Raw genomic sequence first — 67,089 nt, forward strand, 5'->3', positions numbered from 1 at the left:
TCCTTCTCTCCTGCACTTTGTATTCAGAATCTCTGGCCAATGCCCCCGTACTCATAACTGTATTCTGACTTGAAATTCAATTCTTTCCCTTTTGGTCAAGTGTCTTCAGAATCTATCCTTTCATAGATTCTCTGAAAAAAAATTACAAGTTAGTCAAGTTCTTCAATTCTTTTCAAGTGTAACATTTCTCATTCTGGCTCAGTTGATTAATTAACCCCCTCCCGCAATCCTTCCCTTACTCCCCCAGGCTGGGATCTGATTTGGTTATATTTTCATAGACCATGTAGAGGAGACATAGTTCATAATAGGAAAACCCCAGGGACTGCAGTGTTGAAATCTGCCAGCAAGGCAAGATCAACCCCAATCAGGAAAAAATCAGAGGCTAATCATTTGGTTAGAGAGGATCAATAATCTAATGAAATCCTGTGACTATGTTCTCATATTCTCTTTTTATATTATTGAGATAACTGGTTTACTAATAAATGCTCCAAATTATATACAAATTACCACAAAGTTTCTGTTTAATTTAGCCTCATCCTTGCCTGCTCAGTACTATAGCCGAGGTAAAAAACAGATTATTTTAGTACACAGGGTCTTAGATGATGCTTGAGTTGAGAATCTGGGGGTTTTCTCCATATGCTGTTCTATGCCACTATGGGATACCCTCATGACAGTAATCTTTAATTCCCCACAACCTCCTATGGTTCTAAAACAGTAGCAAAGCCCTGAATTAAACAGCTATACCATTCAAGATAATTACACGGAGAATTCAACTATGTATTTTGCTACTGTGTGCCATGGAGGTCTAGGTATCCTACCCAAATAACACACAGAGATTCACAGATTCATCCAGGTGAACGGACACGTAACCCATTCCAGATTTCCATTGATTCCCCCAGCTGATGTGCTGCTAACACACTGAAGATACAAATGAACCATAACCACGAAACTCTGCCCCGCTACCTGTAATGATCAGTCCAGGAAGCTGGCCACAAGCTATGGCAATCAGCTCCGGAAGTCAAACCCCAATCCCTGTAAAAATGACCCAGAATAGCCAGGACATGATCAATAACTGACAGCTTCCCCACTTTCTGCCCCCACTTCCAACGTAGGACCAACTGGAGAAAGCCAAACCAAACCACATAAAATGTCCTGCTTCTAGATAACCGACCTCCAGCTTTCCCGTGACAACGGTCTCCCATCAGGGCACACCGGAAGTCTTCCCTTCGTTCCACCCTGAACTTGCCCACTCCCGTGCCTGCTTTTGAGTCTCTGCTAAACTCTAACATGGTGGCTGACTCCCTTCTAATAGCAGGTACTGAATAGTAGCCTTGGTTCTCATTTGGGTGCTCTTCATTGATTTCCACGTTGCATTAAACCAATCTCACACAACATTTGTGCTTCTCTAAAGCTGCTGCTTGGAAGTGGCTCCACACGTACAGTTTTCTATGGTTTTAGATGCTCAAAATGTGTCTTGGACTCAAAGGTGCCTGGCAGGGGTATGTGTTTCCCCCAACACAGAATCCTGAACACAGCGGAGGTAAATATTGAACAGAAGAGCTTTGCAAAACTGAGTGTTTTGACAAACCTTGAGGACTACCAATTCAGTAGGCTGAACCTTCGATCTGAGGGCTTTCCCTTATGAGGCTTGTTACTGCAAAGGAGCCAAGTAGCTGCAGCTTACAGAGACATTCTGAAGACGGCCGTTGAAAGCAGAGTTTTGCTCCGGACAAGCTAAGAGAGGACAAATGCCCCAAGAGCAACTGAGAGTGACATTTTTAGGAGCTGAAGCCTAGAGAGGAACCTCCTGGGAGAAAGCCATTTTGAAACCAGAACCCTGGAGCAGACGCCGGCCATGTGCCTTCCCAGCTAACAGAGGTTTTCCAGACACCATTGGCCATCCTCCAGTGAAGGTACCCGATTGTTGATGTTTTACCTTGGACACTTTACAGCCTTAAGACTGTAACTGTGCAACCAAATAAACCCCCTTTAGAAAAGCCAGTTCATCTCTGGTGTTTTGCAAAAAGGCAGCATAAGCAAACCACAACAGACATCCTCAGGGAAACCTGATACTGAATATTGCCTCCTTCTAGACCTGAGCCCGTTCTGGTCTAGGAAAACCTCATTGGGATAACCAAGGAAACCAGACGCCTAGACAACTGTGATGGTTGGGTTCATGTGTCAACCTGGCTAGGTGGCACTGGCCTGACGATTGCTGTGAGGATATTTGAGGCTGGTTAATAATCCAACGGGCTGGTTTGTCGGATCATCAGTCAATTGACTGCAGCTGACTGATGACTCGTCAAGGGGCGTGCTTCCACAGTGAGAGAATGCAATTGGCTGGATTTGGTCTGGGTGATCAGTTGGAGGCTTATAAGCCGGACGGTTAGAAAACCTTTACTTCTTTCTTCAGCTGCTCAGTGAAACATTTCCGGGGGATCTTGTCGAAGTTGCCAGTTCGTTTCCTGAGGAGTTCGTCAAAGTTGTCGGTTCGTTTCCTGAGGAGTTCGTTGGACGTCTTCCTTGGAGTTGACAGCTTGTTGACGGCTCTGCAGAATTTGGACTCGTGCGCTCCCGCAGTTGCGTGAGTCACTTTTACAATTTGATAATCAGAGACATCTCTCATTGATTCTGTTTCCAAGGAGAACCCTAACTAATACAACTTGGTACCGAGAGTGGTTCTTGAGAAACGGAATCTTAAAATGGGCTTTTATAATTTGTTTTCTACTCTGATTAGATTCAGAGGCACTAATGACTCTATTTCCAATAATCAAGAGGGTACTAACAGTCCATGGCAGGACTTGGCAAAGGAAATACGCAAAATAGCACCATTTGATTCTCCTAATTGTGCTCTAGTACGAAGCGAGGCTCTGGGAGACAGTGTTTTAGCCACGTTCACGGAGTTTTGCAGTATTAAGAAGTATAATGATGTTGGCTGGTTGCTCTTAGATACTTTGGATACAGTTGTAAGAGAAAGGGATGAGCTAAAGGCTTCAAATTCAAAACTTGAACGCCGTATGACAGATGTAAAGGGTTCCATCTGTGCCCTGAAAGAAAATCTTATTTCCTGCGCCCGCAGACTGGAGATTTCTGAAAATCAGACGCAGTCTCTTATTGTGCGAGTAGCACATTTACAGCGTAAACTAAAATCTCAACCTCTCAGGGTGTCTGCTGTTAAAGTAAAGGCATTGATTGGAAAAGAATGGGATCCAGAAACTTGGGATGGAGACATATGGATTGATAATAATGACAGTGAGGACATTGGAACTCTGGATTCTGCTGGGTCATTGTTAGATTTACCTGTAGAGGGCTGTCCTGGGGAAACAGCTTCTCTGCCTCCAGTCTGCCCTAAGGAGGCTGCCACCCAACCCGCACCTAAGGAGATTAACCCTTCAATGCCTGCTAATCTTGTAATCACCTCCCCTGAGGAAGCAGCTATCACTCGTTTGTCTGGAGAGATTAATCCTGTTTTAAGAGATGAAAATGCAACAGAGTGTCCTGAGGTGAATGGCTTGAGAGATAATTCTAACTCTTTTCATGACCCACCCCCACCACCAGTTTTTGCTTCAAGACCTATAACTAGGCTCAAATCCCAACAAGCCCCAAAGGGTGAGGTACAAAGTGTGACCCATGAGGAGGTACGCTATACTCCGAAGGAACTGTATGAGTTTTCCAATTTATATAGACAGAAACCAGGGGAATATGTGTGGGAATGGATATTGAGAGTGTGGGATAATTGTGGAAGGAATATAAGGTTGGATCAGGCTGAATTTACTGATATGGGCCCACTAAGCAGAGATTCTGCATTCAATGTTGTAGCTCAAGGGGTTAGAAAGGGTGTTAGTTTGTTTGGGTGGCTGGCTGAAACATGGATCAAAAGGTGGCCGGCATTACCAGAGGCTGAAATGCCAGAACTGCCCTGGTATAATGTGGAGGAGGGGATTCAAAGGCTTAGAGAGATTGGAATGTTAGAGTGGATTTATCATGGAAGACCTGCTCACACAGCCCTGGAATGTGCAGAGGACACACCTTTTACCAGGACTGTAAGGAATAAATTTGTGAAACTAGCTCCATCATCCCTGAAGAGCTCTGTAGTCGCCCTTCTCTGTAGGTCAGATATTACTGTAGGAACTGCTGTCACTGAGCTGGAATCCTTAAACACAATGGGGATAATCGGGTCCCGAGTCAGCAGAAGCCAAGTGGCTGCAGTTAATCGCCACAGACAAGGTGGGCATGGCTACCATAATGGAAAACAGGCTCAAAGCAGCAATCAAAATAATACGACTTGCAGAGACTTATGGCATTGGCTAGTGGATCATGGAGTACCAAGTAGTAAAATAGATGGGCAATCGACTAAATTCTTGTTTGAACTATATAAGCAGAAGAATTCTAGGTCACATGAACAAAAGTCTCCCTTGAATTACAAAAACAGAGAGTCACGGCCCCTTAATCAATTCCCAGACTTGAGACGGTTTTCAGATCCAGAGCCCCTTGAATGAAGGGAAGGCCGGGTACGCTTGGAGAAGGACCCTGTTACATTGCCAAAAATTTATACTGTTAAACTTCCTCCCAGCCTTCCCCAGGGGGACCTACGGCCTTTTACTAGGGTGACTGTGCATTGAGGAAAAGGAAATGATCAGATATTTCGTGGATTATTAGACACTGGGTCAGAAGTGACATTAATTCCCGGAGACCCAAAACGTCACTCTGGTCCACCAGTCAGAGTTGGGGCTTATGGAGGTCAGGTGATTGATGGAGTTTTAGCCCAGGTCTGTCTCACAGTGGGTCCAGTGGGTCCCCGGACCCATTCTGTGGTTATTTCCCCAGTGCCAGAATGCATAACTGGAATAGACACATACTCCGGATATGGGTTTGCCTTCCCTGCACGACATGCTTCTGCCAAAACTACGATCCATGGACTTACAGAATGCCTCATCCACCGTCATGGTATTCCACACAGCATTGCTTCAGACCAAGGAACCCACTTCACAGCAAATGAAGTGAGGGGGTGGGCACATGCTCATGGAATTCTGTGGTCTTACCATGTTTCCCATCATCCAGAAGCAGCTGGGTTGATAGAACGGTGGAATGGCCTATTGAAGACTCAGTTACAGTGCCAATTAGGTGGCAATATCTTGCAGGGTTGGGGCAGTGTTCTCCAGGAGGCTGTGTATGCTCTGAATCAGCGTCCACTCTATGGTGCTGTTTCTCCCATAGCCAGGATACATGGGTCCAGGAATCAAGGGGTTGAAACAGGAGGGGCACCACTCACTATCACTCCTAGTGATCCACTAGGGAAATTTTTGCTTCCTGTCCCTGCAAGTTTAAGCTCTGCTGGTCTACAAGTCTTGGTTCCAAAAGGTGGAGTGCTTCCACCAGGAGACACAACAATAATCCCATTGAACGGGAAGTTAAGGCTGCCACCTGGCCACTTTGGGCTTCTTATGCCTCTGAATCAACAGGCAAGTAAGGGGATTACTGTACTGGCTGGGGTGATTGATCCTGACTATCAAGGGGAAATATCACTGCAACTACACAATGGAAGTAAAGAAGAGTTTTCCTGGAATACAGGAGATCCCCTGGGGCGTCTCTTAGTACTACCATGCCCCGTGATTCAAGTCAATGGGAAACTGCAACAACCCAATCCAGGCAGGACTACCAATGGCCAAGAAACTTCAGGAATGAAGGTTTGGGTCACCCCACCAGGCAAAGAACCACGGCCAGCTGAAGTGCTTGCTGAGGGTAAAGGGAACATGGAATGGGTAGTGGAAGAAGGTCGTGATAAATATGAACTACAGCCACATGACCAGTTACAGAAACAAGGACTACGATGACATGAATATTTCCTCCTCATTTTGTTATGATTATGTTTGTATTTGTCTGTAAAGCAAATATTTTTGCTTTCTTCTCTGCCTTATCCCCTTATCATAAGGCATAAGCTGTAACGTTCATTTTGAAGGTATGGTTTTAGGTGATGTGTACAACTGCCAAGTTGACAAGGGGTGGACTGTGATGGTTGGGTTCATGTGTCAATCTGGCTAGGTGGCACTGGCCTGACGATTGCTGTGAGGATATCTGAGGCTGGTTAATAATCCAAAGGGCTGGTTTGTCGGATCATCAGTCAATTGACTGCAGCTGACTGATGACTCGTCAAGGGGCGTACTTCCACAGTGAGAGAATGCAATTGGCTGGATTTGGTCCAGGTGATCAGTTGGAGGCTTATAAGCCGGACGGTTAGAGAACCTTCACTTCTTTCTTCAGCTGCTCAGTGAAGCATTTCCTGGGGAGCTTGTCGAAGTTGCCAGTTCATTTCCTGAGGAGTTCGTCAAAGTTGTCGGTTCGTTTCCGGAGGAATTCGTCAAAGTTGCCGGTTCGTTTCCTGAGGAGTTCGTCAAAGTTGTCGGTTCGTTTCCCGAGGAGTTCATCAGACATCTTCCTTGGAGTTGACAGCTTGTTGACGGCTCTGCAGAATTTGAACTCGTGCGCTCCCGCAGTTGCATGAATCACTTTTACAATCTGATAATCAGAGACATCTCTCATTGATTCTGTTTCCAAGGAGACCCTTAACTAATACAACAACAGAAAACTACAACCTACGCTAAGGAAAAGGAAGTTATGGCCCAGACAAAGCTACAAACTGACACTTCAAATGAGACACAGGAAGTTAAACAACTAGTACTGAATCAATTCATAAAGTTTAGGGAAGACATGGCAAAAGAGATGAAGCGTATAACGAAAACACTGGGTGTCCATAAGGTAGAAATTGGAAGTTCAAAAAAAACAACTGACAGGATCTATGGAAATGAAAGGCACGATACAAGAGATGAAAGACACAATGGAAACATACAACAGCAGATCTCAAGAGGCAGAAGAAAACACTCAGGAACTGGAGAACAAGGCACCTGAAAGCCTATACACAAAAGAACAGATAGAGAAAAGAACGGAAAAATATGAGCAACATCTCCGGAAACTTAAGGACAAAACAAAATGCAGAAATGTATGTGTCATGGGTGTCCCAGAAGGAGAAGAGAAGGAAAAAGGGGCAGAAGCAATAATGGAGGAAATAATCAATGAAAACTTCCCATCTCTTATGAAAGACATAAAATTATGGATCCAAGAAGCACAGCATACCCCAAACAGAATAGATTTGAATAGGCTATGACAACACACTTAATAATCAGATTATCAAATGTCAAAGATAAAAAGAAAATCCTGAAAGCACCAAGAGAAAAGCGATCCATCACATACAAAGGAAGCTTGATAAGACTATGTAAGCATTTCTCAATAGAAACCATGGAGGCAAGAAGGAAGTGGTGTGATATATTTAGATACAGAAAGAGAAAAAGCACCAACCAAGAATCCTATATCTGGCAAAACTGTCCTTCAAATATGAGGGAGAGCTTAAAATATTCTCTGACAAACAGGCAATGACAGAGTTTGTGAACAAGATACTTGTTCTACAGGAAACACTAAAGGGAGAACTATAGACAGAAAGGAAAAGACAGGAGTGAGAGGTTTGGGAGACAGTGGCACAGCAATATAAGTACATTGAACAAAGATGACTGTGAGTATGGTTGAAAGAGGAAGGTTAGGACCATGTGGGACACCAGAAGGAAGGAGGAAAGCTAAAGATTGGGACTGTATAACTCAGTGAAACCTAGGGTACTCAACGATTGTGATAAAAGGTACAAATATGTTTTTACATGAGGGAGAACAAATGAATGTCAACATTGCAAGGTCTTAACAATGGGGTGGGATTAGGGGAAAAATACAATCAATGCAAACTAGAGACTCTAGTTAATGGAAACAGTGTAAGGCAATATACCAGAGCTAAATGCATACGGGGAAGGAGGGGACATAGGGGAAGCGGAAGGGACTCTTGGCATTGGGGATGTTGTCTGACTCTTTATTATACTTTAATTTAATGCTATCTTTCCTTTTGTTACTTCCTAGCTGTCATGTTTTGCTTTTTTTCTCTCTTTGTTTTTTTTCTTTTTCTCTTGTCTCTCTACCTTCTTTGACTCTTCCTCCTCCTTTGTGGAAGAAATGAAGACATCCTTATATAGATAATGGGGATGGTGGTGAATACAAAAATGTGACTATACAGGGAACCATCGATTGTCTACTTAGGATGGAATGTATGGTGTGTGAACAAAACGGTCTTTAAAAAAATGGGTTGATGAATAAACCTTGAGGGCACTATATGGAGTGAAATAAGACAGACACATAAGTACAAATACTGCAGGGTCTCACTGATATGAACTAACTATAATATGTAAACTCATAGACATGAAATGTAAGTTATCAGGATATAGAACGAGGCTAAAGAATGAGAAGTGGTGGCTTATTATGAGCAGAATGTTCAACTAGGCTGTACTTAAATGTTTGGAAATGGACAGAGGTGATGGTAGCACATTATAAGACTAACTAACAGTGATGAATGGTGTGTGAAGGTGTTGGAAAGGGGAAGCTTAGAGTCATGTATGTCACCAGAAGGAAAGCTGGAGGTTAAAAGATGGGAATGCATAAAACAGTGAATCTTGTGGTGGACAATGTCCGTGATTAACTGTGCAAATATTAGAAATCTCTCTCATGAACTAGAACAAATGTATGACACTATAACTACAAGTTAATAATAGAGGGGCATATAGGAAAAAAATATACCTATCGCAAACTGTATACTACAGTTAGTATTTTAACATTATTTCATCAACAGTAACAAATGTACTATACCAATACTATGAATCAGCAATGGAAGGGGGGTGGTTAGGGGTATGGGAGAATTTGAGATTCCTTTTTTTGTGTGTCTTTCTTTCTTTTCTGGAGTAATGAAAATGTTCTAAAAATTGAAAAAAATTAATTATGGTGATAGATGCAAAGCTGTATGATGGCACCATGGGCAACTGATTGTACACTTTAGATCTCTGGATAATTGTATGGTATGTGAACAATCTGAATTTTTAAAAAGCTGAAAAAAAGTTAGGAATTGAAGGAAACTTCCTCCATATGATAAAGGGCATATATGAAATACCCACAGCCAGCACAGTAATCAACACTGAGAGGCTGAAAGCCTTTCCCCTAAGATCAAGAATGAGACGAGGACGCCCACTGTCACTTCTACTATTCAACATTGTGCTAGAAGTTCTAGCCAGAGCAATTCGCCAAGATAAAGATAAAAAAGGGATGCAAATTGGAAAGGAAGAAGTAAAACTGTCATTTTGTGCTGATGATATAATCTTATATTTGAAAAATCCTAAGAATTCGACCACAAAGCTATCTGAGCTAATAAACAAGTTCAACACAGTGGCGGGATGCACGTAAGTCGGTAATGTTCCTATCCACTAGTAATGACCTAACTGCAGAGGCAATCAAAAAAAAAAAAAAAACATTCATTTAGCAACTAAAAAAATCAAGTACCTAGGAACAAACTAAGGAAGAAAAAGACCTCTACACAGAAAATTACAAAATTTTACTAAAAGAAATAGAAAAGGACCTAAATAGGTGGAAAAATATTCCATGCTCATGCATAGGAAGACTAAATATTGTTAAGATGTCAATTCTACCCAAACTTATCTATAGATTCAATGCAATCCCAATCCAAATTCCAACAACCTACTTTGCAGACTTGGAAAAGCTAGTTATCAAATCTGTTTGGAAGGGAAAGGGGCCTCGAATTGCCAAAAATATCCTTAAGAAAAGAACGAAATGGGAGAACTTTCACTTCCAGACTTTAAAGCCTACTATAGAGCTACAGTGGTCAAAACAGCATGGTATTGGCATAAAGATAGACATATTGATCAATAGAATCAAATTGAGAGTTTGGAAATAGACTCCCGGATATACAGTTGATGATTTTTGATAAGGCCCCCAAATCCACTGAACTGGGACATAACAGGCTCCTCAACAAATGGGTCTGGGAAAACTGCATATTCACATCCAAAAGAATGAAATAGACAAACTAAGATGGCAGCTCGGTGAGACAGGGCAAAAAAACACCTCCATGAAAAACACTAGATAAAAACCAGAGGGTGACCCAGAATACCGCTTACAGTGATGCGTCAGCTGGACAAGGTCTTCTAGTTCCAAAGGGGCCGTATACTTGGTGAAACCGGGAGTCTGAATTCTGAAATGAGTGAGTGAGCTGGCTGGAAGACCCACAGCCGCGCGGCGGTCTGGGGAAGCCGGGGTTTGGCGTTTGGGGACCGATGGGCTATTAAAAAAAAAAAAAAAAAGGGAAAAATCCCGGAGCGTCTGCAGCAGCAATAGTGGGAACCACGCAGTAAAACACAGCAAGAGGGGGCTGGGCCAGCCTCTTGTTGTCTGGCCTGGAAGATAGCCCACTGCAGATACCCTTGGGGCCGGGGGAACGGAGGGGAGAGCCGGAAGCCGAAAGAAACCCCATGGCTAGCAGCTGGCTCCCCGGGGGGCTGGATAAACTCCTGCCCAGGGCCGTACCCACAGCCCAGAGCCACGCCACGTGTCCCGGAGCTGGGAAGGAGGAACTGTGCCAGGAGAGGGGTGTGGAGACGCCCTGTTCGGCCATCTTTGCATCAGGCTGAAAGCAAGCCAGCACTGCCCAGCAGCCCGGGGCTTCCCTTGAGGGACGGTGTGCACTGGTGACGTAGCACGGCATTCCCTCGGCAAAGGTCCTGGAGGATTGTGGCTGGGCGGGGGTACGTGCTCGGAGAACCCACGTACACTACGCCAAGTCCGCTGGTTTGTGGGACAGTGAGAGAGAGGGTTTGGGACTGAAATGAAATGAAGGCTTAGTCTCTTGTGGCGGCCTTGAATCTCCGGGAACCTGGGGGATTTCAATATTAAAGCTGTCCTTCCTCCCTGGCCACCCGTACACACGCCCCACATTCAGGGTGGACGGCTCCAGCAACACACCCAAACTGAGTTCTCCAACTGAACCCCACAAGAATCATTTCCCCACACACAGCGGGGACAAGGTGGAGAACTGACTTGAGGGGTATAGGTGACTCACAGACGCCATCTGCTGGGAAGTTACAGAAAGTGGACGCCACCAAACTGTGTTTCTGAAAAATTAGAGAGGTATTTTTTTTTTACAACTTGAAAGAACCCTATCAAGCAAAACAAATGCCAAGAGGCCAAAAACAACAGAAAATCTTAATGCATATGATAAAACCAGATGATATGGAGAATCCAACTCCAAACACACAAATCAAGATATCAGAAGAAACACTGTATCTCACACAATTAATCAAAGAACTACAATTCAGGAACGAAAACAAGGCAATGGATTTAAAGGACATCAAGAAGACCACGGCCCAGGATAATAGCGACATAAAGAAGACCCTAGAAGAGCATAAAGAAGACATTGCAAGAGTAAATTAAAAAAATAGAAGATCTTATGGAAATAAAAGAAACTGTTGGCCAAATTAAAAAGACTCTGGATAGTCACAATACAAGACTAGAGGAAGCGGAACAACATCTCAGTGTCCTAGAAGTCCACAGAACAGAAAATGAAAGCACAAAAGAAAGAATGGGGGAAAATGGAAAAAATCGAAACGGATCTCAGGGATAAGATAGATCAAATAAAACGTCCAAACTTAAGACTCTTTGGTGTCCCAGAAGGGGAAGAGAAGGATAAAGGTGTAGAAAGAGTATTCAAAGAAATTGTTGGGGAAAACTTCCCCAACCTTCTACACAATATAAATACACAAAGCATAAATGCCCAGTGAACTCCAAACAGAATAAATCCCAATAAACCCACTCCGAGACATATTCTGATCAGACTCAAATACTGAAGAGAAGGAGCAAGTTCTGAAAGCAGCAAGACAAAAGCAATTTACCACATACAAAGGAAACAACATAAGACTAAGTTGTGACTACTCAGCGGCCACAATGGAGGCGAGAAGGCAGTGGCATGACATATTTAAAATTCTGAGAGAGAAAAATTTCCAACCAAGAATACTTTACCCAGCAAAACTCTCCTTCAAATTTGAGGGAGAGCTTAAATTTTTCACAGACAAACAAATGCTGAGAGACTTTGCCAATAAAAGACCTGCCCTACTTCAGATACTAGAGGGAGCCCTACCAACAGAGAAACAAAGAAAGGAGAAAGAGATATAGAGAATTTTAACTGACATATATAGTATCTTACATCCCAAATCACCAGGACACTCATTTTTCTCCAGTGATCACGGATCTTTCTCCAGAAGGGACCATAAGCTGGGACATAAAACAAGCCTCAATAAATTAAAAAAAAAAAATTGAATATACTCAAAGCACATTCTCCAACCACAATGGAATACAAATAGAACTCAATAATTTTTGAACTGTAACTCCACTATTTACTTCCTACATGATATAAAATATACAAACTCTAATGACAAATCACAGGTTTTGAACTCAAAGTAAAATGTGTAATTTTAGACAACTATATAAAGGTGGGGGAATGGAGGAGTATAGGAACATAGTTTACGTGTCCTACTGAAGTGAAGGTGGTATCAAAGAAAAACAAGATTAATATGGATTTAAGAGGTTAATTTTAAGCCCCACAGTAAACACAAAGAAATTATCAGAGAATATAACCATAGAGATGAAAAGTAGAGTTTGGGTTAAGAGAAATGGGGCAAGGGGCAATGGGGAGTTAACAAATGAGTATAGGGTTGCTGTCTGAGGTGAAGGGAAATTTCTAGTAATGGATGGTGGGAAAGAGCACTACAACATTCTAAATGTGATTAATACCACTAATAGAAGGCTATGGAGGGGGTGGAATGGGAAGATTTATGCTGTATATATGTTTTCACAATTGAAAAAAAAAAAAAAAGACAGTCTAAATAGATGACAATGAATACCAAGGATGAACTTCGATGGGACTGGAGGATAGAGGACAGGTGGCTCAAAGAGACACAGTTGAGGCATAAGGAAAAGGAAATATAGAATGTAAGCTTCGTATCATTGTTGAATCTCTTGTACTTTGTAGCTGTGCTTAATGGGATTGCATAAAAGAATGTTCTTGTTCATGGGAAGTGTATACGTGAATTATAGTGTAGTTCAAGGATGTGTGCAGCTAGCTCTCATACGTTCAGAAGACAGAGCAATAGATGATGGATGATAGATAGGGAGGGAGGGAGGGAGGGAAAGAAATAGTGGTGTGACAGCAGGTTAAAGTTGGTGGATTGAGCTATCGGGGGAGGGGGGTCAGGGTATGATGGAATTCTGTGTATGGGGCTAGTATTGTTTTTGCAACTGTTCCTATAACTTTGAATTTATTTCAAAATGAATTTAAAAAAAAAAAAGAATGAAAGAGGACCCATACCTCACATGCTATACAAAAATTAACTCAAAGTGGATCAAAGACCTCAACATAAGAGACAGTACCATAAAAGTTCTAGAAGATAATGCAGGGAGACACCTTCAAGACCTAGTTTCGGGAGGTCACTTCTTAGACCTTACACCCAAAGCACAAGCAACAAAAGAAAAAATAGATTAATGGGAACTCCTCAAATTCAAAAGCTTCTGCACCTCAAAGGAATTTGTCAAAAAGGTAAGGAGGCAGCCAAGTCAATGGGAGAAAATATTTGGAAACCATGTACCTGATAAGAGACTAATATCTTGCATATATAAAGAAATCCTACAACTCAACGACAATAGTACAAACAGCCCAGTTATAAAAGGGGCATAAGGTATGAAAAGACATTTCTCCAAAGAGGAAATACAAATGGCTAAAAATCACGTGAAAAAAATGTTCACCTTCACTAGCTATTAGGGAGATGCAAATTAAGACCACAATGAGATATCATCTCACACCAATAACAATGGCTGCCATCCAACAAACAAGAAACTACAAATGCTGGAGAGGATGTAGAGAAATTGGGATTCTTATTCTTTGCTGGTGGGACTGTTTAATGGTACAGCCACTCTGGAAGAAAATTTGGAGATTTCTCAGGAAACTATATATTGAATTACCCTATGATCCGGCAATTCCACTTCTCAGTACGTACCCAGAACATTTGAAAGCAGTGACACAAACAGACATTTGTACACCGATGTTCATAACAGCCCTGTTCACAAATGCCAAGAGATGGAAACAACCCACGTGTCCTTCAACAGACGAGCAGATAAACAAAATGTGGTATATACATACGATGGAATACTACGCAGCAGTAAGAAGCAATAAGGTCTTGAAACATGGACACATGAAGAAGATATAATTCTGACTGAAATAACCCAGATGCAAAAGGAGAGATATTGTATGTTACCACTTCTGTGAACTATCTGAACAATGTAAAATCACTGTCTAATCATGTAAGAATATTGAGGACCTAGTGATAGACAGTAGCTAGTGAGGGGGAATGATAATCTAATACATTCAGATGCATTAATGATGGTGAATTCAAAGGTGTGGTACTGGACAGGGGTGACAATTGTTTGTTAACGGGATTGTAAGTATCAGAGCTGTACTGAAGGCGAATAGGATTGAAAGGGGTTGTTGAAAGGCATGTTTCCCACAGATCAGCACCACAAATATAGATAGATAGGTGCTTGCATGATATACTTCTAAGGTACGACACTGGCACAGAGAGTTGACAAAAGAAGATACATGGGAAAAACCTACACAGTACTAGGGACTGTAATTAACAGGAATACCCTACTACAAAGGTTCACTCACTAAGTTTGTCACAAACTTAAATCCCTCAGAGTGCCCCTAGGCCAGCCAAGTTCCGAAACCTCGAGGCAACAGCCTCTACAAAAACATCAACTAGATATGTCCCCTTTGCTTATAAAGTTGACACCCCTTTTCAACATGATCAGGTTAGAGTGGTCACTGCCTAGACATCTCTGATAATCAGGAAAGTGATTAAACTAGAGCAAGGGGAAGCAACAGACAAGATGAAATTTAACAAAGGATTATGAATACTGAATCTTTATTTAATTTTCTTTTCCTTAGTTGCTAGGGTATTAGAATAGTTAGAAGGACAATATTGAAATGGTGGAACTGTAACCCATAACATCCTTTGAAATTTGTTGGATAGCTACTTGTTGAATTGTGATTTGAAAGCTATACCTTTCTGTTTTTAAGTCACATTTCACAATAAGGAAATAACTGAAACTATGATAGTATAAGTCATAATAGCTTTGGAAATTTCCTATATATCTACTAGCTAAATCATGTTTTGGAAGATGGTGCCTTTTTGTGTATATGTTATGTTTCATAACAAGGGACATAACTGGAACTGTGGAATTGTAACCTATAATATTCTTTGAAATTTGCTATTTGTTAAATTGTACTTGGAAAGTTATCACTTTTATGTCTATATGTTATATCCTACAATAAAAAAGTTAATTGAAAAAAACTGTATTAAAAAAAACTGAGTGTTTTGAACTAATTTTTTAATCCAGCCAGTCAATGTCCCCGAGATCTTCTGTACATACTTATTTCACTCTAGCAGGTCTTATCATTTCTGCTTGCCCTAAATCTCCTAGTCACTCTTCTCCTTCTCTCACCAGACTGGGCTCTGAAATGCGGATAGAGAGGAGGGGATGGGAGTCCAACATGTTTCAAGTTTGGAATGCAGAGAACATGGCACCTGCTGGGGATACGGTGAAACTGATGATGAGATATTGAGGATAGCTTTGGAGGATGTTTACAGCTTGGACCAGGGGCATGAGATACCATTTACCCCTGATCTCCTGGAGCATAGGATACATCATTCTGGCAGTTACATGCGTTTTCCTTCAAACTGGTTGCCAGGTTGGATTGATGACATCAGAGGCTTCCAATCCTCCTGATTGGAAGGACCGAACTCCGTGCTATCTTGGTAGTAGATGTGGACAACAGCACAACTCAAAGCTCCTTCTCACTCCTGCCTACTTCTGGTCTGGAGAAGAGAGAAAGGTCTTGGGTTGATCCAGGATACAGAACAGTAGTTTGGGCAGTTCACGTATAGGTTCTGTGGAAGGGACTAAGTGCGTTTTGAGAAATTATGGCTGGTTGTGAACCATCTTCCCAGTCTGAGAGCCCCCAGCCTAGCTGCTCTGGGTACTTCCCGGAGGAAACAGTGGATGACGAAATCCCAGGACCATCAGGTGAGGAGGCTGGAATATTTTAACAGACTGAGACTGTGGCCTAGTAACCGAGAAGGGGTATGAATGTTAGGAAGGAGTGCCTGAGTAGGGTGCACATGAAACAAAGGAGGGACTCAGAAAGCCATAGATTTGGAAAGGAGAACAAGGACATCCCCATGGAAGGAAAATCTGGGAAGAAAGGAATGAGGGTGAGGAGATGAGATACAAGAAGGAGACAAGGGAAGAGGGAGAAAAAGAAAAGTATTTTATTCCCCAATGGGAGAAATTACCTCTAATAAGGAAGAGCTTTGAGGACAGAAAGATGGAATAAGAGGAGGGTGAGCAGGAGCAGACGGGCATCAACAAAGGCGAGAGATGGAAAGATGGCTTGGGGGAAGGCCATAATCTATAAGGATGGAAAGGATGGAGGGATGGTTTTTGGGGGGATGATGGTAGTGTAGAGGCTTGGGTGATCAATGGCTGAATTCCAAAGAAAAGATCTTTAGACTGTAGCCTGGTTTCCTTACTCAGCCCCCTGGGTAGAGCCCAGTCCCCAACTTCAGTCCCGTGGCTGGAAGAGGGTCTGGTCAGATGCGTTCGAGGAAGACTCCGCTCCAGAGCCTGAAGGCACGTGGGTGGTAGAATCACTGTGCGGCTTGAAAATGAAGTTGAAGAGGCAGAGGGTGTCGTCTGTCCTTCCCGAGCACCATGAGGTGTTCAACAGGCTACTTGGTAAGAAGAGGCCCCAGGCAGCACCCTCCAAACTTCCTCTTTTTCAAAAAGAACCTTCCAGTGACTACACTTTTCCAATGTGGAAAATAATTCCCTTAATCTTGCGGAAACTCCATGGACACCCAGTCCCGCACACAGCCATTCCTCTCGGGAGCCTCTGAACAGGGAGTGACCCTTCCCTGCCCAGTGTACGTTCTTCTCCCTCCTGCTCCCAAAACCGTAACCCTCGGCCACAGTCCTGAAACTTCCCCAAGGGAGGTGTGGTTCTCCCCTTTCTTCTGCATTACTCAGTCGGAAATTCAGTTCCAGTTCTCAACTTCACACATGCCTTCTTTTCACAGAGGATCCCGTTGTTAAAAGTTTCCTGGCCTGGGACAAGGACCTGATGGTGTCTGACAAGGTAACACTGCTCTCCACCAAACACTATTCCTGCCCAAACACATACCCTGGGGTAGGAGGAGGGCTTTCTAGAGCCACAGTTCTCCTTTCTCTCCCTCTGGATCTCTACCCTCCACTCCTGGTGCCTTCAGGAACTGCCAACACCTCCCTTCGGGGTCCTGCGCGTTTCCTGCTTGTGAATGGGTCGCCCAGGGACCTTTGGGATCACATGGATATTGTCCCTCTGGTTGTTGCCACCCCCAGTCCCAGGGTCCTCTTCTCTCAGGGATTTGGGACTCCCCGTTGCTCCAGCTTATCAAAAATCCTCCTGGACACCCTTCTCCAAACTGTCACAGCTTGCATTCTGGAAGCAGAGTGAATTTTCCTTGCCGAGTGCTCCGATTTGCAACCGACTTGCTGATTCTCTGCTCCTTCTCCACAAGCAACAACACTCACTCAGCCCGGGGCCCTCTCTGAGCTGCAACCCTTGGCCCCAGCTTCACATTCTCTTACCCCAGTGCTCTGCCTCTGCCAGGGTGTGACTTCTCTCTTTCTTGCTTCCCCCTCTCTCCATCAGTATCTCCTAAGCATGGTCATTGCCTATTTTAGCCGGGCTGGCCTCTTCTCCTGGCAGTTCCGACGGATTCACTTCTTCATCGCCCTGTGAGTATTTTGCCTCATCCCGTCAATGAATGGTCCAGTGTCCCAGGGAGCACGGACGAGCAGAAGTGGGACTCTAACCTCTCATCTAGTTTTTAAACCTAGCTCTACTGTTTACTCTGTATATAAAAGTGATGGGAGTTATTCGGTTAAGGGGATTATAATATGGTGGGTTTTAAAAAATATATACTGCTTTTTGTAAAAACAAAGAAAAACCCAAATGTCAGTTTGTGAACAAATGAAAAGAACAAAACCCTCCTAAAAGCAGCAGAGGAAACAATTGACACCACCATGCCCCCAAGGAAACGGGCTTGAAACGCTAGTCATTGCTGGTTCCCCCGTCCCTCTCCTTCCCATATCAATACCAACTAGAATTGTCTTCTCTCCCAGTTTCCACCACAGATGACTCATTACATGACACTCACTGCATGACAAAAACCTATGATTTCTTACTAGCTCCCCAAGCCAGCAGACTTGATACATCTGCCTGAAGATGCTTCTGAAACCCAGGGCTAACCACTAAACACCCCTTACAATTTTTATTGGCCAATTACTTTCTTAGTCAAGCTCAAGCTTCTCAATTTGAATTCAACCCTATCTATAATCACCATCAAACTTGTTTATCATCTCCATATTTCATTCCTTCCTCTCACTGTTCTCCCAAATGCCCTGCAGCTTCCTTCCTTCTCTTTTTATATATACATATTTTTTGTCTGTCTTTCACACATGTATCTGAGGAAAATTACTGTTCTTAAAGGCAGTTAAAACACAAATCACCTTCCTTGACATTCCCAGCTTATGCCTCCAACCAGCACTTTAGTTTAAAAACCTATGATGATATGCTATTTGGGGTTACAGTTCTTTTTCAATCTCTCCCTTCCCCTTACCCGCATTAGACTGGACACCTGTTAAAGGCAGAGTCTTGTCAAAATATCAATTATATATCAAATATCAATGCATTCTTAAAATACTCAGCACAACACTGTCCATTTTGCAAGCACACAAGTTATATTGAATCTATGAGGTAATCAGTGTGGCACTCAGCTATAAGATTAAGCTTTCATTCATTCATTCATTCATTCTTCACTCAAAAAAACCTTATGAAGTGCTTCCTATAGGCCAGGGAATATGATGAGGTGATGGGAAGAGACATTCAAGAAATGCTTGTTGAATTAATGTATCAATATGAACAAAGTCCTTAAATTAGTCATTTGGTAGGAGAGGGATGAATACAGAAATAAACCAGAGTCAGTTCCTGCCCTCAGGGCACTTAAAATCCAGTGGGGGAGACAGGTGAGTGCACCTGTACTAAGTTGAAGGGAAGGGAGCAGAGGATGGGGATGGGGGGAATGTGATGTAGCTGCAGTTGTTTGAGGATGGCAGGGTGCGCCCTCAGGCTTCCCAGCTGGAGTTCCGTCCTCACCTGAAGGTGTGAGAAGGGCCCTCTGTCCGGCACCGGCTTCTGGATGCAGGGCTGGCTCTCGGTGACACCGCCCAGGCCTGATGGAGGGCCCCGTCCTGAGGCCGGTCCGCCTGTCATCCTTCCTGGGGAGCTGACCTCAGGCGGAGGTCCTTCCCGATTCTGCTCCTACCCAGCAGCCTGATTTCTCCTCCCAGGTACCTGGCCAATGACATGGAGGAGGACAACCAGGCCCCTAAACAAGCCATCTTCTCGTTCCTCTACGGGAAGAACCGCTCCGAACGCCCCCTGTTTCACAAACTCCGATTTCAGTTCATCCGCTCCATGGGCTGGAGGACAAGGGTTTCCCGGGAAGAGTGCGAGGAGGTGGGGCTGCGGGGATTCGGGGGAGGGCTCGGATGGGATCGGGAAGGCAGGGGGATTTGAGGGATGGGAGTTGGGATGTGGGGACTAGAAAGACTTGCAGGCTGGACAAGGGGAGAGTGGGGTCTATCCGGAGAGTCAACATTTTCCCTGGGGGGCTGTTTGTCTTTCCAGATCCAGGCTTATGACCCGGAGCACTGGGTGTGGGGGCGCGACCGGGCCCTGCTCCCCTAGAGCTCCTGGAGAACGCAGAGGCCCGAGGTCAGCGGCCTGAGAAGGTGTGTCTGGGTCCACTGAGGGAATGAGCTCTCGTCCATTTCGGGAATCTGAGGAGCCCCGCTGTTTGACCCACTCTTATCAACTCCTCACCCCACATTAATCTCACACACAGTGTGAAGGAGACCAGCCAGGCAGAGTGTCCCACACTCGCTGTCCACTCTACAGCCACAGATTGACAACTGGAGGTAGACGCTGCCTCAGCAAGGCACACCAAGCGGGAGGGAGACCAGTCAGCCAGACCTCAAGAAAACCAGTTTGTCACAGACACAGATTGGGTTGAACTCAATTGACCCAAAGCAACTGGGTCCAAATAATAGCCTCCATAAATGTTGATTTTTGTCCAGAATGAATATCCTTTAACCATACGTTTCAGTTTCTCCATATACTGTGGTTCATGTTTAGCCCTTTATCCCTTAGGGATACCAACTATAGGAATTTAGCTGTAACAAAATAAATATTTAACAATAGGGTATTAGATGGAACAGTCTACAAGTTTAGTGATAGAAGATTAATTATGCCTCACTGTATGTTCATCCAAATTCGCTTTCAAACAAATTGCTTATCGGCAGATCGCTGGTGCCAGGTCAGGGGGAAAGACAGTCAGATGGAAACATCCATAGGTACATAAACATACAAGGTCAATCACATAAGCAGAATCCAACATTCATGTAAACACAGACATCTGGACTCAATCAATCACTTGAAACACAACACAAAGACAAACAGTTTAGGTCAAACTTTAGTTTTAAAAGATAAGTGCTGAGGTTCAAGGTTTGACTTAGAATGCATGGTTACGAGATGTGTATATGGTTTAAAATTAAAGATTTCTATTTCAAAGGATTGGGGTTTAGAATGAAGGATTCGAGATAAAACTGGATTTATAAGTGAGTCTAAACTCTGGTTAGGATTGACCTTGAATGTACATGATCTTTATGTCTAGACAATTGTCCCTGAAAGTTTGACATTGTCCCTCTTTCTCTTACTTCCAGGGGAGATGCGGAGTTTCACCAAGAAGTCGATCCAGATCCCAACGACAAGTTTTGAGGGAGGAGGAAAGACACATCATGAACTAGAAGAACCCAGGCTTTCTTCAGAGGAGCTAGATAGATTTATTATGCCAAATTCCTAGAAGGGTGGGGGCACTTCTAGGAGACTGTGGAGGGACAAAGAGAAACCAGGGTTTCTCTTAGGTTCCATTCTTTCCTAAGGCACCATCTGAATTTTCTGAATCTCCCCTGAAGAGGAAGACAGAGATGGCATTTTTTTATATACTTGATTGCCACAGTCTTAGGACTGTGAAGTATAGCGGCCCAGACTGGGAAAGAATTACTTTTTAGAAATATAAAATTTTTAATTAGTTATAATTAAATACAATAGCAATAGTAGCTTAGTATATGTCATAGAGTTTATTGGTTTATTTTGAAAATGTTGGCCATAAAATTATTACAGGTATCTTAAAGCCTATTTGTACTTTTGAAAACATGCTGTTCCTATAAAGTTTTGTGATAGATATTATAACTGTTATATATTCATAAATAAAGTTTTGTTCATATTTTCAAAAGAGGGTTTTGTCTTCTATCTACTAAACTTATACATAGCTAGGGGGTAATTCCCCAAATTCTTGTAAACATATTTTTTTTTTACTTGATACTTAGTTTCCATTATTGATTAGTGAGAATTCAATTGTAATTTTTAAACTTAACTTGATATGACTTACATCATTTTAGAGTCCCAGAGATTAAAAAGGACACTGCAGTACATCTATAGGGGGAAATATAATTAAGATGAAAAGCCTCCCCACCTTTAAGGTGTTTGCCACAGTGTCAGCAGGGATGGCTTGTTTGCTCTCAAGTCATATCGTTGTTTGATGTGGTTATCTGATGAAGGTAGAAAAGAAAAAAAGAATGAGAGATGAGGCAGATGTGAGGAGAGAGCCTCAAAGCAGGAAACGGGAAGATATTGAGGCTGAAAGGCAGGAAGAGTAGAGAGAAGGAGGCAAGCTCTACGGGCACCTGAAGAATAACACAAAACTCTGTAGGAAGGAAAGATGCTTTCCTGGAAATGATGCAAGGGGAGGGAGCACACAGGTGAAGGCGTGTTCACTATTTCAGAGTGAGAATTTTCACAAACTCTGGTTCCTGTTTTATGTGGGAGAAGGAAAATCTGAAGCATGTGATGAAAAGAGGAACAATCTAAAAGAAATGAGCCTATTGGAGCAATTTCGGAGAAAAAACGAGAATAAGATACGAAGAGTTACAAGATGGTAAATAAGGCAGGTATGGAGAGGAGAGACCTAGTAACATGAATTCTGAATTTATTGCAGAAAGACCCCTTAGGACTAAGGGAGCAGCTGAGGAAATGAGCAGTGGGGTTAAGTATTGTTTAGAAGCAAAACAAGATCTCATGCGTCTCACTGCAAACGACAGGGAAATCGGCTTCCGAGGACAAAGAACCAGTGGGGAAATGTGAATGGGGTCAGAAATAAGTGGGAACAATTTTAAGGGCCTGGGAAGGGCTGAAGCCCCGAATGATCCAAAAGTTTGAAGGATGTAGAGGGGAAAGCGGGCAGTCCAGTGAGTGGATCTAACAAAGAGATCAGTTCCTTGTAGAGGTAGAAACAGCTAAAGCTATGCACTGACACAGGACAGGGTGCTGATTTGGATATATTATGTCCCCCAAAGAGCCATATTCTTTAATGCAATCTGGTGAGGGCAGATTTATTAGTCTGTCGATTAGGGTGTGCCCTCTTGATTGAATGTTTCCATGGAGACTTGACCCCGCCCATTCAGGGTAGGTCTTGATTAGTTCATTGGACTACTTAAAAGAGCTCCAGGCCCAGATGCTTGCTGACGCTGACACTGAGAGATGCTCGGAGTTGCGGAGAGAAGGACGTTTGGAGATGCTAAGCTAAGAGATGAAACCCAGAGTTTGCCCTGGAGAAGCACAGACCAGCCACGTGCCTTCCCAGCTGACAGGGTGCACCAGATGCCATCAACTGTTATTCAGTGAAGGTATCATCTTGTTGATGCCTTAGTTTGGACACTTTTATGGCCCTAGGACTGTCAATTTGTAACCCAATAAACCCCCTTTATAAAAGCCAGTCCATTCCTGCTATTTTGCATAATGGCTGCACTAGCAAACTGGAACAGATGGGGAGCTCTGTAGAACTCAGATAGTGAGGGACAATAAACAGGGATAGCTGCAGGAACATTTTAGGACAGAGCTATGACAAGGATGACAGAAGAAGCTGAAGAAATGAGAAGGCGCGACATCATGGGATGCATGCAGGCACCAGGAATAGCTGAGGAGGGCTGAGAAACAGGAGACAGAAGCAGCTCTATACACAGGAGCAGCTAGGGGTGCATCTCTGGGAACTGAGATAAGCTGAGGAGCATGGAGTAACTGCAGAGCAAAACCAGAGAGACCAGAAGGGCCACAGGGGCAGAAGCATCTGAGAAAAATAGCTCTAGGAAATTCAAACAGGCGTTTGTCCACTGATGTTCACAGCAGCACTGTTCACAATAGCCAAAAGGTGGAAATAACCCAAGGGTCCATCAATGGATGAAAGGAGAAACAAATTGTGCTCTACCTATACAGTGGAATATTATTTCATTCCGAAGCAGGAGGTGGTTCTTGGGTAAAGGCAATGGAAACGCTAGATTCAGCAGACATGGAAACAAAACAAAGTAAAAAACACATCTGGTAGCAGCATCTTGGAAACAGATATCGCTCATGAGATACCTTGGAATTCAAATGCATTTAAGAAGCTCTGGGTCTCCACAGGACAGCAGGTGAGGGCAGAAGAGGAGGTAAAAAGCAGCCAAAGTGAGGTGGAAGCCAAATGAAAAAGAGCCACATGGGAAACCAGACAATGGAAGCAAATAATAAGGAGAAATAAATGAGGTAAGAAGTACAAACGGCCAGGCCACAGGGGACAAGGACACAGCTACGGTGGGAGAGAAGGCAGAAGTGTTGGGAGCATCTGGGAACACTGGAGCAGCAAGCTGTGGGATTAGCCCAGACACCAAAGTAGCCCGGGATCAGGATCGGCCCAATCGAAGGGAAGGGGAAGTTGAGGCTGCTGAGAAGGCAAGAGACTGACAGGAAAAAGAAGACGGAGCAGCCGAGGAAGTGAGGGAGGCTGGAGGCCACTGAAGGCCAAGGAGAAAAATAGAATGAGGCAACTGCTTCGGATATATGAGCTGATGGCAAAAGGACATGTGGCTCCCAGTTTAGGGAAAAAGTCAAGAGCAGCCAGGAAAAGAGGAACACGGAAGAGTCAGTGCCGTCCAGGTGCCTAAAGGACCGTGTGTGAAGGCTGAACAGGGCGAAGGATGCTGGAGCCACAGAGCAGAGGAGGAGCTGGCTTCCCGGGAGAAGCAGAAGTGATGGGAGGATTTGAAACCGTGTGAAGAATGAGTAAAACCTTGGAAAGTAGGAGAGTAACAGGAACCCAGGGTTTGGTGTGAGAATCACTTACAGAGGGTGGACTGGATGAAGAAACGGAAACAGCAGCACAGGATTGGGTGTCCACAATTTTATGAGAGGAGAAGAGAAGGTGCCGCAGGACTTCAGCAGACGAGAGGGGTGCTATAGAGGATGGAAGTGTGGCAGGAGTCTGGGAAGATTCAAGAGAGAGGAAGAAGCAAGGGGAAGCAGCTCTACAAAGATGAAACAAGGAGAAAACTAGCGAGAAGTGACAGGAGGGACACAGGAGACTCCAGCTGGCGACTCGTGGGCACCTGTCTCTTCAGCTACTCCCGGCCTCTGAGCTCCTCCCACCACAGGGTGTCGCACCCCTTCTGGGCTGTGCTCTTCTCCCTTGTGATGGAAGCGCCCCGTCCTGACCTTCTCAGGTATCCCAACCGAACTGCCTCCTTCTCTTCTTCCTCTTCTTTTTAATCCCATCCCTCTCCGGCTGTCCTGTCCAGGGGGCAATTTATTGCTATTCCTTAATTGTTATCTTTGCGAGAAGTGACTGCTTCCTGCCCCATCACTTTGCTCTGTCTTCTCTTAACACCTCACTTTGTTTCAATGCTCCTTTTACTTCTAGTTCTTCTCTTGTCACTTCTGATTCATCTCCTGTTTGCTCCACTTATCTCCTTTGCTAGCCCCAGCTGATGACCTGCTCCAGGCGCTTTCAATTCCCAGATCACAACTTCTTTCTCCTAATATGCTCCTTTCTTTCCGGTTACTCCCCATGGCCTCAGATAATTCCTTATTCTCCGCTACTTCAGTTTCCTCCTGATATGCAACAGTTCCTTTTTTTAAAAAAACTAATTTATTGAGGTGAAAGTCACAGAACATAAATTAACCATTTTAAAGCAAACAGTTTGGTATCATTTAGTACATTAGCAATTTCATGCAACCACAACCTCTATCTAGTTCCAGAACTGTTTCTTCAATCCAAAGTAAAACCTCAAACACATTAAGCAGTTTCTTCCCATTCCTCCCCTCCTACCCCCAGCTCCTGGCAACCACTAATTTTTCTATCTCTACAGATTTACCTATTCTGCATATTTCATATAAATGGAACCATGCAATACATAGCCTTTTGGGTCCAGCTTCTTTCACTCAACATAATGTCTTTAAGGTTCGTATACATTGTAGCATAGATCAGAACATTATTACTTTTTATGGCTGAATAATATTCCATTGTGTGTATAGACCACATGTTGTTGATCCATTCATCTGCTGATGGACGCTGGCATGTTTCCAATTTTAGGCTCTTGTGAACGATGTGGCTATGAACATGGGCAGGTGTACTTGTTTGAGTCCCTGTTTCAATCCCTTGGGGTGCACACCTACAAATCCTCTTTTATGACACTCATCAGTGCTCACTAAAGATATTCAGGTCATCTAGCACAGCAAGATATAACGCTTAGCAATTATAAGAAACACTCTTAGGGGCGCTTCACGTGGAAGTCGGCGGCGTTGGGGTCCAACCTACCCCGGGAGCCTGAAGTTGGCTGCCGCGCCACCAGAGCTCGCGCTCCTGCAGATCAAGTATCCAGACAGGTGCGCGCGGCGACAAGATTGAAGCCATGGACATTCTTTTTGCTGTTGTTGCCAGGGGAACCACTATCCTTGCCAAACATGCTTGGTGTGGAGGAAACTTCCTAGAGGTGACAGAGCAGATTCTGGCTAACATACCTTCTGAAAATAACAAACTAACATACTCACATGGCAATTATTTGTTTCATTACATCTGCCAAGACAGGATTGTATATCTTTGTATCACTGACGATGATTTTGAGCGTTCTCGAGCATTTAATTTTTTGAATGAGATAAAGAAGAGGTTCCAGACTACATATGGTTCAAGAGCACAGACAGCACTTCCATATGCCATGAATAGCGAGTTCTCAAGTGTCTTGGCTGCTCAGCTGAAGCATCACTCCGAGAATAAGGGCCTGGACAAAGTGATGGAAACTCAAGCCCAAGTGGATGAACTGAAAGGAATCATGGTCAGAAATATAGATTTGGTAGCTCAGCGGGGAGAAAGATTGGAATTATTGATAGACAAGACAGAAAATCTCGTGGACTCATCTGTTACCTTCAAAATGACCAGCAGAAATCTTGCCCAAGCCATGTGTATGAAGAATCTCAAGCTTACTATCATCATCATTGTCGTATCGATTGTGTTCATCTATATCATTGTGTCACCTCTCTGTGGTGGATTTACATGGCCAAGCTGTGTGAAGAAATAAGAAAGGAAAAGTTATCATTAACCAAGGATATGAGAGAATAAGGAGTTAAAAGTGATCCATGTGACTCAAGCCTTTCACTACTGACAGATGGTGTCTGTCGGTCTCTTCAACCCTCTTCTCAATTTTGTAAAAGAATCTTGTTCTATGCTTCCAGATTTATCTTTGTCCTACCAACCAATTTATCCCAGTGCACTTCAGATTGAACCATTCATTGCAGCAGTAGCCTTTAAAAGGTGTTTGTTTCTTTGGTTTAACTAGCGTCTACTTAGAGAAACATTTTTGGTTTTAATTGCACAAAGCTGTCACCAAGGTGGAAATTACCAGTTTTATGAGCTATATACTAAAACTAAGGAGGGACTTGGTATGTGAACACAAAAATATTCAAGAGACAGTTAGTATTGCTTGTATCTCATCCTAATGTGTTTTGTTATGAAGAGTTTTAGGTGCTTCAAAACAATGTAAGTGGAGAGTAGTTGTTATTTTGAGAATTGTAATCAAGTTGTTGGTGCTGCTTGTTTTTAGGAGCCCAGACAGATTAAGTTTTATTAAGTTTTATATAAACATTTTATTTCAGTCAGATGGGGAGCATTTTGCTAGCCCATTAGAAGCACACACAATTATCCCTGTTCTCTGAATATTCACTTTCAGGAATCAAGTTGAGTGTGCTGATCATTCACAATACAATGAATTGCTTGATATCCTGTTTCCACATTGCAGTTGACTTGAGAAGATGATGGTTTAAATATTGTTGAAGGTTGTTTTCTTTTATATTCCTTTTTCTTCTTTGGATATTTAGGGCAATTGTATTGTTAATAGCATAGGTAGTGGAGGGGGTTGGGAGGTAAATTGCTCTGGCTCACCAAAGAAAAAGAAGAGAACCACATTGGATGTGCTAGCATTTTAGTTGTATGAAGAGAGGTATTGTGGGAAATTTTTTCCATTCTGGGAAAAGCCCAAACTGAATAGAGTCAACAGTCAAATCCAAGGTTTGGGTTTGACTGCTGTTGAATAATAGTTTGAGCATCCTTTGTGGGCTAAAAAATTCTTTACTCTACCTACTTTTGAAGAATTCTTTTGTGAAACTTGAAAAAGCATAGACAGTATGACGTGTAGAAACAATATAAAATAGTTTAACGTTCATTTAAGTGCAGTGTAAGAAAACTGGACTGTAATCATACTGCTTAGGCTACTCAGACAACTGTTATCTAATATGTATTTTTAGTGTGTATCTGAGAGGAAGATATCTGCTACCCTAGATCTAATTGCGTTTATTTATCAGTAAATTGCTTTTAAATGGAAATTATATTATATTTGACTATTTTCCAAACAAAAGAACAAATTAGTCTATAGAACCTAGTCACCTGCTTAGCCTAGTCATGTGCCTTGAAGACATGCGGATCACATAATCTGGCTCATAGTTCCTGTTCTTCTGTCTAAACCTCTTGATTACTGCTACCTGATTCATTTATTTTAAAGATATCTCATGCCCACTCTTTCACAGTCGATCATGCATAGCACAAACATTTTTCCAGTCCTTCTTTATCAACACAAATGCCTTTTAATTGCATCAGCATTTTGAAACTATTGGAAAATTACATTTGTTCTAGTAAGACATTTGGAAATCATTAATCAAAATAAAAAGGCTTAAAGTTTATTTCCTTTTCCTATACACACCTGAATAAAATGAATTTGCATGTTTTAGGGATCAATTACTTAGCTGTTCCTTGGTCTATTTATGTATAAGAATGTTTTTTAAAGCATGTCTTGTTTTAAATAATGAGCAAACTGAAGAAATTAATAAAACTTACGAGTAATATAAAAAAAAAAGAAACACTCTTAGAATTCAGTGATTAGAAAAGTTTGAAAATACAAGATTGGGCAAAATATATAAGAAAATCTAAATAGAAAGAGGGAAGATATGGCTATCTTTATTTCAGAAAAAATAGAATTAAGACTGAAAAAGCACTTTATTATGCTAAAGATTCCAATCCCAGCAAATAACACACTGGCTTTCACAAGCAGAAGCTACAAAAGTTGCAAGGAGAAGTATTCAGAACCTAATAAAAGGAAACTAATAATCACCTTCAAACTTAGGCAGTCAAACTAGAAAAAATACAGGTAAGAATAAAAATAACCTAAATAACATAATCAATAATACACATTACAGATCAAAATCTGTACCCCCCATAATAATGAATATAACTGCTTTTCAATCAAAAAGGAAATTTGACCATATTGATCACAATGAAACACTCAACATGTTTCAAAAATAAATATATTAAAGAGCATTCTCTGACCACAATGAAATATAATTAGAAATGACAAATAACAAAGTTCCTTTTATCTTAAACAATTTTGGGGTCCAGGGAGAAATATGAAGTAAAACTGGAGTGTTTATAGCAAATGATACTAAAAATACATAAGAATCTATGGGACCTGGCTAAAGCAGTGCTCCAAGGAAAATTCATAGCTTTAAATATGTATATCAATAAAAATAAAAATAAATTAATTATCTAACCAACTTAAATACTAGAAAGAATATACCAAAATAAACTGAAAGAAAGCATAAGGAAGAAATTAAAGATGAAAATTAAAATTAATGACTTAGAACAGAGAAAACAATAGAACTAACAAAAAGATTGGTTATTTGAAAATGATCAACAAAACAGTCAAATCACTAACTGACCTCATTTAAATAAATAATCAAAAAAGTTTCAATGGAAAAAAGAAAGTAACTATTGAGATAGGAAATTTTAAAATATTGGTAGACTATTGGTAGAATACTTTGTACAACCTCTGGGAAATAATTTTGAAAACCTAGATGAACCAGATGAAATTCTAGGAAATTATAATTGGCCCAAAAGGATCATAACTGAGATAGAAAGTTTAAACAGATCTTTTTTTCCAAGTAATATAGAATGCTAAAGAGTTTCCCACCAGAAGAACACTAGGTCCCAATTTGTTTACAGGGAAACTACCAAAATCAGATTAAATGAGCATAAGGAAAAGAAGAAAAACTTTTAATAAAACGGATTCTTTTTATAAAATGAATATAGCATTGATAAGCAAACCTACTGGCCAGAACTTAGCTACATAGCCTCATCTAGACGCAAGGGATGCCAGAAAATGTAGTTCCTATACTGGGCAGCCAAGTGCCCAGCTAAAAAAAAAAAAAATCAGAGATTCCATAATGATGGAAGGAGAAAATGAATTAAAAAAAAAAAAAGGAAAATGAGTGCCACACACATTGACAAGCTGGAGCCAACCTGGCATGCACGTGTTTGGATTACAGGACTCTACCCTTTCTGAGCTCAGTATCTGAGTAAATCTACTACAAGAATCCTCAGGGTTCCTACTATGGAAAATGGAGGAGAATTTAAAAAACACACTCAAGGGTAAGACATAACATGTTAGAGACATAAAGGCTCTCTTAGAGTAGCTCTTCCACCCCAGTTCAACTAGAATGAGCATCCAGGGAAGCATGCAAATACACGTTCTTCAAATCTGTTTTAGTTTCCTGGTTGCCAAAGCAAATATCACGCAGTGGGTTGGCATAAATATTGGGAATTTATTGGCTCACTGTTTTGAGGCTAGGAGAAGTCCAAATCAAGTCCAAATCAAGTCGTCATCAAGGCGATGCTTTCTTCCAGAAGACTGGCATTCTGGGGCGGGTGGCTGGTGATCCTTGGTCCCGGGCTCCTCTGTCACATGGCAAGGCACATGGCGGTCTCTCCCTTCTCTTCTGCATTCCGGTGACTTTCAGCTTCTAGCTCCTCCCTCTGTGGCTTTCCCTCTGTCTGAATTTTATTCCCTTTATAAGGGACTCCGTAATAGGATTAACACCCGTTCTGATTGAGGTAGGCCACACCTTAACTGATATAACCCATCAAAAGTTCCTACTTACAATGGGTTCACACCCACAGGAATGGATTAAGTTTATGAACATGTTCTTCTGGGGTACATAGCTCCAAACCACCACACCATCTCATCTGCTTCCTAGTTCTTATACAAAAGAGACTATCTCCTTAGGAGAAATCAGGGCTATCTGGCTTGCCCGCCTTTGCTGGTGTTACAGCGCTGTGTAAAGTGGAAGATTACTGGGGCTGGGTTAAGATTAATCAGATTTCAGTCCGAGTTCTGTCCCTTCCTCATCCTGTAGCTTTGGTGAGTGTAGTGAGCTGAAAAATGTCCCCCCAAAATACACGTCCATCAGGAGCCTCATATTGGGACCTTACTTGGAAATAGGGTCTTTGCAGAAGTAATTAGTTAAAGATCTTGGGATGAAATCTTCCTGGATTTTGGGTGTAACCTAAATGCAATGACTGGTATCTCCATAAGAGAAAGGAGATTCGTATTTGGACACTGAGAGAGACACACAAGCCAAAGAATGCCAAGGACTGTCAAGACCCACCCAAAGTTGGAAGAGGCAGGAAGGCTCCTATCCTAGAGACTGCAGAGGGAACATGATCTTGCCAACATCTTGATTTTGGACTTCCAGCCTCTGGAACTGAGAGAGAATAAACTTCTGTTGTTTTAAGTTGCCCGGTTTGTGGTATTTGCTTCAGCAGCCAGTGAGTTACTTCTTCTCTGTAGCCCTTCTCCTGATTCACAGAGTACGAAAATAACTACATATTCCCAAGTTTGCTTTGTAGTTCAAAGTGCTGACTTGTGAAAAGCTCACGTGGGTTCCCTTTCTGCAGTGAGGGCTTCCTCCTGTATGACTGTCAGCGCCCCAGGTAAGCACCAGGTACTCAGTGCAAAAGGCCTGTATCCTACACCTGAATGCCTGGGCCCAGCCACAGAGATTATGCCCTCAGGTGCCTGCAGTGACAAAGAGCAGATGCAATTCCTCATTCTTTAAATAAGCACTTGTTTTGTTTGGGTTAAAAAGACATTATCTAGCTACAACATGGATGAATCTTGAAAACATTATGCTAAGTGAAATAAGCCAGACACAAAAGGACAACTATTGTAAGATTCCAGTTATATGAAATATCTAGAATAAACAAATTCATAGATACAGAAAGTAGAGTGGAGGTTCCCAGGGGTAGAGGGAGGAAGGGAGAAACACTTAACGGAGAGAGTTTCTGCTTGGGGTGACGAAAAAGTTTGGGTCATGGATGGTGGTGATGGGAGCACAACATTGAGAATGTAATTAAGGCCACTGAATTGTACACTTTAGATGGGCAATTTTATGCTATATAAATATTATCACAGTAATTTTTTTAAGGAGCATGTATGGAAAAAAATCTCATGTGCTTAAATTGAGTCCACTCTTGAGCAGAGAGATGGTGGGAACTCAAGAATGACAAAGCTTCTCTGGAGAGTGAAAGCTCAGTTGACTTGAAATTTCTTCTTCATAAATTTCTATATTGTTTGAATTTTTTTCTTCAAGGTGCATGTATTGTTGATATAATCACAAAAAAAGCTCTTTACATTAAGGAAAAAAAAGACATCCAAAAGCCCAAATAGTCAATGGGGAGAGCCAGGGTATCATATAGGGGTTTTTTGTTTGTGTGGTGTTCTAGTTTGCATATGCTGCCGGAATGCAAAACACCAGAGACAGACTGGCTTTTATAAAAGGGGGTTTATTTGGTTACACAGTTACAGTCTTAAGGCCATAAAGTGTCCAAGGTAACACATCAGCAATCAAGTACGTTCACTGGAGGATGGCCAGTGGTGTCCGGAAAACCTCTGTTAGCTGGGAAGGCATGTGGCTGGCATCTGCTCCAAAATTCTGGGTTCAAAATAGCTTTCTCTCAGGATGTTCCTTTCTAGGCTGCAGTTCCTCAAGAATGTCACTCTTAGTTGCACTTGGGGTATTTGTCCTCTCTTAGATTCTCCAGAGGAAGAGTCTGCTTTCAATGGCCGTCTTCAAAATGTCTCTCATCTGCAGCTCCTGTGCCTTCTTCAAAGTGTCGCTCTTGGCTGTAGCTCCTCTTCAAAATGTCACTCTCAGCTGCACTGAGTTCCTTCTGTTTGTCAGCTCATTTATATGGCTCCAGTGATTTAATTTAGACCCACCCTGAATGGGTGGGGTAACACCTCCATGGAAATTAATCCAATCAGAGCCATCACCCACAGCTGGGTGGGGTGCATCTCCACAGAAACACTCAAAGAATTACAATCTAATCAACACTGATACGTCTGCCCACACAAGATTACATCAAAGAATATGGCTTTTTCTGGGGGACATAATACATTCAAACCGGCACATGTAGTTTTTTGAAATATCAGAATATACTTGATAACCATAGAAAACCTGACTTCACACAGTCTTAGAGAAAAATATCTCTTTTTCTTGTATAACAAGAAATCTAGATGGATAATGATTGTTAGGTTGTCTCAGAGGCTTAGAGGAGTCACCAAGGACCAGGTTCTTTCCTTCCTTCTGCTCTGCCAGCCCTGGGGTGTCGATTTTCTCCTCAGACTTCTCGTCTCCTGGTGCACAAGGCAGCACAGCCACTGCAGATACCACCCTCAGCAGGGGAAGAGCCAGAACCAAGAGAGGGCATTGCTCTCACCTTTTATCAGGTGCATCAAGCTTTTCCAGACGCTCCCAGCAGTACTTACCCTTATGTCTCAAATGCCCACCCTTGACCAGGGCCTGGCTCATCCTCCTGGAGATCAAAAGATCCCTGCAGACCCTTTAAACAAAACCCAGATTCAGTTTGTAGGGAAGAAGAAAGGTGATACCTGTCCTTTAGAGTCACAAGTGGTTTGCAGGGAAGCCATCTTCATCACCGTGAGTCCCTACCAGGTCTGCAGAACGATGTAACTGAGAAGTGGTGGTGGTTCCCTTCCCAAATCCACCTCGGGCTTCCTCTCAACCTTTGCCATGCATCTGACTCCAGGAGGCTTTGCTAAAACACAGATTGCTGAGCCCTACCTCCAGAGTTTATGATTCAGCAGGTCTGCAAGGAGCCTGAAATACTGCATTTCTATCACATTCTCAGGTGATGTTGATGCTGACGGCCTGAGCACAGCCTGCCCCCTTTCCCTGTGACCCACAAATAAACCCTGTACTCAAGAGCAGATGTGTTGGCCTGGCACCTAGAAAGGATGATGAACGTGGCTTGACTCCCTCCTTGGGGCACCTTGTCATAAAACACTTCCCCTGGCAGACGGTGGTCTGTGGGCACATTCTTTCCCTTTTGTCCTGAGCGTATGCAAGCATTCCCAGAGACTGCTTGGCCAAGTGTATGTGTGTGATGGCACTTGGCCAACCCCACTGCTCTGTCTGCTCCCAGCGGGGAGGGAGCAGGCTCCTTCGTTTGTGGCATGAGAGGGGAACGCACACACCATCTCCCTGAATCACTGCTATGGATCGAGACCCACTGGCCTCAGGGGACCAACGCCCTGTAAGCTGACCTTGCTCTGTCTCTTCTCCATGTGAGCAAAGGGTTGTCTGTGTGAGCTGGGCTTTCATTAGTGACTCTGACACCTACTAACCACGGAGTGGGTCGATATCCTAGGACTCCTCCCCGGTGGGTGGTAACAGGTGTCTCTTCCTGACATTAACCATCATAGTAGAGGTATTGGCCAAAGCAATTAAGGAAGATACAGCAATTAGAAGGATCTCCCATGTTACCCTTTTATAGCTACACTCACTCTCTTCCCCTCCTCCCATTCCTAACTCCTGGCAATCACTAATCCGTTCTCCTCTACAGTTTTGTTATTTCAAGAGTACTACATAAATGGAATTATATAGTGGGTAGTATTTGGAGTGACCTTTTTTCACTTAGCACAGTTCTCTGGAGCTTTATTCATGTTGTTGCATGTATCAATAGTCTGTACCTTTTTATTGCTGAAAAGTATTCCATTGCATGTATGTACCACAGTTTGTTTAATCATTCACCAACTGAAGGAAATCTGAGTTGTTTCACTTTTTGGGTGTGACAAACGGTTTCTGTGCACATTTCTGCACAGATGTGGGATGGATTTAAGTTTTCATTTCTCCAGGATAAATGCCCAGGAGTGCAATTTCTGAGTCACATGGTAGCTGCATGTTTAGAAGTTATGAAACCTCCAAACTGACTTCCAGAGTGGCTGCACCATTTTACCTTCCTATCAGCAAGTGACCCAGTTTCTCCACATCCTCAGCAGCATTTGATATGTCACTGGTTTTTTCTGTGTGTTTTTTTTTTGTGTGTGGTTGTTGTTGTCATTTTGGTCAACAGATGAATTTTGTTGCATTTTTAAAATATCACAAATGGCTCTTAGAAATCATCAGGCAACTTATTTCCACAGCTGAACAACTTAGATCTTATTCAACAGTCTTCCTGAGCTGTTTCTTTCTCAGAGGCATAAACATCCCAATTTTTCTGATATCCTTGTTTTTAACCATTGTGGCTGCTGGGTCAAGGCAGCTGAATTTGGTACAAGTTCAGTGTCATTTCCTTCAAGAACTGATTCATCTCTCTGGGCTTGAGATGCTGAAGAGGTAACACCTGATCGCATCTGAACCTTGAGGATATATTTTTGACCCAAGAAATTTCAGAGTTCAACAGAAGACCCACTCCCCTGTTTACCAACGTTGACGGGGAAGTGAGCAGACACAGACCTCTTCTCCTAAGGGAAGCCCGGGAGAAGACTCTTCATCATGCTCCGTACCTGCTGACAGAGGGCGAAATGGAGTCAGTTCCTTTCTGTTTCCTATCATTTGTCAACCTGAAGTCTCTTCTTTTTCTTTCAAGGAGACGGTTCTACATTAATGTGATTGAAGTCCCTCTGCAGGTGTGATGGCTTGGGGCTATGTACCCCAGAAAAACACGTTCTTAGTTTTAATCCATTCCGCTGTGTGTGAACCCATTGTAAATAGGACCTTTTGAAGAGGTTGCTTCAGTGAAGGCGTGCCCCACCTTAATCCTGTTACTGGAGTCCTTTCATATAAGCCGGATAAAATTCAGACACATACAGAGAAAGCCATGGGAAGAAGCCAGAAGTCAACAGAGCCCAGAGACGCCAGGAGAGGCCACCACGTGCCCTGCCATGTGACAGAAAAGCCAAGGACCAAGTATCACTGGCAGCCAGCCCCAGAATGCCACAGTCGTCTGGGAGAAAGCATCACCTTTGGACTTCTAGCCTCAAAACCATGAGCCAATACGTTGCTGTTGTTTAAGCCAACCCATTGCATGGTATTTGTTTTAGTAGCCAGGAAACTAAAACAGCAGGGTTCTCCTGGGGCCCTTCACAATAAATTGCATCACTTCAGCATGATGTCGACATTTTCTGGAATGTCAACCAGAACATAGTCTGGTTGCTGAGAATGATCTTCATTCCTGCAGTAGATGTGGCAAAGTGTCACTGTTTTTTATTTCAGCCGTTTGGATAGATGTGTAGTGATATCTCACTATGGTTTTCATTTGCATTTCCCTAATGGCTAACAATGTTAACATCTTTTCATGTACTTATTTGCCATCTGCATACCTTCTTTGATGAAATGTCTCTTCAGGTTTTTTGCCCATTTTCTAATTTGGATTGCTTTTTTACTGCGTTTTGAGAGTTCTTTATATATTCCAGATAGTAGTCCTTTGTTGGTGTTTTATTTTGCTAAAGCTCTTGAAATGCAATATACCAAAAATGGCACTGGTTTTTTAACTTACAAGTTTATACTTCTGAGGCCATGAAAAATGTTCAAATCAAGGCGTCAACAGGATGATACCCGGACCCTGAGGACTGGCTACTGGTGAACTTGGGCTCTTTGTGAGATAGCAAGGCACATGTCGACATCTGCTAGTCATTCTTTCCCAGATTTTGTTGCTTCCAGCCTTCTGAATTCAGTGGCTTCCTCTCTGAGCTTCTGTGTGTTTCTTTTAGCTTTTGTCTCCCTTAGCTTCTGTGGTGCTTTTTTTTTTTCTGTGAGCTTCTCTGGGTTTTCTTTCTGTCTTCTATCTTCTTATAAAGGACTCCAGAAAGAGGATTAAGAACCACTCTGAAGCATGCCTCAATCAAAATAACCTAATGAAAAAGTTACCACCCACGATAGGTCTATACCCACAGGAATGGATTAAAAAAACATGAACTCTTCTGGGGCACTTATAGCTTCAAACCCTCTCAGTTGGATATAAGATTTGCACATCTTTCCTCTGTCTCCACAACTTGTCTTTTTTTCCACTTAACAGGATCTTACACAGAGCAAAGTTTTTAAAATTTCTATGAGGTCCAATTTACTAATTGTTCCTTACCTGGATTGTGCTTTCGGTGACAAGTCTAAGAAGTCTGTGTCTATCCGTATATCACAATGGTTTTCTCCTATAATTTTTGTCAAAAATTTTATATTTTTACATTTAAGTCTGTGATCCATTTTGAGTTAATTTTTTCATCAGGTGTGAGACTTATGTCGAAGTTCAGGTTTTTTTCCCATGAATATCCCATTGCTCCAACATCATTTGTTAGGAAAGCTACTTTTCCCAATTGAAGTGCTTCTGCACGTTTGTCAAAAATCAGTTGAACATATTTGTATGGATCAATTTCTGGTTTCTCCATTCTGTTTCCATTGATCTGTGTATCTGTCCTTCCACCAATATCACACAGTCCTGATTACCATATTTATAAGTCTTGAAATCAGGTAGACTGATTCTTCCACTGCATTCTTCATTTTAGTTATTCTAGTTTCTCTTCCTTTCTCAAATATAAAATCTAGACTTATCTTGTCTGTATCTACAAAAAAAAACTTGCTGGGATTTTCATAGGAATTGCATTAATCTGTTTATCAATTTGAGGAGAATTGACATTTTTATTATGTTGAGTCTTCCAAACCATGAACATGGTATATATCTCCATTTATGTAGACCTTGTCTGATCTTTCATTAACATTGTGTAGTTTTCAGCATTCAAGTCTTATACATGTTTTGTTAGATTTACATCTAAGTATTTCTCTTTTTTAGTGATTATAAACGGTATTGTAATTTACATTTTGTTTCCAAGCATTCATTGCCACTATCTAGAAATACAATTGATTTTTTTGTGCATCTCTTTATTTTATTACTCAAATATCCATACACTGGATAAAGGGGATGTCAGTCACAAGGTTTTTACAATCACATGGTCACAAGATGAAGACTGTACAGTCATACAATCATTATCAAAGGTCAAGGCTACTGGATTTACAGTTCAACAGTTTCAGGTATTTCCTTCCGATTCTAATACACTGGAAACTAAAAAGAAATATCTATAGGAGTTATTAGTCATAATCATTGGTTAAATCCTAACTTCTCCATTACAACTCCTCCCTCTCATTTGATCATTTTCTCAATCTTCAGTGTACAATTGATTTTTGTATGTTGATCTTGTATCTCATTACCATTCTGAGCTCTTATTAGCTCTAGGAGGTTTTTTTTTTTTTTGTAGATTCCACGGGATTTTCTAAACAGACCATCAGTAATCTTATATAAATTTAGGAAGAACATACCCAAGCAGAATAAAAATATATTACACCTAATACCAATAATTCAGACAAGATATAGCTGTTTTTATTAAACCAAAAATATTAAAGTAGTCTCATTTTCCAATTATGTGGAACCTAAATTCTTAAAATGTTTGAATTGGTTTCTGAAGGAATACTTTTCTAGCACATTGTAAGTATTAGAAGCTCAATTTCCTTCTTTACTTGGAATGTTAGACATATTTAATTTATACAAGCACTTTTGTGTCTCTGTAAGACAGTCAGATGCAAAGATAGATCCTTTAAGAGACTTTGTAATCTACTTTCATACAAACTAGATGTAGGAAAACATTACACTCACACAGGTAAAGAGCTTTCTGAATTACAGACACACAGACATACCAAGAAATAGTTTGTAGCTTTGATTCTAAAATGTCAGAACTGGGTCAAGAGTAAACATAAAGAGCAAACACAGAAACACAAAAACTAACCAGTCCAGATATCAAAGAGCTGTTCTCCCATGGGCTTGAAGTTCATAAATGATATGAACTAAAAATAGACCCATAGACAAGCAGAAAGCACCAACAAGTCGGATTCTCTGTCTCTCGCCCACAGAGACAGTTCTCTGGAAACTGTAATCCATTTTCAGAGATCAGTCCCAAAGGTCAGACCATAAAGCCAAATTCTCAATCATGGCTGCTAACAATGGGGGAGTATTTTAGCTTCATAAAAAAACCAAAAACAAAGCAAAAACATGAAATTAGTAGAAGAGGAAAACAGTGAAGAAACAAAGTCAGCCAAGTCCCATTTCCTTTTCGATAAATCTCTGGGAGCCAACAAAGGATGTTCCTGGGCTTCAATCACCCATGCAGTGCACCAGTATTGAAAGAAAGTTTATCTGGCTTTGCTAAGTGAATCCATTGGGCATCTCTATGAAGAGCTCCAAAACTGTTAAAAGGGTAAAATCATGACTTTCATCCAGATATAAAAAGGAACACATGCTAAAGAGTTTATCGCATTCATGAGGGAATCGACAGATAGTATAAACCCGTTCAAAGGAGAATCTCTGAAACAGGCACATTTACAGATCAGGTATGTAAATGAGGAAATGGAGGAAAAACTGGATTTTTCCTGGGAGGGGATGCAGATGAGGGAAATCAATTGAACTTCTACCAGACAAGACAGAAGTTCATCAGTTCCCTACGACTTTCTCAGCTCAGACGAGCACGGCTGGAACGAAATAAAAGGGAGGGGTGCCCTCCAGACAATGCTTAGTTTCCCTTTAAATCAGAAACTTCTTTTTCTACAAGCATCATCCTCTTCAGGAAGTACAGTCATGGAAAATTATTTTCTTCCAATTTTGCGTCTATTTTCTGGGCTTTGTACACTTGACGTGAATTAAACACTATTTGGAAAAGCTCTGATTCTTTCCTTCTTGCTGGCAGGAAAGGGATACCCTTTTCCAAGCGGATACCCTTATATAACGGCCTCTATTTGCTAATATTTTATTTCAATGTCTCATTTATAGTCATAAGTGAGCATCATAAATGCATTTCCCATATTTCGCATGGTTGTGCTTGGATCCTAAGCCTTAAATTCTCAAGCAAACGACAAGGGCCTCATGACATAATGACATAACAGGCTACCTGAAGCAGAAATATTATAGGCATTACCTTAAAGAGAGTGAAGAAATTGAATCCAGGTTTCCGGGCAGCCAACGGTCAAAGCACTGCGACTCTTAACCTCTAGACAAGGCCGAAAGTTGTGAAACGGTCCCTAAAATCGTGGCGCGTTGACTCATGGGAAATAGGATCAGGACACTTGTCCTGTTACTTGTGCCAGGTTCTAGGAGCCGGGCTTCCGGCCTTCTCCGGCGCGTGCGCACTTTGCACTGCGTGCGTGTTCGCGCAAGCGCAGTGCCGCCACGCCGCTGTGGCTTTCTGTCCTTCCGAGGTGACCGTTCGCCCTAATTCCCAGGCTTTGGCCTCCGGTGGGCGAGGATCCCGGAGCCTGCGGGGCGGGGCGGGGCGGTCAAGGGTTCTCGCGAAGCTCTACTGGAGATCGCGGAGCCGTGCCCGGAGCCCGCGGCGCTGTGGCCGGAGGCGCCGGGCCCAGAAGGCGCGCGGCAGGCGGCCCTCCCTTGGCCCCGGCCAAGTCCGGGCTCCGCGGACGCTCCCGGCCAGGCCCGTCGGCAGCCTCAGCGGCCCGGGTTTGAGTTTACCGACGGCCGGGCGGAGGCTACGGCCGTTTTGAGCCCTCGGGAGCAGGCCTGAGATCATCCCCGGCTCCTGCCTCCCCCGGAGCCCCGCAAGGGGTAGGTCGTGGATCTGCGGGCGCGAGGCAGTTCTCTTGGGTGAAGTCACCCCGGGCCGAGGACATTAGGGAGCGCGTGAGCTGAGGGCTTGGGCCGCTTCCAGAAGAGAGGGCGCGGGGCAGGCCGCTCCGGGAAGGGCCCTCGGTTGGAAGATTTGTGAGGACAGGGTTTACGGGGGGAGGAGGGACCCCCACCCACGGCTGAAGGCGGTCTATTTCCACACCTCCCTCCACACCCCAGCGCCCCTTCCTCCTCCACTCGTCTGTTCCAGATTCCCAAGGCGTCTCCAGACGTCCATCAGCACCTCTGTCCTCTAAGTATCTTCTGATTCCCTCCTAGTTCAGGAACAGTATGCAATGGTTTTCTCTTGCTGCCTCGTTTGCCTCGATTGTCCAGGGTCACAGAGTTTGTAGGTGGGATTGCTAAGAGTAAAAGTTAGGAATCTCCTCTCCAGGACAGGATGCTGTCCACCTTATCCCAGTTTTCTTAATAAAAGATTCTTATGTGCAGTGGCAACCAAGTTGAGTCAGATAATTTAAGAACAAAACCATTCCTTTATGCATTATCCCATTTTTGAAAACTCAAGTTCTTTATTCCTGAGAATCTTTGGATTTTAAGCAGTTGAAAGAGTAAGAAAATATGTGAGCAGTATAGGAGAGTTTTTATTGCACCTTTTATTTTATGATGGCTAGCTATTTTTAAAAGGAGTCAGCGTTTATATTCACCAAGGGGAATCGAACCCATCTAATTACCACATGGTCATGCTGGAGTTACAGATGTGCAGGTGTGTGTTTCCCCTGTATCACCCTTTTAGCCCCTTCTGAGTGTTCACAGTATTCTTTCATTGAGCTTTCTATGGTGGCTTTTACACAGGAGATTCCTGCCTTAGGCAGGTCAGATTACTCATGACTTTAATTACTCATGACTTTAATTATTTTACTTACTTCTCTCCTAGATCTACCAGTACGGTTGTCTACACTTTTTCCAAGAGCAACAGAAAATGGAGAAATCCCAGGTGAATTTTCTTGTTCTTTTATAATGTATTTTACATGGTTTATAAGGGTTCATATTTAAAAATGGGAAAGTTGAAAAAATGATGTGATCATATAAAATACGATTAGAGTGCTGGATTGGCACCAGTAATCTTTGTCAAGTTCATATGTGTAGGTAGCATGGTACTTTAGAGCTAATGAATTGGTGCTGCAAATTTGACTCCAATGTTCTTCACAGTCATAGAAAAGAAAAATACTATTCCTCCAAGATTACTGCATTGATTGTAAGAAGCAGCCATTTTTGTTCCTTGTAAGTTTTTAAAATTTCCTAGGACTTGGAAAAATGTCTTTGGTGAGGTTACCATAATAATTACCACCATTAATTCAGTCTTTGCAATACCTGGCTTACACGTGTTCCTTATGTAAGCGGAGGGCTTGCTGCCCAAGGAGAACTCAGTGCTGCTCTCCAAGGAGTCATATTTCTGTTATTACTGTTTATTTCAGGGATAAAACCTAGGGGAATAACCTGCTCCATCTTTCAAATATTTCTCCATCAGTGTTCCTGTTAGTCTATTTATTTGGGTTGCATAGCAGACAACACAAAAAGATACTCTCTAAAGATTTCTTCACTTTTCACTCACATTTCAACTCAGTATCTTTGTGCCAACCTTTCCACTTCCCCGAATCTGTTAGTAAAGATTACCAGTGATCTAATTATGGTCTAATCCAGTGGACATTTTCCAGTCCTTACTGCACATGACAATTCTTCTGCTGTGGATATGTTACTTTTTTGTGACACCACACACTTGGCTTACCTCCAAACTGATACTCATCATGAAGTCTTCTTTTCTTGGCTTTTAAAAAAATTTATCTGTAAATATTTCTGTATGTATCTCTAAATGATAAGAATTCTTTTAAAAATTGGTGGGAATAACCCACAATACCATTCTTTCTTAAATAGAAGATCCAGTGTTCAACATTGCCAAATTTCCTAAATTTTTTTTTCAGTTTATCCTTTTTAATCGGGGCACACAGGGTCCATAATGTTGCAGTTGGTTCCTAATTCTCTTAGGATTTTCAGTAGTCATTTCCCCTGCATCTCTCTTGTATTTTTTCTTTGCAACTTCTTTACTTACTTATTCTTTGCAGTCTCCCACGGTCTGAATTGTGTTGATTGCATTGCCATCGTTTTGCCTTTAACACATTTCTTTATTCCTTGTCCACCTTGTAAAGCTGGCAGTTAAATCTGATAGCTTAGTCAGATAGACATTGGTTTCTTTGGGCCAGATTCTTGTTCATGGCATTTGTGCAATTTCCTCCTGAGGTACAGATCATCTTCTCTGTCTTTTGTGGTGACATCAGCATCTAGTGATGTTCATTGCCTTGATCCATCAATTCATTAGCAGACGCAAAAATGGTGGTATTCTAGTTCTACCATTTCTTCTTCATTTACTAGCCAGAATTCTTTTCTAAATATAAACTTCTCCTGTTGTTCTTTCTTTAGTTATATGGTTCATGCAGGAAAGATAATTTTCAAAATATTTAATAGGCTCTGAGCAGCAAGGTTTCTTTTTTCTCTTTTTCTTTATCATTATGAACCCCTAGGTTTAAATGTATTTTAAACGATATTTTAAGTTTTTTAAAAATTGTGGTAAAATATATATAAAATAATTTGTAATTTAACCATTGCTAAGTGCACAATTCAGTAGCATTCATACATTCACAATGTGCAACCATCACCACTATTGATTTCTAAAACTTTTCATCACTCCAAACTCCCCATTCTCCCCTCCACCCAGGCCCTGGTAACCTCTAGTCTGCTGAAGTTTCACCAGTCAGCACTTCTCTGTTTGAAGCTCATTCTCGTCTCTCACTCTCAGCCTGTCCAGGCCACCGAAGCCCAGTCTGCAGCAGACACTGACCTTAGAGCTCTCAGACTAACAGAACGGTCAGTTACTAGGCCCCGAGAACAGAAATGGAGCCCATTCTATACCTTTATTTGTTTCCCATGTGTATTTATACTGTTTTCCTCTCACCTTCAGGAAATTATCATTATCTTTAATTGCACATGAAAAGGAAAAGATGTTTTGCTTGGATTTCCTCCACCATTCTCCACACTACACTCCTACCTCCATTTTTTGTTGAAATAATCTGAACTCTTGTTTTATTAAAAAAGATATTATTTGTTAATCCCTTCTTAACAATTACATAAAATTTCATAGGTATATTATCAACAGAAACAAATCTTAAGTTTTCTGGTTATTTTGCTGTCCTAACATGGAAGGCAATTAAAATAAAGTGACACAATATATAGTGGTTGGTCAATATTAACAATACATGTCACGTTTGAGTATATATTATATCCCAGCAAGTGCTTTACATAGATTTGCTCATTTAACAGACAATAGTATTATGAGGTAGCTCCTAGTATTTTAGAAGTGAAAATACCAAGGGAAGCAGAATTTTAGTCACGTGTGACCATTTGTGAATGAACAAATCTTGGTTAGCTATTGCTGTGTAATAAATTATCCCAAAACTGAGCAGCTTAAAAGAACAAACATTTATTATCTCACATTTCTGGGAAGGTAAGGAATCCAGGACTAGCTTAGTTGGGTAATTCTGGCTTAGGGTCTTTCATGAGGCTGCAGTCATCTGAAGGGGCTGGAGACCCTCCTTCTGGCTCAGTCAGTTCCCTGCTTCTTGGCCTCTCCCTAGGGCTGCTCACACACACCACAGGCCACTGGGCTTCCCCCAGAGCAAGTACTGAGAGCAAGTAAGAGAACTAGAAGCTGCAGTCCGTTTGCTAACTTAATCTCAGAAGTGACTTACCATCACTTCTGTGTTCTCTGGGTCACACAGACCAACCCTGGTACAATGTGTGTGTGTGGCGGGGTCTCCTCACGTGTGTGAGTCCTTGGGAGCATTCCTGAAGACTGGCCGCCACAGAACAGTTTACACAAGAATGTGTGTTTTAAAGGATGGGGAATTTTAGACAGCTTTGGGATTTGACTCCAGGTCTGCTCTGAGTTCTTTGCTCCTCTTGAGGACTGTGTCCCTCCTTGTTGTGCCTGCCCAGATCCCACTATCCTAGAACATGTGAACTGCTTGATAGAAAGAGAATTCAGGGTTCCTTCAACTGGGAATTGGGAACACACTAGTGTAGCTGTTACAGATGCTACATGTGGTAGGCTATGGCCACGCTTTAAGCTTTAGGAGACAGTAAGGAATGGAACACAAATATATACATCTCAAGTGCAGCGAGGAATTTCTTTATGGCAGTTGTAAACCCTTGAGAGCTGATGTGACTTCTTCAGCCTGATGACTTAAAATGCATAAAGCTCAAAATTCTCTTCCTTACCCTGATTTACTGTATTCTGTGAGTACATATTTAAATGAAGTACATAGTAGGTATTACAGTCTGTTCATTCACTTGCATCTTCATCTTGTGTTTTGTTTTGTGCTTGGTAATAATAGAAAATCGGCTCTAACCCTTTTTATTATGTGCCTTTCTCTACTGCAGAAGCTGGAGAGCTAAACACCAGACTTCATAGACTCTCTTGCAACTAGGGTTCCAGATGTGATGGAAGTTCCCCATACATTAAAGGATGTTTGCTGCAGTGAGTCAGGGATTGTGCTTCTGTTTATGTTGTAAAGTACTGTCAAGGAGGGGGTTGACTTATTTTTTTCCAGCTACTACCCTATGTTCTAAAAGCTAACTCCAGAGGTATTGAGAGACAAGGCTTAGAACGCCCATTTTGCTGGTGTCAGTTACAGTTTTTGTAGTGTTTAGTGTGGTCTGGACATCAGGGTGGTCAGTGGAAGCTTCCTGAGTCCACAAGTGCTGCAGAATGGTTTGTTCCTAGAGTTTGCAGTTAGAACAGCAGCTTCTTCAGTCCAGGTTTCCTTCCTTTTCTAAATAACCAAATGGCTTATGGATCTCTCCTTCCTCCACACTCCATCTTTTGTCATAATATAGTAAGTCAGAATATTGTTACTTATTGAAGCATATGCCTAATGAAAAATTAATAGCAATACATTATGATGTAATGGTGCAAGATGCTGTAATCTGACTAGGGTAAGATATTTCTGTATTTCTGCCAACCCGTCATTATCTTTTGTTTCACATATCCATGAGGAGTGCATATTTAGAAACTCAGATCCTCAGGCTGCCAGATAGGCCAGTTCTGTGATGTTATTCTGAACGGTATACCCGGAGTTTCAGCTTAGACCCTGTTCTTCCTGTTTTTGGAAACACAAAATTCCCTGTATTAAATTCTTTTCATCTTAAACTAATGAATCAATAGTTTGCCTTTGAACCCTGATATAGTATTAAAATGAAGTGAAAACAACTGAAGCCAAGCACTCTTCATTCTTATCAGTCTTCTAACCCCTACCATCTTCTCTGCCTTCTGGACTAACTCAATCCGGAACACTATTAATTTCTGTAGTTGACTTGATTAGCTCATTTGGCTTCCCTATGGATAAACATGGGTGCTTTTAATTTCTCAGCCAGTCAGTGCAGCAGCTCTACTTCTGTATCTCAGGGAATCTTAGCCTCAGGACCTACACTATTGTGAGCCGTATCAGGGGATAGAAACCCTTTGTTGATATATCCTTTATAAATCATAGGATAATGTAGCATGCTTACTGAGCACTTCTCTTTTCTAAACCATAAGTTAAATGTTGGAATCTCCAGAGCTGTTCCTTGCAGCACCAAAAACTGTCTCTTTCTGCTGGTCTTTCACTGAGGTTTTTTAATATTCACATGGGCCTCTTTCTTGGATTCTCTTGGGTTTCAGTGGAGTGTATCAATGAATGTTTTAAAGAAATGATTTTCTTAGTAAATATTCTTGCTTTTGTAAAAACAGCTTTATAGTTACCTTATGCTTAACAGTTTGGTTTGGTATACAATTCTAAGTTCAATTATTTTCTATCAGATGAGGAGTAGAATATTGGTTGTCAGGGTAACTGGTGTGTTTTAAGTTTCCAGTTACAAGTATTTTATCAAGAGATTTCTGGATTTCTAATTTTTCCCAATATTTTTGTTTATGAATTAGATGGGCCCTTTTGATATGACGGCTCACTGATTTTTCACATCAAGGAATCATTTTCTGTCCTTCCTTTGATTTATTTTTGTCCATCCTTCATGTTTTCTTTTTCTGAAAATGTTGACTCTGTTGGATCTGATTTCTTATCAAATTTTCTTTGTTTCCATTTCTTATTTTCTGAGAGATTTCCTAAATTATATTTTCTATGTCCCATTTGATAATCAAGCCTTTTGAAGATTTTTTAAAAACAATTCAACACTGCAGATTTTAATTTCTAATTATTTTCTGGTAACTGTTTCTTAGCAGAAGTTCTCATTTTATAAAGGCAATATCCTGCTTAGTTTATTCAAAAATATGAATCGGGAAAAAATTAAATTGTTTTCTTGATGAATTTGGTTTTATCATTGTTGAGTTCATCTTGGTGTTTATCTTTTATTTATGCTCTTTTCCTCAAATAGCTGACAATTCTTGATTTCCTATTTCTATTTGTTTGAGAAGAATTAATCGCTAATGTGACTGTACTCAACCAATGACCATATTTACTACTCTTTCCTTTATGGAGGGGATGGTTGCAGAGTTCTGGAACTGAATGGGTTGGGGCACGTAATTAGGGTAGGCATCACTTCGTTTTGAATAGGAGGTGAATTGCTAGACATGGTTAATTTGCTCAAGTTGTTTTACATGGAGAGTAGAGTTTTTTAAGAGATCTTTAGGGGAGAAGAAATCCATGTCCATTATGGATTTAGGGTTGTATATACATCCCAGTCTTGGATTCTACCTATATTCCTGGTTTATCATCTGTCTCATATAGAAGTTTCCTGGTTTGGGCGATGAATACATGTCACCCTAATTATGGAGGGCTGAAATGTTTTGTCCTCTGCTGTCTCTGGTCTCCGGGTCCAGAGCCAGAGGGTTCTCATCAGGTTCAACATTAATCTGGCTGCTCTGTGCACTTAAAGCAGGGACCCACTCAAGCCACCCAGGTAATCCTGTGGTTGACTACTCTCCCCACCAATCACTGTACCGCCCACAGGAACCCTAGGTCCTCCTGATGTTCCTGGAGACTTTCAAGCACCTGGTTGGAGAGTCTGCTCCTCACTTTTGCTGGAACCCAGCATCTGCCTCTGTACCAAGTTGTGTGTTCCTTAGCTTTGGTTTGTTTTGTCTTTACCTACTCTATACCTTCAAGCGAGTTTCCTCAAAGAAATTCCTGCTGTGTTCAGTGCCCTTATGAATGTCATCTATGTTTATATTTCTTTGAATTAGCCTTTTTGGGGGTTTTGTTTGTTTTGAGGCAGGGAAGTAACTGTGTGTGTCTGATCTACTGTCGTGAATTTGAATTGACCCTTACTGCCAGAAAGCTTCCCTTAAGAGACTGCCTTCTTGGTTTCTTTGGCCTGTTCTTCCAGCCTTTTAAATGTTAATGCTGCTTCAGTTTTTGCCACTGGTACTTTTCATGTCATTGTCTTCTTTTCCCTTGAATCCTATTGAATACACAATTCAGTTCTAAGGATGTAAGATTAACAGAATCCATGGAGTCTAATCCAATATTAACAATATTGAAAGAATTTGATTCTATTTTGTTAAACTACCCTCTACCTTGTATATGCTAATAACATCTTAGGGCATTCATTTAATCAACAAATATTTATTGCTGCAAAGATTGAGATATTTGAAGATATTTGAGATAAAACTTGAAGAAAGTAAAAAAGTTACACACACAGATAGCTAGAGATAGCTGACTGTGAGAATAAAAGAATCAAAGGATCAAAGCCCTGAAACTGGATGAGAGCACCAAAGCAGAGTGTGGGAAGGAAAGAGAATAGACCAGGGACTGAGTCCTGGGGTCCTCCAACATTAGGAGGTCTAGAAGAGGAGGAACCACCCAGCAAAGGAGACTGTAGAAAGTGACAAGGATTAAAAGGCATGTGTGTATTTACATTTGTGTCTCTCTACTAGGTTACAAGCTTTTTGAAAAGGAGTGGGGTTTTACTCACCTTATGTCCCCCAAAACTCAGATAGTTGAGGCACAAAGTAGGAGATCAATTTTGGTTTTTTTTCTTGTTTCTTGTTTGTTTGGGTACATTATTTAAAGAACCCAAAGGCAATGTGTTTCCAGTATGGTTTCTTTTCCTCCCATAATCTGTAGTATAAAGTAAGATTATTTTGGTTTATTATTAACTTTACTGGTAAGCATGGTAAGATCTTGTCTCTATATGTCTCTTCCATATCACCCATCTCTGATCACGGTGCCATTACAGGGGTCAGTGTCATTCACGGATGTGGCTGTGGACTTCACCCAGGAGGAGTGGCAGCAACTGGATGCTGATGAAAAGATAACATACAAGGATGTGATGCTGGAGAACTACAGCAACCTCATTTCAGTGGGTGAGGGTAGCTTCCTTCTGAGTTGCTACTATGTGGTGACTGCCAATTTAATGATTTTATCCTTGAGTTTGAAGAAATAAGTAGTAAGACCATTTAATCCCTTTTGGGCATTCAGTAGGGTATCTGTATCTTTTCTTTCCCATTGCAAGTTTCTAAATTTGATAAGGTAAAAATGGGAGTACTTTTATATGCAGCTTATAAGGCAGCGTCTTATACCTCAGAGATCCTAAGCCAAGCAGCTGGTCCAAGTCCTTCTCCATTTCTCAACAGGGTACGATATTACCAAACCAGATGTGATCATCAAGTTGGAGCAAGGAGAAGAGCCATGGATAGTAGAAGGTGAATTCCCATGTCAGAGCTGTCCAGGTGAGTTAGCAAAGTATCAGATTTTTTTAAAATGGTCATCTCAGACCTTTGGGAGTGACTAAAGGTAGTTATGTATACATATGCCTCAGAGATCCTAAATCACACCTTCAAATACTGTTTTCTGCTTTTTTTGTTTTTTTGACCCTTACAAGAGTTCATCTAGTCTCAAAATTTTAAGGCTTTTTGTATGTATGCTGCTGACATCCAAAATGATAGCACTAACACATTTAACCAGTAGTCTAGTTGGTTATTTTACCTGAAAAATTACATCACCAGAGGGAAAGTCTACTTTCTTCTTTCTCAGAATGTCTGATGATAAGCTATGATCTTTCCCAAATAGTGAATTCTATGCATCTTCCCCCTCCCTGTATTTATTAGATTGTACTGTTCTTCCTTGGTTTTCTGTTTTTAGTCTCTTGTGATATGCCTTAAAATTTTTCTGCATATTCTCAGTTTCTTCTGAACATCAAAGTAAACAGTATTCTGTCATGCCCGAATTACAGTGAATCCTATTTGGAAATTTCAACAACTGTCATCTAAAGCATCCAAGTGATCTTCTCACTAGCCAGATAATATAAGCCTATAGCTATTCTTCTATTCTTCTGTTCTTAAATTGAATTTAAATTCTTTTCTCAAGTCCCATCACAATATGGTCCCATATTAGCTGTCAAAAATAATTTCTTTCTGTTTCCTCAAACTCTTGTTAAACTCCAATTTCTATAAATTTTTTAATGTCTCCCATTCAAATGATGATTCATTGCGTCTTTTTTTCCATATGCACCTTCCTTTCCCAGTAATATATATTTTAAGTTTGAGCTTAAAAGTTCAACTCCTCCATGAAGTTTATTACTTTTTCACCAATCCAATCATCTTTCCTTTCTCTTACTATCCATTCCACTTAATGTTGTTACCACTAGATAAGATTATATACTCTAATATGTAGTGGCATTTATCTGTTGCTTGAGCTTCTTTCCCTACTTGAACTATAGCCTCACAGAGAGGAAGGACCTTATATTCTACTTTGTTTGGGGATATAAAACACAGTAGGTATTTAGTAAATTTTTCACTGACTGAGGAGCTAAGGAAATGAAAGATTATTATTATTCATCCATTGAGAGAGAGTTTATTCTGAACCATAGATTCTGATAAAACAGATAGGAGTCAGAGGGGAACATGGAAGCACCTCATTTGATTCAGATTAAGAACTATTACTTTAATTTCTGTTCAGAAATTAAAAGAAAATCAGAAGTACAGTCATACTTTCCAGGAGCATACGTTTTGGTTAGGAAAGGAAAATATAGCTTCATCGAGTGGTTTAAAAATTCACTTTTCATGTGGAACGTTATGTTACAATGCATGTTATACAACTTTTCATTAGAGCTATTTTAAAATTTAAGGGAAAGAGAGCTTCAAAGAGGTTGGAAGAGATCTGGTAAATATTTTAAAGCTTCACCCAGAATATAGATAGGTTTTGATTATAGCCATGACTGGATGACCAGCAAATTCAGCGAAAGAACATGAGCACAAACTTGTGGGTGGGAATGAACAAGGCACTTATAGGTTATAAAATAAGTTTGGGAAAAACTTATAGGCTGAGGTTTCCTGGCACAAAAGATAGGTTTTTGGAATATTAGTGTAATGCTAGTTTGAACACATGTTGTGATTCTGGGTAATGAAAGATACTGTTTGTGAATGATGACTTTTCTATTTTTTTCTGTCAGTGTTTGGACTTGGGGATGTTGTAGGTTTTTGCGTGCAGGACTGTCAGGGTTGCATTGAATATGGATGAAAGCAAGTAACAATAGTTAGGAGCATCCAAAAAACAGTATGATACATAACAATAAAAGTTAATATTCTAGGAGGTTTAGGAATCTGGGATTTAAGATTCGACACCAAATAAAACCCAGGAATATGGGAACAACTATATGTATTCACATTTAAATAACAGTATTATGTCAGAGACATGACTGTTTTTAGGAAATTTAAGTTAGCAAATTGAAAGAAACTTTATGAGCATGTTGTTTGTGTTACAAACAGTTTACATGTATTAACCTAATTTAATCTTTTCGTAATCCTCTGAGTTAGGTGCTATTATCATTCCCATTGCAGATGAGTGAAACTACATCACAGTTAAATAACTTACCCAAGGTCCACCTGCCAGTAAAGTCTTGGAGTTGGGATTTGATTTGAGATAGCCTTGCTCCAGGATTAAAGTATGCTATTATATTGTGCAAGTAGGAAAAGGAGAATTTGATGGTCACACATTCAGTTAGTATTAAATGAGGAGGATGTCAGAACACTTTAGAGAGCTGATCTTTTTGTAATGCTGCCTTGTCCTCTGGTCTATCTTACGTTTTCCTCTGGACATTTATGTGCCTGGATCTCTCTTTTCAGATGGATGTGAATCCAAGCTAGAGAGTTGGAGCCCTGGTTATATGACTATTTCTGTAAACATGAGGCAACTGGACTTTTCAGAAGTTGGAATTATTTGGATTTATGTGCAGAATGGAAATGGGGCAATGATTTGGAAGGGTGTAGACTAGTGAGGATGTTACCATAGTAACCTTGGTTTGAGGTCATATTTAATATAAATTATAATTTATATTAAGTTTCTCCCAAACATAATCCATACTTAAATATTTCCTTTGACCATCCATCTAGTAATTTTTCTTGTTCTCCCACTTACCCCTTTGCTTTGAATCCTCCCATTTCTGTCTAGATTTAGTACTCTTTCAGTGACTTTGTGCTCTGCTCCTCATTTCTCAGGCTACCTTTTCTAACATAATACTTATAAAAGTAACAAAGATACTTGTGTTCGGTGTCAATTTACTCTCCCTTTTCCACAACTGCTGGGTCCTCTTTCACCCTCATCCTTCCCCACTTTCGTGTGTGTGTGTGTGTGTGTGTGTGTGTGTGTGTGTGTGTGTGTTATAGTACATATCAAGGGAAAAAGAAGAATACACACTTGGGATTATTTTTAATGGTGGAAGTTGGTCCTAATGCCATAGTCCCCCACAAATAGGGCACTTGTGTAGCACTCCCATTCCATAGCTTGTATGTTCATAATCACAAGGTGTGTTTCATTTTATTCTTTTTTAGAAGAAGTCTGGAAAGGTGATGACTTGATAGAGAGATTCCAAGAAAATGAAGAAAAACATTCAAGTCAAACTCTATTTCTCAACAGCAAAACCCTGATTGAAGAAGGAGAGAACGCATCTGCCAAAACTTATGTGGAACCAAACTTTGTTACTTCAAGCATAATAGCTCATAATTGTGTTTCATGTGGAAAGAGTTTAGAATCTATTTCAGAATTAATTATTAGTGATGGAAGCTATGCAAGAAAGCAACCTGATGAATGTGGTGAATGTGAGAAAACACATCATGGAGAGAAACCCTATGAATTTAATCAAAATGGGGAAGGCTATTCACAAAATGATGAAAGTATTCTTGAGAAAATTACTATTTTAGAGGAACCCTTTGAATATAATAAATGCATGGAAGCCTTTGAAAATGAAGCTGTTTTCATTACTCATAAAAGAGCTTATATGGGGGAAAAGCACTATGAGTGGAATGATTCTGGACCAGACTTCATCCAAATGTCAAATTTCAGTGTATATCAGAGATCACAAGTGGACATGAAGCCCTATGAATGCAGTGAATGTGGAAAATCCTTCTGTAAAAAGTCAAAATTCATTATACATCAGAGGGCTCATACAGGGGAGAAACCTTATGAATGTAATGTATGTGGGAAATCCTTCAGCCAAAAGGGAACCCTCACTGTACATCGGAGATCACACTTAGAAGAGAAGCCTTATAAGTGTAATGAATGTGGGAAAACCTTCTGTCAGAAGTTACATCTCACTCAACATCAGAGAACTCATTCAGGAGAGAAACCCTATGAATGTAGTGAATGTGGAAAAACTTTCTGCCAAAAGACACATCTCACCCTACACCAGAGAAATCATTCAGGAGAAAGGCCCTACCCATGTAATGAATGTGGGAAATCCTTCTCCCGTAAGTCAGCCCTCAGTGACCATCAGAGAACACACACGGGAGAGAAACTTTATAAATGTAATGATTGTGGGAAATCTTACTACCGGAAATCTACCCTTATTACACATCAGAGAACACATACAGGAGAGAAACCTTATCAATGTAGTGAATGTGGAAAATTCTTTTCTCGGGTATCATACCTCACTATACATTATAGAAGTCATTTAGAAGAGAAACCCTATGAATGTAATGAATGTGGCAAAACCTTCAATTTAAATTCAGCCTTCATCAGACATCGGAAATTACACACAGAAGAGAAGTCCCATGAATGCAGTGAATGTGGAAAGTTCTCTCAATTTTCATGTCTCACTAATCATCAAACAACTGACTTAGGAGAGAAACCCTATGAATGTAATGAATGTGGGAAAACCTTCCTTGAAAATTCAAGCTTCGGAAGACATCAGTCACTTCCGAAAGCAGAGAAATCCTATGAATGTAATATATGTGGAAAATTATTCTCTGAGTTGTCGTACTACACTCTACATTACAGAAGTCATTCCGAAGAGAAACCATATGAATGTAATGAATGTGGGAAAACCTTCTCCCATAATTCATCCCTGTTTAGACATCAGAGAGTACACACAGGAGAGAAACCCTATGAATGCTATGAATGTGGAAAGTTCTTCTCTCAGAAGTCATATCTCACTATACATCATCGAATTCATTCAGGAGAGAAACCCTATGAATGCAGTAAATGTGGAAAAGTCTTCTCTCGGATGTCAAACCTCACTGTACATTATAGAAGCCATTCAGGAGAGAAACCCTATGAATGTAATGAGTGTGGAAAAGTCTTTTCTCAGAAGTCATATCTCACTGTACATTATAGAACTCATTCAGGAGAGAAACCTTATGAATGTAATGAATGTGGGAAAAAATTTCACCACAGGTCAGCCTTCAATAGCCATCAGAGAATTCATAGAAGAGGGAATATGAATGTATTAGATGTGGAAAGTCTCCTCTGAAGTAAAATCTCGGGTCAGAAAAGTCTCTGAATATAATGAATATGGGAAATCCAGTAGAGTCAAATATCATTGTTTTATCTGAGAGTTCACACTGGCAAGAAACCCTTGTCTGTCTCCTGAATGGGGAAAAGCATTTAGGTATTAGAGTCATTTTAATCTGAATTTTCACAGAGAAGGATCTCTTAAGAATGCAACAAGAAGCAAAGCCTTGAGTAAGGCCATACAATTCATTGGACACCAGATGATTTATACTGCAGTGAAACTTTATAAATGCTTAAGATTTATTTTGGATTCAAATTGTATTACATATCAGGAAATCATACTGAGGTGAAATGTGTCACTGTGATGAGCGTGAAAAAAATATATTTTCTTGAAAATCATTACACTAAAAGCCATATTTCAGATGTAAAAACAAATCTTTATAGGAAAGATACCAGAAAACAGTTCTGAATAAGCATTTATTATATAAAAAGAACTTTTAAAGTCATCAGGAGTGTTGATAGTGTTGATGGTATCATTGAATACATTTATGGCATGTTTTTATATTTTTAAAATGCAATTTAATGACAATTCTATGCAAGTTTGGATTTGAGTAATTTGTGAAAAGAGTATCCTTATTTGAATATTAAGATGGCAAAATGTACTAAACATACAGGATATATTGTTGGTGATGTAAGACCTGATAGGTATAAAATCATAAAATACGTAATTTTCTAAACTTTAGAGGCATTTACAAATGGGTTTTTAATAAACGCCTCATAGCTAGAAAAGTGATTTTTTTAAAGTTTTCAACTGCACCTGAGCAAAAAGGATTTAATACTATTTTTCTTGAACTGTGCATAGGCAATAGAAATTAAGTCTGTTTGAATAGAAGAGGAACAACTGTACTACTAAAATATTCCCTATATAAAATATCCCAACTATTATTACTCAAATTTTCAATCCATAAATTTGTGTGTGCATAGTGCCAATACTATGTAATTCTGATTTTTATCTTTGATATGAATAGGATGACATTTTATGTGCACTGTTCCTTTATTTCCAGTATTTTGGAACAAGTTTTTGATTACTTTCCTGTCTTTTCTCACCCCATTCCATTCCGGAAGAGTTTGAGTGTCTGTGATTTCCTCACATGATACAGAGGGTAAATCCTGATTAGTCTAAACCAGTAATGATAATTCCATTCTGTTTGCCAATGAGTTGTTTATAGCGGTCGTATGACCCAATCCTCAGCAAAGAAGAAAGTAGATGAATTTTTTCTGGAGAAAGGATAAGATAGTAATCAAATTGGTCTTGCTCCAAGAATGCAAGGATGGCTTAATATTCAAAGGTCATTTACTATATTTCACTACATGGAGAAAGATAATTAGTATTCAGAAAAGTCATATGATAAAATCAGAACTCAGTTATGACCTTAGGAAACTGTGGAGAGAAAGAAATCTTCCTTAATTGGAGAAAGAATATTTGAAAGTACAACAAAGAGCATTCCTAATAGCAAAATGTTGAAAGCGTTCTCCAGGATTAAAAAAAAAAGAGGCAAGGATATTCAGTCACCAATTTTATTCCACATTGTAAAGAAGGACCTAGCCAGATCAGTAAAGCAAGGAAAAGAAACAAAAGGCGTAAGGGTTGGAAAAGAAGTAAAACTTCTAATTGCAGATAACATGATTTTGTACTGGAAAATTCTGAGGAATATACAGAAAATTAGAATCAGTGATAAATTTAGCAAAATTCCTGCACACATCATGTAAAAAATGCCTTACTATAACATTGAAAGTAAAATTTTACATCAATATTGTTCACAATACTTTAAAAAAAAAAAGTTCACATACCTGGGTGGGGGTGGGGGGCATATTTTAAAGAACTCTGTACAAAAAAATAACAAAGAAGGGAGGGATATGTCTTCTTCATGGATTCCAAGACTCAATTTCAAAAGATACCAGTTTTCCCAACTTACTTCATATATTCAATGTACTCAATCTAAATCTGAATTTCTCAATGGAAATTAAGCTAATTCTAAAATTTATGTGAAAGTTCAAAAGGCCAATAATAGTCAAGGCTATCATAAAAGAATAGACAGGGGACTAAATGCCAGATATCAAGAACTGTGATAAAGCCATAGAAATTATGATAATGGTATTGATGTAAGGATAGACAAGTTGGCCAATGGAACAGAATAAAGATTTCAGAAAGACTCATAGAGTCACCTGATCTTTTTTACAGAGGTAATCAGTGAGATGGGAAAAGGATGTTCTTTCCAATAAATTGATTTATCACATAAATTTCATATGGAAAAGGGTCTTGATCCCCAGCTTACCTAAAATACAAAATCTATTTGGGATTGATTGCAGTCTATTGGGATCCTAATCTATTGGGATTGAAATGTAAAGTAAAGCTTTAACAAGAAAACTAAAAAGACTTTGTAACTTCAGAGTAAGCAGAGTTCATTTTTAAACAAAACCCAAAGAACAGTAGACCATAAAATAAATCTTGTTAATTTGGTTATACTAAATTTAAGAACTTGTGTTTAACAAAAAGACACCATTAAGAAAGTGAATAGGCAGACCACGGAGGGCGAGAAGATATTTGCAATATATACATATGACAGCTGACTTGAATCTAGAAGAAGGGTTGGTAAACTTTTTCAGTTAAGGGCCAGATAGTATTTTGGGCTTTGGGGGTCAGGTAGTCTGTCATAACTACTCAACTCTGCTATTGTAGCATGGAAGCAACTATATACCATATGTAAACAAACTGGTATGGCCAATAAAACATTGTTTATAAAAACAGAAGGCAGGCTGGATTTGGCCTGCAGGCCAGTTTGCCAACCCCTAATCTAGGGTATATAAAGTACAACTACAAATCAACAAGAAAAAAAACAAAAATGGACAAAAGACTTGAACATCCATTTTACAAAAGAAGATACCCAGATTGCTGAAAACTGAAAAGGTGCATTAACTTTAGTAATCAGGGAAGTGCAAGGTACCATGTGGTACAACTGCCCACCCACTGAAATGGTTAAAATAAAAAAGATGAAAAGTTACCAAGGCTTGGCAAAGATGCATATATATCGGAAACTCATATACGCTGCCGCAAGAATTGCCAATTAGCATGACCCTTTTGGAAAGCTGGCACTTAAAACTGAACATGTGTATACCCTTTTACCCAAACCTAGCAGAAGTGGATGTATATGTCCACCAAAAGACACAGAATAGAATATCCATAGCAGCTTTATTTAAGACTGAAAAAAAAAAAAAAAAGCCCTGAGAACTACCTTAAGGGGTATATATACTGTAGAAAGAATAAATGTACATTGTATATTTCCACTGTAGTCTCCTTTAAAGCAATGAGAATAAGCAGACTAAGTACATGCAATAATATAACTGAATTTCACACAGAATGCTGAATAGAAGAATCCAGATACAAGCAAATATATGTGATTGCATTTATATAAAATATTTTAAAAACAGGCAAAACTCATCTATTCACTTAGAAATCAGGATAGTGACTTGCCTGGGTTTGGAAAGACATATAAGTGGGATTTATCTGGTGCTGGTAATCATAAATTTCTCAGTCTGGGTGCTGAATACCTGAGTATGTTAACCATGCACCTAAGATTTGTGTATTTTTCTGCATGTATGTTATAGTTTCCTGAAAAGTTTTGTTTTAAATCACAAATGGCTACCATTTCTTTTGCTCAGCACTCTTGCTGTATTTTTCTAGTTTTTACGAATATTCTGCATAGCAGGGATTAAATGGTAGGTTTTGCAAAATCATGTGCAGGAAATAATTCTTTATAGTATTTTTTTTATTAAATTCAATTTTATTGAAATACATTTGCACACCATACAATCATCCATGGTATACAATCCACTGTCCACAGTGTGATAACATAGTTATGCGTTCATCACCACATTCTATCTCTGAACATTTTCCTTACTCTTTATAGTATTTAAGTGGCAACTAAGATTTCCTACACTGAGTCTTTAAAGCTTAATAATACAAAACATATTTTAAGTAAAATATTTACAAAGCTTAAAGGGCCACAGGTCTGGCACACATAAATGGATCTGAATTGCCTCTTCAATAAAGCAGCTAATGTGTGACTTTTCATGTTTTCTCAGACAAATTGTTTTTCACATTTCTGAATTTGGGATGTATCATTAACCATTCACCTATCATAGAACTGACCTTTTGTTGAGGTACTTACATAATGGTGAGTTTTATTTGATAAAAAGTTATACTTTAAAACCTTTTAGCTAGTCCTTTCAGCAAAGATGTAAAATACACAGGTGTTAGCACAAATGTGAATGAAAGCAAATGGATAATTAAGACTTTGCACTATAAAAATTTATACTTCAGGATGGGGCAGTATACTGCACAGCAAAGACTGTGATATTAAATGGAGTCAAATTTGTGTGCCTGCTTTTATTTCAACTTTCTCAGTAGCAGATTAAACTTGAAGGAGGATTAATTAAGGGACTGGGAGGTGTGATTCCCTCACATTGGCTAATTTTGTTCTTTCAGTCTACTGGGCTTAACCACTGAGCAAAAGGTCAGGCAACAGTGTGGCTCTCCTTTTAATAACATTGAGGTCCTGTTCCTTTCATGAGGTGAATTCCCATATTACTACACATAACTTGGGGTCAGTTAACTTTTTCAATTTTGCCTCTAATAAATATCTCAAAAGACATCAGCACAAGACCACTTACAATACGCCAAAAACTCACCCTTTGTTTTATTAACATCCCAAAATATGCCCAAATGTTGTCCAACTAAGCTCTTTAAAGAGGGGAAGCATTTGACATGTAGGACGTTAATATGGCAGTGCTAAAGAATTTCCCAAATCATAGGAAAGCCAAAAAGAAAATAGAAAAAGGTAATTGTTTTCCCTAATTGCCATCAAGATAGTCATATCAAAAGATAAATTCTCTTTCACGTTATAAAAATAAACTGGTTCCTGTCAAATTGGTGAGCTACCATTGGATCACTGACTTGTGAGCAAAGGGCACGGATTGAAAATAATGTAAAAGAATCCCCTGAGGGGAGATGGGACAGCTGTGGTCTTCCAGTGGAAGAAGATGGATCTAGGGACACTGAAGAAACTGCTGCAAAGATCAGGGAATCTGTTGAGCCAAACTTCCAAAATGTATTCTTTTCTTCACGTTACCCCGGTTGAATCGTTGCCTCACCCGATGACAGGGTGGAATAGGAAGACAAGCACTCGCTCAGTACTACCAGAACAACTCGGCCTGGTTGAGGGGAAAAGCAGATAAAACAAACAGGTAGGATGTCTAACTTACAGCACTTCTGTCCAACTCCAGAAGCTGTGGCTGTATAACATGAGAAATTTGACATATTATAGTGGTGATTTAAAAAAGGGGCTGGGGTTTCCCCTTGTAGCTTGGTTATTTGCAGAAGGTCAGAAGACTTTGGTAATCCCAGATTATGGTGCTGTATTTGTTTTAAGGCATGTCTGTCCTTTATAAACCCATACTAAGAAGCAGAAATGTAACTGATCCTTCTCTCCACCGTTCTTCCAGCCAAGATTCCTAGAAACCCCAGGAGAAATGAGCTCTGGAAAAAAATTAGAAATCTCAGGAATTCAACCACTGAAAGAGAGACATCAAACTGAACTATCAACGCTAAGTAAACATTCTCGAGGAAATGAGTGTATCAGTAACGTGAAGTCAAAGCAAGCACTTTAAAAAGAAGTGAAATATTGAGTATAAACAATATAATAGTTGAAGGAAAAGTTCAATATATGAGATCAACCAGTGGTTAATGAGCTGGAAGATACTGTGGCATGAGCTCCTGCAGAAGGCTCCAGAAAGAATAAAGAAAATGTGATGTGAAAAGGGTAGAAGTAGAGATTTTAACTAGATAACAGGATCCCCAAAGGGGAAAAAACTGCACAAATGAAGGGGAGGGGGTACTTGGAAAAAAAAGTGATAATTTTCTATATTAAAATTAAAACACACACACACAAACACACACCACAATTTAAAAGAGCAGTGGGTGCTTCAAACAGGAAAGATACAGAAAACTTTACACTTAATCATATAGTGAAATTTAAGATACCAAAGATATTCTCTTCTGGGTTCTGTTGATTCCAACTTATGACTCTTACTGTTGACTTCCTCTATGTCTGAATCTCATTCTGCTGATAAAGGACTCCATTAATCTGGATTAAAGCTCAACCTGATTCAGTTGGGCCACACCTTAAAGGAAGTAATATCTTCACGAGAACGTATGTACAATGGGTCCACACCTACCAGAATGCAGGTTAAGACTAAAAATATGTCCAAACTACGGTGCATAATTCAATCCACCACAGAGATGATTACTCAAAAGGTAAAAATTATATTTTTTTTCACTTGTACTTTCAGTCATTATGGAGTAAACAGGATGATGCCTAGATTTGGACATTTTCATGGCCCCAGAACTGAAGCTTGTAAACTAATAAATCCCCATTGTTAAAGTGAACCCATTTTATGGTATCTGCATTTCAGCAGCTTTAGCAAACAAAAACAAGCTATGCCAACAAATTAGATAATGTACATGAAATGGGACAAATTCTTAGAAACACACAAACTACACTGATTCAAGAAGAAACAGAAGATGTCAGCACACTAAAAACAAGTACAGAGACTGAATCAATAATCAAAATCCTCCTAACAAAGAAAAGGCCAGGACCAGTGTTCCAGTTTGCTAATGCTACCTGTTATGCAAAACACCAGAAATGGATTGGCTTTTATAAAGGGGGCTTATTTGGTTACAAAATTACAGTCTTAAGGCCATAAAGTGTCCAAGGTAAGGCATCAATAATTGGGTACCCTCACTGGAGGATGGCCATTGGCATTGGAAAACCTGGCATGCCTGTCACGCACCCAGGACCTTGGCTGCAACAAAACCCAAACCCAGCTTAATTCCTGACTACAGTGACACAACCACACACCAAGAAGGCTGTCCATTTCAGGCATGCATCCTCTTTAGCGCAGTCCTCACCGTCAGACACAGGATGCCTGGCTTTCAATAAAACAGCATGAGACACAAAAAGAAGCAAGGAAACAACCACATACTGTTGACACAAGCAATCAACCGAACCAAACTCAGATGCTGGACAGAGTATTCAAAATAACTATTGTTAATATGTTACAGGTTCTAGTGGAAAAGGTGGACAAAATGCATGCTTAAGGAGAGAAGTTCTGCAGAGATGCAATCTGTCTATTCACAGACATGAATCAACATGCAGAAAATCCTAAGGAATCTACAAAGAAATGGCTAGACCTACTAAATAAGTTTAGTAAATGGTAGGATACAAGGTCAAAATACAAAAATCATTGTTTTTCTGCATCTTAGCCACAGACTCTCAAAAACTGAAATTAAAATAATGTTTACAATGGCATAGAAATATGAAATATTTAGGGATAAATTTGACAAAAGATGTGCAAGATCGGTACACTGAAAAATAGAAAACATTACTGTGAAAAATGAAAGAGGACCTTAAATAAATGGAGAAATATATCGTGTTTGTGGATGAGAATACTCCATATCCAACCCTTTTTAACAATAAAACTCTTAACCAACTAGGAAAATAAGGCAATGTCCTTGATGTGAACACAAAAGGCTTCCCTGAAAAACCAACAATCATCATGGTTCCTGATGGTAAAGCTTAGAAGCAGCCCCAATTCAGTTGGGAACAAGAAAACGATGTCTACCATTAATGCTACTCGCCTCATGTCATGAAATCTTTACAACGTGAGACAAAGAAACGATACGAAATACATGGATTATACAAGAAGGGACAGAACTGACAGAACTGTGATTATTTTAGTCCATATACTTATTGGAGAAAATCAAAGATAATCTATAAACTAGTAGAACTAACGAGCAGGTTCACTAGGTTTGCTAGATACAAGATCAATGTTCAAAACATGAAAATGTCCCTAACAGTCAGTGAGGAAATCTGGTGGAAAAACGAATTCATCTGAAATAGCAACAGAGGTCTCCTAAGGTAGCAGCAAAGGTACCTAAGAATAACTATTAAAAGATGTGTACAAAGTGTTTGGATAAGTTTCTAAAACATTAAATTTTTTTTGAATTTTCAGAGCTCCTGAATCAATGGAAAGGATATAGTAAGTTCTTCCCATATTAATCCTTGCATGAAATTAATGCAATTGCAATCAAAATCCCAACATAGTTTTTATGTAACTTATATTGATTTAAAAATGCATATGGAAACCCAGAACCCTTGAATCTTGAAGACAATTGTATAAAAATGTAGCTTATGAGGGGTGACAGTGTGATTGGGAAAGCCATGTGGATCACACTCCCCTTTGTCCGGTGTATGGATGGATGAGTAGAAAAATGGGGGCAAAAAAAAAAAAGGCACCCAGTGTTCTTTTTTACTTTAATTGTTCTTTTTCACTTTGATTTTTATTCTTATTATTTTTGTGTGTGCGGTAATGAAAATGTTCAAAAATTAATTTTGGTGATGAATGCACAACTATATAATGGTACTGTGAACAACTGAATGTACACTTTGTATGACTGCATGGTATGTGAATATATCTCAATAAAAATGAATTTTAAAATGTATATGGAAGATTAAGATCATCTGAACATTTTCTGAAGAAAAGGAGAGTGACTTATTTTAAGCTTTGATAATCACTGTGCTGAAGGTGCAGATATAAAAATATAACTAGGAAAGGAAATATATATCTAAGAAGCAGATCCATTGGCTCTTGATATAAAAATTTCTTGGAAAGTAACTGAAAAGAATTGCCTTTCTATGAAGGAGAAATAAATATTATCTGTAGTAGTTTGGAGCTGTTATGTTCCCCAGAAAAGGCCATGTTCTTTTAATCCATTCTTGTGGGTTCAGACCTATTGTGGGTGGGACCTTTTGATTAGGTTGTTTCAACTGAGATGTGACCCAGCCCATTCAAGGTACATCTTAATCCTTTACTGGAGCCCTCTAAGAGAGGATAAAAGGCAGAGACATTTGGAGACAGCTCAGAGAAACACCCCGGAGATGCTAAGAGAGGACACACAGATGCTCAGAGAGAAAGCCACTGGAATCAGAAGCTGAAAGCAACGGAACCCAGGAGGAAAGGGCCAGCAGACGCCAACCTTGTGCCTTCCCAGGTGGCAGAGGTGTCCTGGATGCCAGCAGCCTCCTTCAGAGTTCAGGTAACATCCCGTTGATGCCTTAATTTGGAAATTTTCACAGCCTTAAAAATTGTAATTTGTAACTTAAAATAAATCCCCATTGTTAAAATCCAACCCATTTCTGGTATATTGCATTTTGGCAGCTTTAGAAAACCAAACATTATTCTTACTTCAAATCATGGGCAAAAATAAATTACTATTGTATTAACCTCCATGTCAAAGCCATACTTTAAAACAGTTAAAAGAAAATATAGAGAATGTATTTATGCCAATGGAATAGGGAAGGATTTTTTTTAACATTATTCTAAAAACCACAAAGTGTACAAGGAAAAAACTGGTATATTTGTATAAATCAAAATTGAAAATCTGGCTGTGAAAAATGAAACCATAAACAGGCGTTTTAACTGACAAAATATTTGCAACATATTTGAAACAGAGTATTTATATTCACAATATATAAAAACTCTTACAAGTCATTAAGAAACACCCATATAGTTAATAACGGTGTTATATGGGAAAAATACAATTAATGTAAACTAAGGTCAACAGTTAACAGTAACATTGTAATATTCTTTCATTAATTGTAAAAAAGGCACTATACCAAAGCTAAATATCAATAGGGGGATATTAGGGGGATGGGATTTGTTTCTTCAGAAGAAATGAGAATGTTCTCTTACTGACTATAGTAGTGAATGCATAACTATGTGATTATACCAAGAGCCATTGACTGTACACTTAGGGTGGACTGTAGGGTGCGTGAATAAAATTGTTTTAAAAAATAAACTCCCATATAAAAAAGTGAGGGTGAGGAAAAGAAATGAATCTGCACTCCACAGAAGAGGCTCCCCAAATGGCCCATCACCACATGAAAAACAAATTCATTGCCAATCAGGAAAATGAAATTTTAAACAAAAGTTTTATACCATCTTCCACCTATATTATTAGCAAAAACTTAAAAGATGGTCATCAAAATGGGAAAATAAAATTGTTTTACAATTGAATACTAAACTGTAACACTTAAAGTGAATGGGTCAAACCTCAAAAGCATAACGCTGAGTGAAAAAAAAAGGCTTATTTCATAATGATGGGTACAATATGGTACCATATATGAAATTAAAAATCAAATCACAGTAGTAGACTTCTGCTTCACTCAACAAGCTTGAGCTGCTACATCAGTTTTCCTTCCACCATAAACAACTAGAAATGTGGACAAAATACATGACACAATTTTCAAACTTCAGACAAATGACAGCTCAGGACTCTGAACCCTGAAAGAAGGAAACAATACATAAATTGTATAATATTATTGACTCAAAATTGTTGAAAGGTGGTTTTCAGGATACGGTACTGCAATGGGAACCCAAACAGAGCCAGCTGTCTCCCTGAGCTGAAGACACAAAGACCAGAGCTTGGGGAGCTGGGTAATGCGGAAAACCCAATGGCAGGAGGTTCCATGGAGAAACTTCTCAGGAGACCTGCAGAGGAAACCCTTCCAAGCTTTAGCTGATTTACTGCTCTCTTCACAGATGATGAAGCTTCACAGGTTGGGGAAAGAATGAACCGAAAACAGCAAGCTGAACCTTTGCCAGAGCAGACACAGGGTATGACGAGTTTGTGTTCCTACTAACCAGAGAGAGGACCAATAAGGAAATAGAGAACTTAATGTGATAAATGAGTCAGACTTAACCGACATATAGAGCATAACATCCCAAATTACCAGGATAAACATTCTTCTCTAGTGCTCATGGAACATTCTCCAGGACAGATCATATGCTGGGGCATAACATAAGCCTCAATAAAATTTTTTAAATGAAATTATTCAAAGAACATTCTCTGATGACAATGGAATGCAACTAGAAGTCAATAACCATCAAAGAACCAGAACATTCACAAATATGTGGAGGGTAAACAACACACTTCTAAACAATCAATGGGTCAAAGAAGAAATTGCAAGAGAAATTGCTAAATATCTAGAGATGAATGAAAATGAGAACACAACTTATCAAAACCTATGGGATGCAGTGAAGGTGGTGCTGCAGGGGAAATTAACAGCTCTAAATGCATACATTAAAAAGGAAGAAAGAGCTAAAATCAAAGAATTAATGGAACAACTGAAGAAGCTAGAGAATGATCAGTAAACTAACCCTAAAGCAAGTAGAAGAAAAGAAATAACAAGGATTAAAGCAGAAATAAATGATATGGAGACCGAAAAATCAATAGAATAAATAACACCAAAAGTTGGTTCTTTAAGATCAACAATACTGGCAAACCTTTAGCTAGACTGACCAAGTCAAAAAGATAGAAGACCCAAATAAACAAAATCTTAAACTAGAGGGGGACATTACTGTGGATCCCAAAGAAATTTAAAAAAATCATAAGAAGATACTATGAACAACTGTACAACAACAAACTAGACAATTTAGAAGAAACGGGTAATTTCCTGGAAACACATGAACAGCCTAGACTGACCCCAGAAGAAAAGAAAACCTCAACAAACCAATCACAAGTAAAGAGATCTAATCAATCATCAAAAAGCTTCCTACAAATAAAAGCCCAGGGCCAGAAGGCTTCACAGAGAAATTTTATCAAACTTTCCAAAAAGAACTGACACCATTCCTGCTCAAACACTGCCAAAATATTGAAGCAAATGGAACATCTCCTAACTAATTTTAAGGAGCTAACATCACTCTAATACCAAAACCAGATTAAAAAAAAAAAAAACTACAAGAAAGGAAAACTACAGGCCAATCCCTCTAATGAATATAGATGCCAAAGTTCTCAACAAAATACTTGCAAATCAAATCCAAAGACATTTAAAAAATCATACCCCACGACCAACTGGGGTTCATCCCAGGAATGCAAGGGCAGTTCAACATAAAATCAATGTAATACAACTCAATCAAATGATAATCTCAATAGATACTGCAAAAGCATTTGAAAGATTTCAGCATCTTTTTTTGATAAAATCACTTCAAAAGGTAGGAATTGAAGGCAACTTCCTCAATATGATAAAAGGCATCTACGAAAAACCCACAGCCAGCAGAGTACTCAACAGTGAGAGGCTGAAAGCCTTTTCCTAAAGATCGGGAATGACACAAGATCGGGAATGAGACAAGGATGCCCGCTGTCACCACTAATATTCAACATTGTTCTAGAAGTTCTAGCCAGAGCAATTTGGCAAGACAAAGAAATAAAGGTATCCAAATTGGAAAGGAAGAAGTAAAACTGTCATTATTTGCAGATGATATGGTCATATATTTGGGAAATCAATAACACAGCTACTTGAGCTAATAAACAAATTCAGCAAAGTGGTGGGATACAAGATTAATGTACAAAAGTCAATATTGTTTCTATACACTAGCAATGACCTAACTGAAGAGACACTCAAGAAAAAATGTCCATTCACAATAGCAACTAAAAAAATCAAGTACCTAGGAATGAACTTAATCAAGGATGTAAAAGACCTCTACACAGGAAATTACATAACTTTATTAAAAGTAATAAAAGGGGACCTAAAGAGATGGAAAGATATTCTGTGTTCATGGATAGGAAGGCTGAACATCGTTAAGATGTCAGTCCTACCCAAACTGATCTACAGATTCAACGCAATTTCAATAAAAATTCCAACAACCTACTTTGCAGACTTGGAAAAGCAAGTTATGAAATTTATTTGGAAGAGAAAGGGGCCTTGAATTGCTAAAAACATTCTAAAAAAGAAAAACGAAGTGGGAGGACTTACTCTTCCTGACTTTGAAGCCTACTATAAAGCCACAGTAGTAGTAGTCAAAACAGCATGGTGTATTGCACAAAGATAGACACACTGATAAAT

General features: G+C 40.1%; 2 protein-coding genes across 4 annotated transcripts; both read left to right on the forward strand.

Moving 5' to 3' along the window:
* The first annotated feature begins 25,899 nt into the window (after window positions 1-25,899).
* Window positions 25,900-26,577, forward strand: LOC119517481 (vesicle-associated membrane protein 7-like). The gene has a single exon (XM_037814210.1). It carries the CDS (start codon window positions 25,915-25,917, stop codon window positions 26,575-26,577), a length of 663 nt encoding a protein of 220 aa, XP_037670138.1. The 5' UTR covers window positions 25,900-25,914.
* A 13,324-nt stretch (window positions 26,578-39,901) lies between these two features.
* RBAK (RB associated KRAB zinc finger) lies at window positions 39,902-57,346 on the forward strand. Of its 3 annotated transcripts, XM_037814208.1 has the most exons (6): window positions 39,902-40,277; window positions 41,233-41,292; window positions 44,790-44,886; window positions 48,579-48,705; window positions 48,976-49,071; window positions 52,171-57,346. In XM_037814208.1, the coding sequence occupies exons 3-6, from the start codon at window positions 44,875-44,877 to the stop codon at window positions 54,084-54,086; spliced, it is 2,151 nt and encodes a 716-aa protein (XP_037670136.1). In that variant the 5' UTR covers window positions 39,902-40,277; window positions 41,233-41,292; window positions 44,790-44,874; the 3' UTR covers window positions 54,087-57,346. The 3 variants fall into 3 exon arrangements, with proteins under 3 accessions (XP_037670136.1, XP_037670135.1, XP_037670137.1); XM_037814207.1 differs by lacking the exon at window positions 44,790-44,886; XM_037814209.1 differs by lacking the exons at window positions 39,902-40,277; window positions 41,233-41,292 and adding an exon at window positions 43,070-43,217.
* The last annotated feature ends 9,743 nt before the right edge of the window (window positions 57,347-67,089 follow it).

The sequence above is a fragment of the Choloepus didactylus genome, chromosome 21 (assembly GCF_015220235.1).
Source record: "Choloepus didactylus isolate mChoDid1 chromosome 21, mChoDid1.pri, whole genome shotgun sequence".
NCBI lineage: Eukaryota > Metazoa > Chordata > Mammalia > Pilosa > Megalonychidae > Choloepus > Choloepus didactylus.

Excerpts from the sequence above, each read along its gene's own strand:
- LOC119517481 (XM_037814210.1), top strand. The coding sequence starts at position 25,915 with ATGGACATTCTTTTTGCTGTTGTTGCCAGGGGAACCACTATCCTTGCC.
- RBAK (XM_037814207.1), top strand. Across the intron at positions 48,706-48,975 it reads CAGCAACCTCATTTCAGTGG|GGTACGATATTACCAAACCA; the intron begins GTGAGGGTAGCT and ends ATTTCTCAACAG. Across the intron at positions 49,072-52,170 it reads CCCATGTCAGAGCTGTCCAG|AAGAAGTCTGGAAAGGTGAT; the intron begins GTGAGTTAGCAA and ends ATTCTTTTTTAG.